The sequence below is a fragment of the Salmo salar genome, chromosome ssa12, assembly GCF_905237065.1.
Source record: "Salmo salar chromosome ssa12, Ssal_v3.1, whole genome shotgun sequence".
Classification (NCBI taxonomy): Eukaryota; Metazoa; Chordata; class Actinopteri; order Salmoniformes; family Salmonidae; genus Salmo; species Salmo salar.
Genome location: NC_059453.1, coordinates 3,451,062 through 3,523,150, shown reverse-complemented (window position 1 = coordinate 3,523,150; position 72,089 = coordinate 3,451,062). Strand labels below are relative to the sequence as shown.

The window sequence follows — 72,089 nt, the reverse complement described above, 5'->3', positions numbered from 1 at the left end:
ACTGGTGGTTCATCACAGAGAACCACAATGGGGTTATAACCTGTTATTAACTACTACAGACTGGTGGTTCATCACAGAGAACCACAATGGGGGATAATAACATTTTATTAACTACTACAGACTGGTGGTTCATCACAGAGAACCACAATGGGGGATAATAACCTTTTATTAACTACTACAGACTGGTGGTTCATCACAGAGAACCACAATGGGGGATAATAACCTGTTATTAACTACTACAGACTGGTGGTTCATCACAGAGAACCACAATGGGGGTTAATAAACTATTAGTAACTACTACAGACTGGGTGTTCATCACAGAGAACCACAATGGGTTAATAACCTGTTATTAACTACTACAGACTGGTGGTTCATCACAGAGATCCACAAGGGGGTTAATAACCTGTTATTAACTACTACAGACTGGTGGTTCATCACAGATAACCACAATGGGGTTAATAACCTGTTATTAACTACTACAGACTGGTGGTTCATCACAGAGAACCACAATGGGGTTAATAACCTGTTATTAACTACTACAGACTGGTGGTTCATCACAGAGAACCACAATGGGGTAATAACCTGTTATTAACTACTACAGACTGGTGGTTCATCACATTGAACCACAATGGGGTTATAACCTGTTATTAACTACTACAGACTGGTGGTTCATCACAGAGAACCACAATGGGGTAATAACCTGTTATTAACTACTACAGACTGGTGGTTCATCACAGAGAACCACAATGGGGTTAATAACCTGTTATTAACTACTACAGACTGGTGGTTCATCACAGAGAACCACAATGGGGTAATAACCTGTTATTAACTACTACAGACTGGTGGTTAATCACAGAGAACCACAATGGGTTAATAACCTGTTATTAACTACTACAGACTGGTGGTTCATCACAGAGAACCACAATGGGTTAATAACCTGTTATTAACTACTACAGACTGGTGGTTCATCACAGAGAACCACAATGGGGTTATAACCTGTTATTAACTACTACAGACTGGTGGTTCATCACAGAGAACCACAATGGGGGATAATAACATTTTATTAACTACTACAGACTGGTGGTTCATCACAGAGAACCACAATGGGGGATAATAACCTTTTATTAACTACTACAGACTGGTGGTTCATCACAGAGAACCACAATGGGGGATAATAACCTGTTATTAACTACTACAGACTGGTGGTTCATCACAGAGAACCACAATGGGGGTTAATAAACTATTAGTAACTACTACAGACTGGGTGTTCATCACAGAGAACCACAATGGGTTAATAACCTGTTATTAACTACTACAGACTGGTGGTTCATCACAGAGAACCACAAGGGGGTTAATAACCTGTTATTAACTACTACAGACTGGTGGTTCATCACAGATAACCACAATGGGGTTAATAACCTGTTATTAACTACTACAGACTGGTGGTTCATCACAGAGAACCACAATGGGGTTAATAACCTGTTATTAACTACTACAGACTGGTGGTTCATCACAGAGAACCACAATGGGGTAATAACCTGTTATTAACTACTACAGACTGGTGGTTCATCACAGAGAACCACAATGGGGTTAATAACCTGTTATTAACTACTACAGACTGGTGGTTCATCACAGAGAACCACAATGGGGTAATAACCTGTTATTAACTACTACAGACTGGTGGTTAATCACAGAGAACCACAATGGGTTAATAACCTGTTATTAACTACTACAGACTGGTGGTTCATCACAGAGAACCACAATGGGTTAATAACCTGTTATTAACTACTACAGACTGGTGGTTCATCACAGAGAACCACAATGGGGTTATAACCTGTTATTAACTACTACAGACTGGTGGTTCATCACAGAGAACCACAATGGGGGATAATAACATTTTATTAACTACTACAGACTGGTGGTTCATCACAGAGAACCACAATGGGGGATAATAACCTTTTATTAACTACTACAGACTGGTGGTTCATCACAGAGAACCACAATGGGGGATAATAACCTGTTATTAACTACTACAGACTGGTGGTTCATCACAGAGAACCACAATGGGGGTTAATAAACTGTTATTAACTACTACAGACTGGGTGTTCATCACAGAGAACCACAATGGGTTAATAACCTGTTATTAACTACTACAGACTGGTGGTTCATCACAGAGAACCACAAGGGGGTTAATAACCTGTTATTAACTACTACAGACTGGTGGTTCATCACAGATAACCACAATGGGGTTAATAACCTGTTATTAACTACTACAGACTGGTGGTTCATCACAGAGAACCACAATGGGGTTAATAACCTGTTATTAACTACTACAGACTGGTGGTTCATCACAGAGAACCACAATGGGGTAATAACCTGTTATTAACTACTACAGACTGGTGGTTCATCACATTGAACCACAATGGGGTTATAACCTGTTATTAACTACTACAGACTGGTGGTTCATCACAGAGAACCACAATGGGGTAATAACCTGTTATTAACTACTACAGACTGGTGGTTCATCACAGAGAACCACAATGGGGTTAATAACCTGTTATTAACTACTACAGACTGGTGGTTCATCACAGAGAACCACAATGGGGTAATAACCTGTTATTAACTACTACAGACTGGTGGTTCATCACAGAGAACCACAATGGGGGATAATAACCTTTTATTAACTACTACAGACTGTTGGTTCTACACATTGAACCACAATTGGGTTATAACCTGTTATTAACTACTACAGACTGGTGGTTCATCACAGAGAACCACCATGGGGGTTAATAACCTATTATTAACTACTACAGACTGGGTGTTAATCACAGAGAACCACAATGGGTTAATAACCTTTTATTATCTACTACAGACTGGTGGTTCATCACAGAGAACCACGATGGGGTTAATAACCTGTTATTAACTACTACAGACTGGCAGTTCATCACAGAGAACCACAATGGAGTTAATAACCTGTTATTAACTACTACAGACTGGTGGTTCATCACAGAGAACCACAATGGGGGATAATAACCTGTTATTAACTACTACAGACTGGTGGTTCATCACAGAGAACCACAATGGGGTTATAACCTGTTATTAACTACTACAGACTGGTGGTTCATCACAGAGAACCACAATGGGGGATAATAACATTTTATTAACTACTACAGACTGGTGGTTCATCACAGAGAACCACAATGGGGGATAATAACCTTTTATTAACTACTACAGACTGGTGGTTCATCACAGAGAACCACAATGGGGGATAATAACCTGTTATTAACTACTACAGACTGGTGGTTCATCACAGAGAACCACAATGGGGGGTTAATAAACTATTAGTAACTACTACAGACTGGGTGTTCATCACAGAGAACCACAATGGGTTAATAACCTGTTATTAACTACTACAGACTGGTGGTTCATCACAGAGAACCACAAGGGGGTTAATAACCTGTTATTAACTACTACAGACTGGTGGTTCATCACAGATAACCACAATGGGGTTAATAACCTGTTATTAACTACTACAGACTGGTGGTTCATCACAGAGAACCACAATGGGGTTAATAACCTGTTATTAACTACTACAGACTGGTGGTTCATCACAGAGAACCACAATGGGGTAATAACCTGTTATTAACTACTACAGACTGGTGCTTCATCACATTGAACCACAATGGGGTTATAACCTGTTATTAACTACTACAGACTGGTGGTTCATCACAGAGAACCACAATGGGGTAATAACCTGTTATTAACTACTACAGACTGGTGGTTCATCACAGAGAACCACAATGGGGTTAATAACCTGTTATTAACTACTACAGACTGGTGGTTCATCACAGAGAACCACAATGGGGTAATAACCTGTTATTAACTACTACAGACTGGTGGTTCATCACAGAGAACCACAATGGGGGATAATAACCTTTTATTAACTACTACAGACTGTTGGTTCTACACATTGAACCACAATTGGGTTATAACCTGTTATTAACTACTACAGACTGGTGGTTCATCACAGAGAACCACCATGGGGGTTAATAACCTATTATTAACTACTACAGACTGGGTGTTCATCACAGAGAACCACAATGGGTTAATAACCTTTTATTATCTACTACAGACTGGTGGTTCATCACAGAGAACCACAATGGGGTTAATAACCTGTTATTAACTACTACAGACTGGCAGTTCATCACAGAGAACCACAATGGAGTTAATAACCTGTTATTAACTACTACAGACTGGTGGTTCATCACAGAGAACCACAATGGGGGATAATAACCTGTTATTAACTACTACAGACTGGTGGTTCATCACAGAGAACCACAATGGGGGATAATAACCTGTTATTAACTACTACAGACTGGTGGTTCATCACAGAGAACCACAATGGGGTTAATAACCTGTTATTAACTACTACAGACTGGTGGGTCATCACATTGAACCACAATGGGGTTAATAACATGTTATTAACTACTACAGACTGGTGGTTCATCACAGAGAACCACAATGGGGTAATAACCTGTTATTAACTACTACAGACTGGTGGTTCATCACAGAGAACCGCAATGGGGTAATAACCTGTTATTAACTACTACAGACTGGTGGTTCATCACAGAGAACCACAATGGGGTTATAACCTGTTATTAACTACTACAGACTGGTGGTTCATCACAGAGAACCACAATGGGGTTAATAACCTGTTATTAACTACTACAGACTGGTGGTTCATCACAGAGAACCACAATGGGTTAATAACCTGTTATTAACTACTACAGACTGGTGGTTCATCACAGAGAACCACAATGGGTTAATAACCTGTTATTAACTACTACAGACTGGTGGTTCATCACAGAGAACCACAATGGGGTTAATAACCTGTTATTAACTACTACAGACTGGTGGTTCATCACAGAGAACCACAATGGGGTTAATAACCTGTTATTAACTACTACAGACTGGTGGTTCATCACAGAGAACCACAATGGGGTAATAACCTGTTATTAACTACTACAGACTGGTGGTTCATCACAGAGAACCACAATTGGGTAATAACCTGTTATTAACTACTACAGACTGGTGGTTCATCACAGAGAACCACAATGGGTTTAATAACCTGTTATTAACTACTACAGACTGGTGGTTCATCACAGAGAACCACAATGGGGTAATAACCTGTTATTAACTACTACAGACTGGTGGTTAATCACAGAGAACCACAATGGGTTAATAACCTGTTATTAACTACTACAGACTGGTGGTTCATCACAGAGAACCACAATGTGTTAATAACCTGTTATTAACTACTACAGACGGGTGGTTCATCACAGAGAACCACAATGGGGTTATAACCTGTTATTAACTACTACAGACTGGTGGTTCATCACAGAGAACCACAATGGGGTAATAAGCTGTTATTAACTACTACAGACTGGTGGTTCATCACAGAGAACCACAATGGGGGTTAATAACCTGTTATTAACTACTACAGACTGGTGGTTCATCACAGAGAACCACAATGGGGTAATAACCTGTTATTAACTACTACAGACTGGGTGTTCATCACAGAGAACCACAATGGGTTAATAACCTGTTATTAACTACTACAGACTGGTGGTTCATCACAGAGAACCACAATGGGGTTAATAACCTGTTATTAACTACTACAGACTGGTGGTTCATCACAGAGAACCACAATGGGGTTAATAACCTGTTATTAACTACTACAGACTGGTGGTTCATCACAGAGAACCACAATGGGGTAATAACCTGTTATTAACTACTACAGACTGGTGGTTCATCACAGAGAACCACAATGGGGTTAATAACCTGTTATTAACTACTACAGACTGGTGGTTCATCACAGAGAACCACAATGTGGTAATAACCTGTTATTAACTACTACAGACTGGTGGTTAATCACAGAGAACCACAATGGGTTAATAACCTGTTATTAACTACTACAGACTGGTGGTTGATCACAGAGAACCACAATGGGTTAATAACCTGTTATTAACTACTACAGACTGGTGGTTCATCACAGAGAACCACAATGGGGTTATAACCTGTTATTAACTACTACAGACTGGTGGTTCATCACAGAGAACCACAATGGGGGATAATAACATTTTATTAACTACTACAGACTGGTGGTTCATCACAGAGAACCACAATGGGGGATAATAACCTGTTATTAACTACTACAGACTGGTGGTTCATCACAGAGAACCACAATGGGGGATAATAACCTGTTATTAACTACTACAGACTGGTGGTTCATCACAGAGAACCACAATGGGGGTTAATAAACTATTAGTAACTACTACAGACTGGGTGTTCATCACAGAGAACCACAATGGGTTAATAACCTGTTATTAACTACTACAGACTGGTGGTTCATCACAGAGAACCACAAGGGGTTAATAACCTGTTATTAACTACTACAGACTGGTGGTTCATCACAGATAACCACAATGGGGTTAATAACCTGTTATTAACTACTACAGACTGGTGGTTCATCACAGAGAACCACAATGGGGTTAATAACCTGTTATTAACTACTACAGACTGGTGGTTCATCACAGAGAACCACAATGGGGTAATAACCTGTTATTAACTACTACAGACTGGTGGTTCATCACATTGAACCACAATGGGGTTATAACCTGTTATTAACTACTACAGACTGGTGGTTCATCACAGAGAACCACAATGGGGTAATAACCTGTTATTAACTACTACAGACTGGTGGTTCATCACAGAGAACCACAATGGGGTTAATAACCTGTTATTAACTACTACAGACTGGTGGTTCATCACAGAGAACCACAATGGGGTAATAACCTGTTATTAACTACTACAGACTGGTGGTTAATCACAGAGAACCACAATGGGTTAATAACCTGTTATTAACTACTACAGACTGGTGGTTCATCACAGAGAACCACAATGGGTTAATAACCTGTTATTAACTACTACAGACTGGTGGTTCATCACAGAGAACCACAATGGGGTTATAACCTGTTATTAACTACTACAGACTGGTGGTTCATCACAGAGAACCACAATGGGGGATAATAACATTTTATTAACTACTACAGACTGGTGGTTCATCACAGAGAACCACAATGGGGGATAATAACCTTTTATTAACTACTACAGACTGGTGGTTCATCACAGAGAACCACAATGGGGGATAATAACCTGTTATTAACTACTACAGACTGGTGGTTCATCACAGAGAACCACAACGGGGGTTAATAAACTATTAGTAACTACTACAGACTGGGTGTTCATCACAGAGAACCACAATGGGTTAATAACCTGTTATTAACTACTACAGACTGGTGGTTCATCACAGAGAACCACAAGGGGGTTAATAACCTGTTATTAACTACTACACACTGGTGGTTCATCACAGATAACCACAATGGGGTTAATAACCTGTTATTAACTACTACAGACTGGTGGTTCATCACAGAGAACCACAATGGGGTTAATAACCTGTTATTAACTACTACAGACTGGTGGTTCATCACAGAGAACCACAATGGGGTTATAACCTGTTATTAACTACTACAGACTGGTGGTTCATCACAGAGAACCACAATGGGTTAATAACCTGTTATTAACTACTACAGACTGGTGGTTCATCACAGAGAACCACAATGGGTTAATAACCTGTTATTAACTACTACAGACTGGTGGTTCATCACAGAGAACCACAATGGGGTTAATAACCTGTTATTAACTACTACAGACTGGTGGTTCATCACAGAGAACCACAATGGGGTTAATAACCTGTTATTAACTACTACAGACTGGTGGTTCATCACAGAGAACCACAATGTGGTAATAACCTGTTATTAACTACTACAGACTGGTGGTTCATCACAGAGAACCACAATTGGGTAATAACCTGTTATTAACTACTACAGACTGGTGGTTCATCACAGAGAACCACAATGGATTTAATAACCTGTTATTAACTACTACAGACTGGTGGTTCATCACAGAGAACCACAATGGGGTAATAACCTGTTATTAACTACTACAGACTGGTGGTTAATCACAGAGAACCACAATGGGTTAATAACCTGTTATTAACTACTACAGACTGGTGGTTCATCACAGAGAACCACAATGTGTTAATAACCTGTTATTAACTACTACAGACTGGTGGTTCATCACAGAGAACCACAATGGGGTTATAACCTGTTATTAACTACTACAGACTGGTGGTTCATCACAGAGAACCACAATGGGGTAATAAGCTGTTATTAACTACTACAGACTGGTGGTTCATCACAGAGAACCACAATGGGGTTAATAACCTGTTATTAACTACTACAGACTGGTGGTTCATCACAGATAACCACAATGGGGTTAATAACCTGTTATTAACTACTACAGACTGGTGGTTCATCACAGAGAACCACAATGGGGTTAATAACCTGTTATTAACTACTACAGACTGGTGGTTCATCACAGAGAACCACAATGGGGTTATAACCTGTTATTAACTACTACAGACTGGTGGTTCATCACAGAGAACCACAATGGGTTAATAACCTGTTATTAACTACTACAGACTGGTGGTTCATCACAGAGAACCACAATGGGTTAATAACCTGTTATTAACTACTACAGACTGGTGGTTCATCACAGAGAACCACAATGGGGTTAATAACCTGTTATTAACTACTACAGACTGGTGGTTCATCACAGAGAACCACAATGGGGTTAATAACCTGTTATTAACTACTACAGACTGGTGGTTCATCACAGAGAACCACAATGTGGTAATAACCTGTTATTAACTACTACAGACTGGTGGTTCATCACAGAGAACCACAATTGGGTAATAACCTGTTATTAACTACTACAGACTGGTGGTTCATCACAGAGAACCACAATGGGGTTTAATAACCTGTTATTAACTACTACAGACTGGTGGTTCATCACAGAGAACCACAATGGGGTAATAACCTGTTATTAACTACTACAGACTGGTGGTTAATCACAGAGAACCACAATGGGTTAATAACCTGTTATTAACTACTACAGACTGGTGGTTCATCACAGAGAACCACAATGTGTTAATAACCTGTTATTAACTACTACAGACTGGTGGTTCATCACAGAGAACCACAATGGGGTTATAACCTGTTATTAACTACTACAGACTGGTGGTTCATCACAGAGAACCACAATGGGGTAATAAGCTGTTATTAACTACTACAGACTGGTGGTTCATCACAGAGAACCACAATGGGGTTAATAACCTGTTATTAACTACTACAGACTGGTGGTTCATCACAGAGAACCACAATGGGGTAATAACCTGTTATTAACTACTACAGACTGGTGGTTCATCACAGAGAACCACAATGGGGGATAATAACCTTTTATTAACTACTACAGACTGTTGGTTCTACACATTGAACCACAATTGGGGTTATAACCTGTTATTAACTACTACAGACTGGTGGTTCATCACAGAGAACCACCATGGGGGTTAATAACCTATTATTAACTACTACAGACTGGGTGTTCATCACAGAGAACCACAATGGGTTAATAACCTTTTATTATCTACTACAGACTGGTGGTTCATCACAGAGAACCACAATGGGGTTAATAACCTGTTATTAACTACTACAGACTGGCAGTTCATCACAGAGAACCACAATGGAGTTAATAACCTGTTATTAACTACTACAGACTGGTGGTTCATCACAGAGAACCACAATGGGGGATAATAACCTGTTATTAACTACTACAGACTGGTGGTTCATCACAGAGAACCACAATGGGGGATAATAACCTGTTATTAACTACTACAGACTGGTGGTTCATCACAGAGAACCACAATGGGGTTAATAACCTGTTATTAACTACTACAGACTGGTGGGTCATCACATTGAACCACAATGGGGTTAATAACATGTTATTAACTACTACAGACTGGTGGTTCATCACAGAGAACCACAATGGGGTAATAACCTGTTATTAACTACTACAGACTGTTGGTTCATCACAGAGAACCGCAATGGGGTAATAACCTGTTATTAACTACTACAGACTGGTGGTTCATCACAGAGAACCACAATGGGGTTATAACCTGTTATTAACTACTACAGACTGGTGGTTCATCACAGAGAACCACAATGGGGTTAATAACCTGTTATTAACTACTACAGACTGGTGGTTCATCACAGAGAACCACAATGGGTTAATAACCTGTTATTAACTACTACAGACTGGTGGTTCATCACAGAGAACCACAATGGGTTAATAACCTGTTATTAACTACTACAGACTGGTGGTTCATCACAGAGAACCACAATGGGGTTAATAACCTGTTATTAACTACTACAGACTGGTGGTTCATCACAGAGAACCACAATGGGGTTAATAACCTGTTATTAACTACTACAGACTGGTGGTTCATCACAGAGAACCACAATGGGGTAATAACCTGTTATTAACTACTACAGACTGGTGGTTCATCACAGAGAACCACAATTGGGTAATAACCTGTTATTAACTACTACAGACTGGTGGTTCATCACAGAGAACCACAATGGGTTTAATAACCTGTTATTAACTACTACAGACTGGTGGTTCATCACAGAGAACCACAATGGGGTAATAACCTGTTATTAACTACTACAGACTGGTGGTTAATCACAGAGAACCACAATGGGTTAATAACCTGTTATTAACTACTACAGACTGGTGGTTCATCACAGAGAACCACAATGTGTTAATAACCTGTTATTAACTACTACAGACTGGTGGTTCATCACAGAGAACCACAATGGGGTTATAACCTGTTATTAACTACTACAGACTGGTGGTTCATCACAGAGAACCACAATGGGGTAATAAGCTGTTATTAACTACTACAGACTGGTGGTTCATCACAGAGAACCACAATGGGGGTTAATAACCTGTTATTAACTACTACAGACTGGTGGTTCATCACAGAGAACCACAATGGGGTAATAACCTGTTATTAACTACTACAGACTGGGTGTTCATCACAGAGAACCACAATGGGTTAATAACCTGTTATTAACTACTACAGACTGGTGGTTCATCACAGAGAACCACAATGGGGTTAATAACCTGTTATTAACTACTACAGACTGGTGGTTCATCACAGAGAACCACAATGGGGTTAATAACCTGTTATTAACTACTACAGACTGGTGGTTCATCACAGAGAACCACAATGGGGTAATAACCTGTTATTAACTACTACAGACTGGTGGTTCATCACAGAGAACCACAATGGGGTTAATAACCTGTTATTAACTACTACAGACTGGTGGTTCATCACAGAGAACCACAATGGGGTTAATAACCTGTTATTAACTACTACAGACTGGTGGTTCATCACAGAGAACCACAATGGGGTTAATAACCTGTTATTAACTACTACAGACTGGTGGTTCATCACAGAGAACCACAATGGGGTTATAACCTGTTATTAACTACTACAGACTGGTGGTTCATCACAGAGAACCACAATGGGTTAATAACCTGTTATTAACTACTACAGACTGGTGGTTCATCACAGAGAACCACAATGGGTTAATAACCTGTTATTAACTACTACAGACTGGTGGTTCATCACAGAGAACCACAATGGGGGGTAATAACCTGTTATTAACTACTACAGACTGGTGGTTCATCACAGAGAACCACAATGGGGTTAATAACCTGTTATTAACTACTACAGACTGGTGGTTCATCACAGAGAACCACAATGGGGTAATAACCTGTTATTAACTACTACAGACTGGTGGTTCATCACAGAGAACCACAATTGGGTAATAACCTGTTATTAACTACTACAGACTGGTGGTTCATCACAGAGAACCACAATGGGTTTAATAACCTGTTATTAACTACTACAGACTGGTGGTTCATCACAGAGAACCACAATGGGGTAATAACCTGTTATTAACTACTACAGACTGGTGGTTAATCACAGAGAACCACAATGGGTTAATAACCTGTTATTAACTACTACAGACTGGTGGTTCATCACAGAGAACCACAATGTGTTAATAACCTGTTATTAACTACTACAGACTGGTGGTTCATCACAGAGAACCACAATGGGGTTATAACCTGTTATTAACTACTACAGACTGGTGGTTCATCACAGAGAACCACAATGGGGTAATAAGCTGTTATTAACTACTACAGACTGGTGGTTCATCACAGAGAACCACAATGGGGTTAATAACCTGTTATTAACTACTACAGACTGGTGGTTCATCACAGAGAACCACAATGGGGTAATAACCTGTTATTAACTACTACAGACTGGTGGTTCATCACAGAGAACCACAATGGGGGATAATAACCTTTTATTAACTACTACAGACTGTTGGTTCTACACATTGAACCACAATTGGGTTATAACCTGTTATTAACTACTACAGACTGGTGGTTCATCACAGAGAACCACCATGGGGGTTAATAACCTATTATTAACTACTACAGACTGGGTGTTCATCACAGAGAACCACAATGGGTTAATAACCTTTTATTATCTACTACAGACTGGTGGTTCATCACAGAGAACCACAATGGGGTTAATAACCTGTTATTAACTACTACAGACTGGCAGTTCATCACAGAGAACCACAATGGGGTTAATAACCTGTTATTAACTACTACAGACTGGTGGTTCATCACAGAGAACCACAATGGGGGGATAATAACCTGTTATTAACTACTACAGACTGGTGGTTCATCACAGAGAACCACAATGGGGGATAATAACCTGTTATTAACTACTACAGACTGGTGGTTCATCACAGAGAACCACAATGGGGTTAATAACCTGTTATTAACTACTACAGACTGGTGGGTCATCACATTGAACCACAATGGGGTTAATAACATGTTATTAACTACTACAGACTGGTGGTTCATCACAGAGAACCACAATGGGGTAATAACCTGTTATTAACTACTACAGACTGGTGGTTCATCACAGAGAACCGCAATGGGGTAATAACCTGTTATTAACTACTACAGACTGGTGGTTCATCACAGAGAACCACAATGGGGTTATAACCTGTTATTAACTACTACAGACTGGTGGTTCATCACAGAGAACCACAATGGGGTTAATAACCTGTTATTAACTACTACAGACTGGTGGTTCATCACAGAGAACCACAATGGGTTAATAACCTGTTATTAACTACTACAGACTGGTGGTTCATCACAGAGAACCACAATGGGTTAATAACCTGTTATTAACTACTACAGACTGGTGGTTCATCACAGAGAACCACAATGGGGTTAATAACCTGTTATTAACTACTACAGACTGGTGGTTCATCACAGAGAACCACAATGGGGTTAATAACCTGTTATTAACTACTACAGACTGGTGGTTCATCACAGAGAACCACAATGGGGTAATAACCTGTTATTAACTACTACAGACTGGTGGTTCATCACAGAGAACCACAATTGGGTAATAACCTGTTATTAACTACTACAGACTGGTGGTTCATCACAGAGAACCACAATGGGTTTAATAACCTGTTATTAACTACTACAGACTGGTGGTTCATCACAGAGAACCACAATGGGGTAATAACCTGTTATTAACTACTACAGACTGGTGGTTAATCACAGAGAACCACAATGGGTTAATAACCTGTTATTAACTACTACAGACTGGTGGTTCATCACAGAGAACCACAATGTGTTAATAACCTGTTATTAACTACTACAGACTGGTGGTTCATCACAGAGAACCACAATGGGGTTATAACCTGTTATTAACTACTACAGACTGGTGGTTCATCACAGAGAACCACAATGGGGTAATAAGCTGTTATTAACTACTACAGACTGGTGGTTCATCACAGAGAACCACAATGGGGGTTAATAACCTGTTATTAACTACTACAGACTGGTGGTTCATCACAGAGAACCACAATGGGGTAATAACCTGTTATTAACTACTACAGACTGGGTGTTCATCACAGAGAACCACAATGGGTTAATAACCTGTTATTAACTACTACAGACTGGTGGTTCATCACAGAGAACCACAATGGGGTTAATAACCTGTTATTAACTACTACAGACTGGTGGTTCATCACAGAGAACCACAATGGGGTTAATAACCTGTTATTAACTACTACAGACTGGTGGTTCATCACAGAGAACCACAATGGGGTAATAACCTGTTATTAACTACTACAGACTGGTGGTTCATCACAGAGAACCACAATGGGGTTAATAACCTGTTATTAACTACTACAGACTGGTGGTTCATCACAGAGAACCACAATGGGGTAATAACCTGTTATTAACTACTACAGACTGGTGGTTAATCACAGAGAACCACAATGGGTTAATAACCTGTTATTAACTACTACAGACTGGTGGTTCATCACAGAGAACCACAATGGGTTAATAACCTGTTATTAACTACTACAGACTGGTGGTTCATCACAGAGAACCACAATGGGGTTATAACCTGTTATTAACTACTACAGACTGGTGGTTCATCACAGAGAACCACAATGGGGGATAATAACATTTTATTAACTACTACAGACTGGTGGTTCATCACAGAGAACCACAATGGGGGATAATAACCTTTTATTAACTACTACAGACTGGTGGTTCATCACAGAGAACCACAATGGGGGATAATAACCTGTTATTAACTACTACAGACTGGTGGTTCATCACAGAGAACCACAATGGGGTAATAAGCTGTTATTAACTACTACAGACTGGTGGTTCATCACAGAGAACCACAATGGGGTTAATAACCTGTTATTAACTACTACAGACTGGTGGTTCATCACAGAGAACCACAATGGGGTAATAACCTGTTATTAACTACTACAGACTGGTGGTTCATCACAGAGAACCACAATGGGTTAATAACCTGTTATTAACTACTATAGACTGGTGGTTCATCACAGAGAACCACAATGGGGTAATAACCTGTTATTAACTACTACAGACTGGTGGTTCATCACAGAGAACCACAATGGGGTTAATAACCTGTTATTAACTACTACAGACTGGTGGTTCATCACAGAGAACCACAATGGGTTAATAACCTGTTATTAACTACTACAGACTGGTGGTTCATCACAGAGAACCACAATGGGGTTAATAACCTGTTATTAACTACTACAGACTGGTGGTTCATCACAGAGAACCACAATGGGGTTAATAACCTGTTATTAACTACTACAGACTGGTGGTTCATCACAGAGAACCACAATGGGGTTAATAACCTGTTATTAACTACTACAGACTGGTGGTTCATCACAGAGAACCACAATGGGGTAATAACCTGTTATTAACTACTACAGACTGGTGGTTCATCACAGAGAACCACAATTGGGTAATAACCTGTTATTAACTACTACAGACTGGTGGTTCATCACAGAGAACCACAATGGGTTTAATAACCTGTTATTAACTACTACAGACTGGTGGTTCATCACAGAGAACCACAATGGGGTAATAACCTGTTATTAACTACTACAGACTGGTGGTTAATCACAGAGAACCACAATGGGTTAATAACCTGTTATTAACTACTACAGACTGGTGGTTCATCACAGAGAACCACAATGTGTTAATAACCTGTTATTAACTACTACAGACTGGTGGTTCATCACAGAGAACCACAATGGGGTTATAACCTGTTATTAACTACTACAGACTGGTGGTTCATCACAGAGAACCACAATGGGGTAATAAGCTGTTATTAACTACTACAGACTGGTGGTTCATCACAGAGAACCACAATGGGGGTTAATAACCTGTTATTAACTACTACAGACTGGTGGTTCATCACAGAGAACCACAATGGGGGTAATAACCTGTTATTAACTACTACAGACTGGGGGTTCATCACAGAGAACCACAATGGGTTAATAACCTGTTATTAACTACTACAGACTGGTGGTTCATCACAGAGAACCACAATGGGGTTAATAACCTGTTATTAACTACTACAGACTGGTGGTTCATCACAGAGAACCACAATGGGGGTTAATAACCTGTTATTAACTACTACAGACTGGTGGTTCATCACAGAGAACCACAATGGGGTAATAACCTGTTATTAACTACTACAGACTGGTGGTTCATCACAGAGAACCACAATGGGGGTTAATAACCTGTTATTAACTACTACAGACTGGTGGTTCATCACAGAGAACCACAATGGGGTAATAACCTGTTATTAACTACTACAGACTGGTGGTTAATCACAGAGAACCACAATGGGGTTAATAACCTGTTATTAACTACTACAGACTGGTGGTTCATCACAGAGAACCACAATGGGGTTAATAACCTGTTATTAACTACTACAGACTGGTGGTTCATCACAGAGAACCACAATGGGGTTATAACCTGTTATTAACTACTACAGACTGGTGGTTCATCACAGAGAACCACAATGGGGGATAATAACATTTTATTAACTACTACAGACTGGTGGTTCATCACAGAGAACCACAATGGGGGATAATAACCTTTTATTAACTACTACAGACTGGTGGTTCATCACAGAGAACCACAATGGGGGATAATAACCTGTTATTAACTACTACAGACTGGTGGTTCATCACAGAGAACCACAATGGGGTAATAAGCTGTTATTAACTACTACAGACTGGTGGTTCATCACAGAGAACCACAATGGGGTTAATAACCTGTTATTAACTACTACAGACTGGTGGTTCATCACAGAGAACCACAATGGGGTAATAACCTGTTATTAACTACTACAGACTGGTGGTTCATCACAGAGAACCACAATGGGGGATAATAACCTTTTATTAACTACTACAGACTGTTGGTTCTACACATTGAACCACAATTGGGTTATAACCTGTTATTAACTACTACAGACTGGTGGTTCATCACAGAGAACCACCATGGGGGTTAATAACCTATTATTAACTACTACAGACTGGGTGTTCATCACAGAGAACCACAATGGGTTAATAACCTTTTATTATCTACTACAGACTGGTGGTTCATCACAGAGAACCACAATGGGGTTAATAACCTGTTATTAACTACTACAGACTGGCAGTTCATCACAGAGAACCACAATGGAGTTAATAACCTGTTATTAACTACTACAGACTGGTGGTTCATCACAGATAACCACAATGGGGGATAATAACCTGTTATTAACTACTACAGACTGGTGGTTCATCACAGAGAGCCACAATGGGGGATAATAACCTGTTATTAACTACTACAGACTGGTGGTTCATCACAGAGAACCACAATGGGGTTAATAACCTGTTATTAACTACTACAGACTGGTGGGTCATCACAATGAACCACAATGGGGTTAATAACATGTTATTAACTACTACAGACTGGTGGTTCATCACAGAGAACCACAATGGGGTAATAACCTGTTATTAACTACTACAGACTGGTGGTTCATCACAGAGAACCGCAATGGGGTAATAACCTGTTATTAACTACTACAGACTGGTGGTTCATCACAGAGAACCACAATGGGGTTATAACCTGTTATTAACTACTACAGACTGGTGGTTCATCACAGAGAACCACAATGGGGTTAATAACCTGTTATTAACTACTACAGACTGGTGGTTCATCACAGAGAACCACAATGGGTTAATAACCTGTTATTAACTACTACAGACTGGTGGTTCATCACAGAGAACCACAATGGGTTAATAACCTGTTATTAACTACTACAGACTGGTGGTTCATCACAGAGAACCACAATGGGGTTAATAACCTGTTATTAACTACTACAGACTGGTGGTTCATCACAGAGAACCACAATGGGGTTAATAACCTGTTATTAACTACTACAGACTGGTGGTTCATCACAGAGAACCACAATGGGGTAATAACCTGTTATTAACTACTACAGACTGGTGGTTCATCACAGAGAACCACAATTGGGTAATAACCTGTTATTAACTACTACAGACTGGTGGTTCATCACAGAGAACCACAATGGGGTTAATAACCTGTTATTAACTACTACAGACTGGTGGTTCATCACAGAGAACCACAATGGGGTAATAACCTGTTATTAACTACTACAGACTGGTGGTTAATCACAGAGAACCACAATGGGTTAATAACCTGTTATTAACTACTACAGACTGGTGGTTCATCACAGAGAACCACAATGTGTTAATAACCTGTTATTAACTACTACAGACTGGTGGTTCATCACAGAGAACCACAATGGGGTTATAACCTGTTATTAACTACTACAGACTGGTGGTTCATCACAGAGAACCACAATGGGGTAATAAGCTGTTATTAACTACTACAGACTGGTGGTTCATCACAGAGAACCACAATGGGGGTTAATAACCTGTTATTAACTACTACAGACTGGTGGTTCATCACAGAGAACCACCATGGGGTTAATAACCTGTTATTAACTACTACAGACTGGGTGTTCATCACAGAGAACCACAATGGGTTAATAACCTGTTATTAACTACTACAGACTGGTGGTTCATCACAGAGAACCACAATGGGGTTAATAACCTGTTATTAACTACTACAGACTGGTGGTTCATCACAGAGAACCACAATGGGGTTAATAACCTGTTATTAACTACTACAGACTGGTGGTTCATCACAGAGAACCACAATGGGGGTAATAACCTGTTATTAACTACTACAGACTGGTGGTTCATCACAGAGAACCACAATGGGGGTTAATAACCTGTTATTAACTACTACAGACTGGTGGTTCATCACAGAGAACCACAATGGGGTAATAACCTGTTATTAACTACTACAGACTGGTGGTTAATCACAGAGAACCACAATGGGGTTAATAACCTGTTATTAACTACTACAGACTGGTGGTTCATCACAGAGAACCACAATGGGGTTAATAACCTGTTATTAACTACTACAGACTGGTGGTTCATCACAGAGAACCACAATGGGGTTATAACCTGTTATTAACTACTACAGACTGGTGGTTCATCACAGAGAACCACAATGGGGGATAATAACATTTTATTAACTACTACAGACTGGTGGTTCATCACAGAGAACCACAATGGGGGATAATAACCTGTTATTAACTACTACAGACTGGTGGTTCATCACAGAGAACCACAATGGGGGATAATAACCTGTTATTAACTACTACAGACTGGTGGTTCATCACAGAGAACCACAATGGGGGTTAATAAACTGTTATTAACTACTACAGACTGGGTGTTCATCACAGAGAACCACAATGGGGTTAATAACCTGTTATTAACTACTACAGACTGGTGGTTCATCACAGAGAACCACAATGGGGTTAATAACCTGTTATTAACTACTACAGACTGGTGGTTCATCACAGAGAACCACAATGGGGTTAATAACCTGTTATTAACTACTACAGACTGGTGGTTCATCACAGAGAACCACAATGGGGTTAATAACCTGTTATTAACTACTACAGACTGGTGGTTCATCACAGAGAACCACAATGGGGTAATAACCTGTTATTAACTACTACAGACTGGTGGTTCATCACAGAGAACCACAATGGGGTAATAACCTGTTATTAACTACTACAGACTGGTGGTTCATCACAGAGAACCACAATTGGGTAATAACCTGTTATTAACTACTACAGACTGGTGGTTCATCACAGAGAACCACAATGGGGTTAATAACCTGTTATTAACTACTACAGACTGGTGGTTCATCACAGAGAACCACAATGGGGTAATAACCTGTTATTAACTACTACAGACTGGTGGTTAATCACAGAGAACCACAATGGGTTAATAACCTGTTATTAACTACTACAGACTGGTGGTTCATCACAGAGAACCACAATGGGTTAATAACCTGTTATTAACTACTACAGACTGGTGGTTCATCACAGAGAACCACAATGGGGTTATAACCTGTTATTAACTACTACAGACTGGTGGTTCATCACAGAGAACCACAATGGGGGATAATAACATTTTATTAACTACTACAGACTGGTGGTTCATCACAGAGAACCACAATGGGGGATAATAACCTTTTATTAACTACTACAGACTGGTGGTTCATCACAGAGAACCACAATGGGGGATAATAACCTGTTATTAACTACTACAGACTGGTGGTTCATCACAGAGAACCACAATGGGGGTTAATAAACTATTAGTAACTACTACAGACTGGGTGTTCATCACAGAGAACCACAATGGGTTAATAACCTGTTATTAACTACTACAGACTGGTGGTTCATCACAGAGAACCACAAGGGGGTTAATAACCTGTTATTAACTACTACAGACTGGTGGTTCATCACAGAGAACCACAATGGGGTAATAACCTGTTATTAACTACTACAGACTGGTGGTTCATCACATTGAACCACAATGGGGTTATAACCTGTTATTAACTACTACAGACTGGTGGTTCATCACAGAGAACCACAATGGGGTAATAACCTGTTATTAACTACTACAGACTGGTGGTTCATCACAGAGAACCACAATGGGGTTAATAACCTGTTATTAACTACTACAGACTGGTGGTTCATCACAGAGAACCACAATGGGGTAATAACCTGTTATTAACTACTACAGACTGGTGGTTCATCACAGAGAACCACAATGGGGGATAATAACCTTTTATTAACTACTACAGACTGTTGGTTCTACACATTGAACCACAATTGGGTTATAACCTGTTATTAACTACTACAGACTGGTGGTTCATCACAGAGAACCACCATGGGGGTTAATAACCTATTATTAACTACTACAGACTGGGTGTTCATCACAGAGAACCACAATGGGTTAATAACCTTTTATTATCTACTACAGACTGGTGGTTCGTCACAGAGAACCACAATGGGGTTAATAACCTGTTATTAACTACTACAGACTGGCAGTTCATCACAGAGAACCACAATGGAGTTAATAACCTGTTATTAACTACTACAGACTGGTGGTTCATCACAGATAACCACAATGGGGGATAATAACCTGTTATTAACTACTACAGACTGGTGGTTCATCACAGAGAGCCACAATGGGGGATAATAACCTGTTATTAACTACTACAGACTGGTGGTTCATCACAGAGAACCACAATGGGGTTAATAACCTGTTATTAACTACTACAGACTGGTGGGTCATCACATTGAACCACAATGGGGTTAATAACATGTTATTAACTACTACAGACTGGTGGTTCATCACAGAGAACCACAATGGGGTAATAACCTGTTATTAACTACTACAGACTGGTGGTTCATCACAGAGAACCGCAATGGGGTAATAACCTGTTATTAACTACTACAGACTGGTGGTTCATCACAGAGAACCACAATGGGGTTATAACCTGTTATTAACTACTACAGACTGGTGGTTCATCACAGAGAACCACAATGGGGTTATAACCTGTTATTAACTACTACAGACTGGTGGTTCATCACAGAGAATCACAATGGGTTAATAACCTGTTATTAACTACTACAGACTGGTGGTTCATCACAGAGAACCACAATGGGTTAATAACCTGTTATTAACTACTACAGACTGGTGGTTCATCACAGAGAACCACAATGGGGTTAATAACCTGTTATTAACTACTACAGACTGGTGGTTCATCACAGAGAACCACAATGGGGTTAATAACCTGTTATTAACTACTACAGACTGGTGGTTCATCACAGAGAACCACAATGGGGTAATAACCTGTTATTAACTACTACAGACTGGTGGTTCATCACAGAGAACCACAATTGGGTAATAACCTGTTATTAACTACTACAGACTGGTGGTTCATCACAGACAACCACAATGGGTTTAATAACCTGTTATTAACTACTACAGACTGGTGGTTCATCACAGAGAACCACAATGGGGTAATAACCTGTTATTAACTACTACAGACTGGTGGTTAATCACAGAGAACCACAATGGGTTAATAACCTGTTATTAACTACTACAGACTGGTGGTTCATCACAGAGAACCACAATGTGTTAATAACCTGTTATTAACTACTACAGACTGGTGGTTCATCACAGAGAACCACAATGGGGTTATAACCTGTTATTAACTACTACAGACTGGTGGTTCATCACAGAGAACCACAATGGGGTAATAAGCTGTTATTAACTACTACAGACTGGTGGTTCATCACAGAGAACCACAATGGGGTTAATAACCTGTTATTAACTATTACAGACTGGTGGTTCATCACAGAGAACCACCATGGGGGTTAATAACCTATTATTAACTACTACAGACTGGGTGTTCATCACAGAGAACCACAATGGGTTAATAACCTTTTATTATCTACTACAGACTGGTGGTTCATCACAGAGAACCTCAATGGGGTTAATAACCTGCTATTAACTACTACAGACTGGCAGTTCATCACAGAGAACCACAATGGGGTTAATAACCTGTTATTAACTACTACAGACTGGTGGTTCATCACAGAGAACCACAATGGGGGATAATAACCTGTTATTAACTACTACAGACTGGTGGTTCATCACAGAGAACCACAATGGGGGATAATAACCTGTTATTAACTACTACAGACTGGTGGTTCATCACAGAGAACCACAATGGGGTTAATAACCTGTTATTAACTACTACAGACTGGTGGTTCATCACAGAGAACCACAATGGGGGTTAATAACCTGTTATTAACTACTACAGACTGGTGGGTCATCACATTGAACCACAATGGGGTTAATAACATGTTATTAACTACTACAGACTGGTGGTTCATCACAGAGAACCACAATGGGGTTAATAACCTGTTATTAACTACTACAGACTGGTGGTTCATCACAGAGAACCACAATGGGTTATTAACCTGTTATTAACTACTACAGACTGGTGGTTCATTACAGAGAACCACAATGGAGGATAATAACCTGTTATTAACTACTACAGACTGGTGGTTCATCACAGAGAACCACAATGGGGGATAATAACCTGTTATTAACTACTACAGACTGGTGGTTCATCACAGAGAACCACAATGGGTTAATAACCTGTTATTAACTACTACAGACTGGTGGTTCATCACAGAGAACCACAATGGGGTTATAACCTGTTATTAACTACTACAGACTGGTGGTTCATCACAGAGAACCACAATGGGGGTTAATAACCTATTATTAACTACTACAGACTGGGTGTTCATCACAGAGAACCACAATGGGTTAATAACCTGTTATTAACTACTACAGACTGGTGGTTCATCACAGAGAACCACAAAGGGGTTAATAACCTGTTATTAACTACTACAGACTGGTGGTTCATCACAGAGAACCACAATGGGGTTAATAACCTGTTATTAACTACTATAGACTGGTGGTTCATCACAGAGAACCACAATGGGGTAATAACCTGTTATTAACTACTACAGACTGGTGGTTCATCACAGAGAACCACAATTGGGTAATAACCTGTTATTAACTACTACAGACTGGTGGTTCATCACAGAGAACCACAATGGGGTTAATAACCTGTTATTAACTACTACAGACTGGTGGTTCATCACAGAGAACCACAATGGGGTAATAACCTGTTATTAACTATTACAGACTGGTGGTTCATCACAGAGAACCACCATGGGGGTTAATAACCTATTATTAACTACTACAGACTGGTGGTTCATCACAGAGAACCACAATGGGTTAATAACCTGTTATTAACTACTACAGACTGGTGGTTCATCACAGAGAACCACAATGGGGTTAATAACCTGTTATTAACTACTACAGACTGGTGGTTCATCACAGAGAACCACAATGGGGTAATAACCTGTTATTAACTACTACAGACTGGTGGTTCATCACAGAGAACCACAATGGGGGATAATAACCTTTTATTAACTACTACAGACTGTTGGTTCTTCACATTGAACCACAATGGGGTTATAACCTGTTATTAACTACTACAGACTGGTGGTTCATCACAGAGAACCACCATGGGGGTTAATAACCTATTATTAACTACTACAGACTGGGTGTTCATCACAGAGAACCACAATGGGTTAATAACCTTTTATTATCTACTACAGACTGGTGGTTCATTACAGAGAACCACAATGGGGTTAATAACCTGTTATTAACTACTACAGACTGGCAGTTCATCACAGAGAACCACAATGGGGTTAATAACCTGTTATTAACTACTACAGACTGGTGGTTCATCACAGAGAACCACAATGGGGGATAATAACCTGTTATTAACTACTACAGACTGGTGGTTCATCACAGAGAACCACAATGGGGGATAATAACCTGTTATTAACTACTACAAACTGGTGGTTCATCACAGAGAACCACAATGGGGTAATAACCTGTTATTAACTACTACAGACTGGTGGGTCATCACATTGAACCACAATGGGGTTAATAACATGTTATTAACTACTACAGACTGGTGGTTCATCACAGAGAACCACAATGGGGTAATAACCTGTTATTAACTACTACAGACTGGTGGTTCATCACAGAGAACCACAATGGGGTAATAACCTGTTATTAACTACTACAGACTGGTGGTTCATCACAGAGAACCACAATGGGGTTATAACCTGTTATTAACTACTACAGACTGGTGGTTCATCACAGAGAACCACAATGGGGTTATTAACCTGTTATTAACTACTACAGACTGGTGGTTCATCACAGAGAACCAAAATGGGTTAATTACCTGTTATTAACTACTACAGACTGGTGGTTCATCACAGAGAACCACAATGGGTTAATAACCTGTTATTAACTACTACAGACTGGTGGTTCATCACAGAGAACCACAATGGGGTTAATAACCTGTTATTAACTACTACAGACTGGTGGTTCGTCACAGAGAACCACAATGGGGTTATTAACCTGTTATTAACTACTACAGACTGGTGGTTCATCACAGAGAACCACAATGGGGTAATAACCTGTTATTAACTATTACAGACTGGTGGTTCATCACAGAGAACCACCATGGGGGTTAATAACCTATTATTAAATACTACAGACTGGGTGTTCATCACAGAGAACCACAATGGGTTAATAACCTTTTATTATCTACTACAGACTGGTGGTTCATCACAGAGAACCTCAATGGGGTTAATAACCTGCTATTAACTACTACAGACTGGCAGTTCATCACAGAGAACCACAATGGGGTTAATAACCTGTTATTAACTACTACAGACTGGTGGTTCATCACAGAGAACCACAATGGGGGATAATAACCTGTTATTAACTACTACAGACTGGTGGTTCATCACAGAGAACCACAATGGGGGATAATAACCTGTTATTAACTACTACAGACTGGTGGTTCATCACAGAGAACCACAATGGGGTTAATAACCTGTTATTAACTACTACAGACTGGTGGTTCATCACAGAGAACCACAATGGGGGTTAATAACCTGTTATTAACTACTACAGACTGGTGGGTCATCACATTGAACCACAATGGGGTTAATAACATGTTATTAACTACTACAGACTGGTGGTTCATCACAGAGAACCACAATGGGGTTATAACCTGTTATTAACTACTACAGACTGGTGGTTCATCACAGAGAACCACAATGGGGGTTAATAACCTATTATTAACTACTACAGACTGGGTGTTCATCACAGAGAACCACAATGGGTTAATAACCTGTTATTAACTACTACAGACTGGTGGTTCATCACAGAGAACCACAAAGGGGTTAATAACCTGTTATTAACTACTACAGACTGGTGGTTCATCACAGAGAACCACAATGGGGTTAATAACCTGTTATTAACTACTACAGACTGGTGGTTCATCACAGAGAACCACAATGGGGTAATAACCTGTTATTAACTACTACAGACTGGTGGTTCATCACAGAGAACCACAATTGGGTAATAACCTGTTATTAACTACTACAGACTGGTGGTTCATCACAGAGAACCACAATGGGGTTAATAACCTGTTATTAACTACTACAGACTGGTGGTTCATCACAGAGAACCACAATGGGGTAATAACCTGTTATTAACTACTACAGACTGGTGGTTCATCACAGAGAACCACAATGGGTTAATAACCTGTTATTAACTACTACAGACTGGTGGTTCATCACAGAGAACCACAATGGGTTAATAACCTGTTATTAACTACTACAGACTGGTGGTTCATCACAGAGAACCACAATGGGGTTATAACCTGTTATTAACTACTACAGACTGGTGGTTCATCACAGAGAACCACAATGGGGGTAATAAGCTGTTATTAACTACTACAGACTGGTGGTTCATCACAGAGAACCACAATGGGGTTAATAACCTGTTATTAACTATTACAGACTGGTGGTTCATCACAGAGAACCACCATGGGGGGTTAATAACCTATTATTAAATACTACAGACTGGGTGTTCATCACAGAGAACCACAATGGGTTAATAACCTTTTATTATCTACTACAGACTGGTGGTTCATCACAGAGAACCACAATGGGGTTAATAACCTGCTATTAACTACTACAGACTGGCAGTTCATCACAGAGAACCACAATGGGGTTAATAACCTGTTATTAACTACTACAGACTGGTGGTTCATCACAGAGAACCACAATGGGGGATAATAACCTGTTATTAACTACTACAGACTGGTGGTTCATCACAGAGAACCACAATGGGGGATAATAACCTGTTATTAACTACTACAGACTGGTGGTTCATCACAGAGAACCACAATGGGGTTAATAACCTGTTATTAACTACTACAGACTGGTGGTTCATCACAGAGAACCACAATGGGGGTTAATAACCTGTTATTAACTACTACAGACTGGTGGGTCATCACATTGAACCACAATGGGGTTAATAACATGTTATTAACTACTACAGACTGGTGGTTCATCACAGAGAACCACAATGGGGTTAATAACCTGTTATTAACTACTACAGACTGGTGGTTCATCACAGAGAACCACAATGGGGTTAATAACCTGTTATTAACTACTACAGACTGGTGGTTCATCACAGAGAACCACAATGGGGTAATAACCTGTTATTAACTACTACAGACTGGTGGTTCATCACAGAGAACCACAAAGGGGTTAATAACCTGTTATTAACTACTACAGACTGGTGGTTCATCACAGAGAACCACAATGGGGTTAATAACCTGTTATTAACTACTACAGACTGGTGGTTCATCACAGAGAACCACAATGGGGTAATAACCTGTTATTAACTACTACAGACTGGTGGTTCATCACAGAGAACCACAATTGGGTAATAACCTGTTATTAACTACTACAGACTGGTGGTTCATCACAGAGAACCACAATGGGGTTAATAACCTGTTATTAACTACTACAGACTGGTGGTTCATCACAGAGAACCACAATGGGGTAATAACCTGTTATTAACTACTACAGACTGGTGGTTAATCACAGAGAACCACAATGGGTTAATAACCTGTTATTAACTACTACAGACTGGTGGTTCATCACAGAGAACCACAATGGGTTAATAACCTGTTATTAACTACTACAGACTGGTGGTTCATCACAGAGAACCACAATGGGGTTATAACCTGTTATTAACTACTACAGACTGGTGGTTCATCACAGAGAACCACAATGGGGTAATAAGCTGTTATTAACTACTACAGACTGGTGGTTCATCACAGAGAACCACAATGGGGTTAATAACCTGTTATTAACTATTACAGACTGGTGGTTCATCACAGAGAACCACCATGGGGGTTAATAACCTATTATTAACTACTACAGACTGGGTGTTCATCACAGAGAACCACAATGGGTTAATAACCTTTTATTATCTACTACAGACTGGTGGTTCATCACAGAGAACCACAATGGGGTTAATAACCTGCTATTAACTACTACAGACTGGCAGTTCATCACAGAGAACCACAATGGGGTTAATAACCTGTTATTAACTACTACAGACTGGTGGTTCATCACAGAGAACCACAATGGGGGATAATAACCTGTTATTAACTACTACAGACTGGTGGTTCATCACAGAGAACCACAATGGGGGATAATAACCTGTTATTAACTACTACAGACTGGTGGTTCATCACAGAGAACCACAATGGGGTTAATAACCTGTTATTAACTACTACAGACTGGTGGTTCATCACAGAGAACCACAATGGGGGTTAATAACCTGTTATTAACTACTACAGACTGGTGGGTCATCACATTGAACCACAATGGGGTTAATAACATGTTATTAACTACTACAGACTGGTGGTTCATCACAGAGAACCACAATGGGGTTAATAACCTGTTATTAACTACTACAGACTGGTGGTTCATCACAGAGAACCACAATGGGTTAATAACCTGTTATTAACTACTACAGACTGGTGGTTCATCACAGAGAACCACAATGGGGTAATAAGCTGTTATTAACTACTACAGACTGGTGGTTCATCACAGAGAACCACAATGGGGTTAATAACCTGTTATTAACTATTACAGACTGGTGGTTCATCACAGAGAACCACCATGGGGGTTAATAACCTATTATTAACTACTACAGACTGGGTGTTCATCACAGAGAACCACAATGGGTTAATAACCTTTTATTATCTACTACAGACTGGTGGTTCATCACAGAGAACCACAATGGGGTTAATAACCTGCTATTAACTACTACAGACTGGCAGTTCATCACAGAGAACCACAATGGGGTTAATAACCTGTTATTAACTACTACAGACTGGTGGTTCATCACAGAGAACCACAATGGGGGATAATAACCTGTTATTAACTACTACAGACTGGTGGTTCATCACAGAGAACCACAATGGGGGATAATAACCTGTTATTAACTACTACAGACTGGTGGTTCATCACAGAGAACCACAATGGGGTTAATAACCTGTTATTAACTACTACAGACTGGTGGTTCATCACAGAGAACCACAATGGGGGTTAATAACCTGTTATTAACTACTACAGACTGGTGGGTCATCACATTGAACCACAATGGGGTTAATAACATGTTATTAACTACTACAGACTGGTGGTTCATCACAGAGAACCACAATGGGGTTAATAACCTGTTATTAACTACTACAGACTGGTGGTTCATCACAGAGAACCACAATGGGTTAATAACCTGTTATTAACTACTACAGACTGGTGGTTCATCACAGAGAACCACAATGGGGGATAATAACCTGTTATTAACTACTACAGACTGGTGGTTCATCACAGAGAACCACAATGGGGGATAATAACCTGTTATTAACTACTACAGACTGGTGGTTCATCACAGAGAACCACAATGGGGGTTAATAACCTGTTATTAACTACTACAGACTGGTGGCTCATCACAGAGAACCACAATGGGGTTATAACCTGTTATTAACTACTACAGACTGGTGGTTCATCACAGAGAACCACAATGGGGTTATAACCTGTTATTAACTACTACAGACTGGTGGTTCATCACAGAGAACCACAATGGGGTTAATAACCTGTTAAACTTTGATGTGTTAAATCCCCAGTGATTTTGAATGCAGTATAGTACATATAGTATAGTACATATAGTATAGTATAGTACATATAGTATAGTACATATAGTATAATATATATAGTATAGTATAGTACATATAGTATAGTACATATAGTATAGTACATATAGTATAGTATAGTACATATAGTATAGTACATATAGTATAGTACATATAGTATAGTATAGTGCATATAGTATAGTACATATATATATATATATATACACAGTATATGTGTGTGTGTGTGTGTGTGTGTGTGTGTGTGTGTGTGTGTGTGTGTGTGTGTGTGTGTGTGTGTGTGTGTGTGTGTGTGTGTTTACCCAGGCTGTAGTTTCTTCCTCTAGACTGGTGGTCTGGTTAGAGCTGTTCTCCTCCAGAATCACCTGCAGCAGCAACTCAATGGACTCTTCTGGGAGACACACACTGTTAGTATACACACACACACTGTTAGTATACACACACACACTGTTAGTATACACACACACACACTGTTAGTATACACACACACACTGTTAGTATACACACACACACTGTTAGTATACACACACACACTGTTAGTATACACACACACACTGTTAGTATACACACACACACTGTTAGTATACACACACACACTGTTAGTATACACACACACACTGTTAGTACACACACACACACACACACACACACACACACACACACACACACACACACACACACACACACACACACACACACACACACACACACACACATACACACACACACACACACACACACACACACACACACACACACACACTGTTAATACACACACACACACGCGCTGTTAATACACACACACACACACACACACTGTTAATCACACACACACACACACACACACACACACACACACACACACACACACACACACACACACACACACACACACACACACACACACATACATACATACATACATACACACATACATACATACATACATACATACATACACACACACACACACACACACACACACACACACACACACACACACACACACACACACACTGTTAATACACACACACACACGCTGTTAATACACACACACACACACACACACACACACACACACACACACACACACACACACACACACACACACACACACACACACACACACACACACACACACACACACACACACACACACACACACACACACTGTTAATACACACACACACACACACGCTGTTAATACACTCACACACACACACACACACACAGTTACAGTTTTTTACGATTGCTTACACACTAAAATTGAACTTTTCCCACAATTAGCAAAACCTTACACTCAAGGAGCAAAACACAAGGCTAGATTTACACAACAGTAAGCACATTGACAGCTTCACACTATTTGCAAAACATTACACACAGTGATTTGCAAAAACACTAAACACACTTGTATACATCAGACACGGAAGTATGATCATGATGTCACTTCCTTGCAATTCCAAAGCACTGACTGTCAAATTACCACACCTATGAGCCAATCTGTTAAACACATCAGGTGCACAAACACATGATTGCTAAACTGTAGACACACCAATCAGGTTTAAGCACTATAACAAAATGCAGCAGGTAGGTTCACCTGCCTTCAACCAAAATGGAAGGAGTCAGATGAAGAGTGAGGGTGAGAGGAGGAGAAGGAGGTAGAGGAAGAGGCAGAGGCCCGAGCCAGAGGTCGAAGGAAGACCTGAAGCAGGAGGAGAACGTGCACAAAGACGAAGAGGACCGAACTTATCAAATGACATTCGTGCAACACTAGTGGACCATGTTGTGAACCACGGATTGACGCTGAGGGAGTCTGGACTGAGAATTCAGCCAAATCTTAGCAGATATACAGTGGCATCTGTCATTAGGAAGAAGATCTGTCTACAATTAACAGTAATCAGCTGCTTATTGTATGCACCATATCAGCACTTGTGATACCCCTTCCTGTGACATTGTACAGTAAGTTACATGTATTATTCTCTACATAGGATTGAAGGTCGGGAACGACAAGGAGGAAGGGGGCCCATATTCACGCAAGAACAAGAGAGAGAGCGATAATAAACATGGTTTTGGCCAATAATTCTATCAGGCTCAGACAACTACAAGCCAATATTATCGGTGACCATGTCATTTTCAATAATGTCCATCAGGTCTCTCAGTCAACACTGGCACGCATCCTGAAAAGACATCAGGTTCAAATGAAACAACTTTATCGAGATGCCTTTTAATGCGGAATTCAGAGAGGGTCAAACGGCTGCGGCATGAGTATGTAGAGGTTTGTATTGTTCACTTTAGCACTGTGATGTTGCATACTGCACACATGACTTTTTTACATTGACTGTATACTAGACCTATCCTGAACTACACAATCTTGTCTTTCACTGTATTTCAGGGAGTTTTGCAGATGGATGCTGAGGAAAATCCTGCATGAATTCATATATATTGATGAGGCAGAGTTCAACCTCACAAAAGCAAGAAGGAGAGGCAGAAATATAATTGGCCACAGGACTATAATCAATGTCCCAGGGCAATGTGGGGGTAACATCACCCTTTGCGCTGCCATTTCACAGCATGCCAAAATGGGCCCTTACAACACACCTCACATTCTCGCATTTTTGGACCGATTGCACCACATCGTCACAGCAGGTAATGAAATGCACCAGATGCAATACACTGTCATCTGGGACAATGTGTCATTCCACCGCTCTGCTTTGGTCCAGAACTGGTTTCAACACCATCCACAGTTGACAGTACTATACCTTCCACCATACTCTCCGTTTCTAAACCCTATGGAAGAGTTTTTCTCTGCATGGCGGTGGAAGGTTTACGATCTCCAGCCTCAGGCTCAGGTACCCCTCATTCAGGCCATGGAGGACGCCTGTGACCAAGTCGACGCCGCAGCTGTGCAAGGATGGATTCGACATTCAAGACGGTTCTTCCCGCATTGTCTTGCTAATGAGGATATTGCTTGTGATGTTGATGAAATTCTCTGGCCAGATCCAGCTAGGCGAAGAGATAATGTATAGTATGTTTACTGTAGTATTTTCTGTACAATATTGTCCGGTTTTTTTTTTCTGATTATTTTTTTATGTTTTGTTGTTGTTGTTATTTACTGTAATTGTAACCTGTACTGGATACAGTATTTTACGTTTGTCTGTTTGTTGAGCTAACAGTGTTATGCACACTACTGTAGTAGCATGAAAACTGGGACATGTTTTGTTGTGATTCTCCATGTTGACTGATTTGGGTATATGGAGAGAAATAAATGATATTTTCCTCAGTCTGCAGCATTGGTCTTGTGTAGTGTTTGTATAGTTGCACGTTCTCTCTCTGTGTACTTCATTTACAGTACTCTAATCACTGACAATTAGACTTGCTAAAAGTGTTTTAGGTTAGCAACAGCAGTGTTTAACTGGTTCAAAAAGATTGTGTGTTTCGTATGGTAACAAAATATTCTTTTTAATGAAGTCGTGTATAGTTTTGACAAAAGTGTTCCATTTTGCAAATGATCTGAAGTGTTGTGCTACTTTGGTGTAGGGTTGTGCTAATTGTGTGTAGTGTTTTGACAAACCGGGCCCTGTTTTCAAAATTGTGCTTAAACAATTGAAAAAAACTGTAATATAAACACACACACACTGTTAATACACACACACACACACACACACACACACACACACACACACACACACACACACACACACACACACACACAGACACACACAGACACACACAGACACACAAAGACACACACAGACACACACACACACACACACTCCAGTCTCCTACCTTTGATGTCGGCGGGCCGATCAGGCAGGACATAAACTCTGGGTCTGTGTGTGGAGCTGATGGTGGAGTGGAGAGGAGAGGAGGGGGACAGGCCAGAGGATGTACCCGCCGATGGGCTGCCCTGGCTGGGGTGAGGGGCGGACCAGGGTGGGGGTCTGGTCCTCCTGAACCTGGGAGATGACTGCGTGGAAGAGAATGGTTGTTTTGTGGTTGTGGATGGTTGTGTCGTGGTTGTGGATGGTTGTGTCGTGGTTGTGGATGGTTGTTTTGTGGTTGTGGTGGCCTGGACTACATCTCCCAGAGGCAGCTCTGCTGTGGTGAATGAAGAGGAGATGAAGGGATTTGTAGTCCTGTTGTAGTCTCTGTCTCTGTCAGGACTGAAGGGTGAGGAGGAGGAGAGGGGTGAGTCAGGGAGGGTAGGGAGGAGAGGAGAGGAAGAGGAGGAGGAGAGGGGTGAGTCAGGGAGGGTAGGGAGGAGAGGAGAGGAAGAGGAGGAGGAGAGGGGTGAGTCAGGGAGGGTAGGGAGGAGAGGAGAGGAGGAGGAGGAGGAGGAGGAAAGAGAGGAGTCAAGGAGGGTAGGGAGGAGAGGAGAGGAGGAGAGGGGTGAGTCAGGGAGGGTAGGGAGGAGAGGAGAGGAGGAGGAGGAGGAGAGAGAGGAGTCAAGGAGGGTAGGGAGGAGAGGAGAGGAGGAGGGGGGTGAGTCAGGGAGGGTAGGGAGAAGAGGAGAGGAAGAGGAGGAGGAGGAGGAGGAGAGGGGTGAGTCAGGGAGGGTAGGGAGGAGAGGAGAGGGGGAGGAGGAGAGGTGTGAGTCAGGGAGGGTAGGGAGGAGAGGAGAGGAGGAGGAGGAGAGGGGTGAGTCAGGGAGGGTAGGGAGGAGAGGAGAGGGGGAGGAGGAGAGGGGTGAGTCAGGGAGGAGAGGAGAGGGGGGAGGAGGAGAGGGGTGAGTCAGGGAGGAGAGGAGAGGAGGAGAGGGGTGAGTCAGGGAGGGTAGGGAGGAGAGGAGAGGAAGAGGAGGAGAGGGGTGAGTCAGGGAGGGTAGGGAGGAGAGGAGAGGGGGGAGGAGGAGAGGGGTGAGTCAGGGAGGAGAGGAGAGGGGGGAGGAGGAGAGGGGTGAGTCAGGGAGGAGAGGAGAGGAGGAGAGGGGTGAGTCAGGGAGGGTAGGGAGGAGAGGAGAGGAAGAGGAAAAGAGGGGTGAGTCAGGGAGGGTAGGGAGGAGAGGAGAGGGGGAGGAGAGGGGTGAGTCAGGGAGGGTAGGGAGGAGAGGAGAGGGGGAGGAAGAGAGGGGTGAGTCAGGGAGGGTAGGGAGGAGAGGAGAGGGGGAGGAGGAGAGGGTTGAGTCAGGGAGGGTAGGGAGGAGAGGAGAGGAGGAGGAGAGGGGTGAGTCAGGGAGGAGAGGAGAGGGGGACGAGGAGAGGGGTGAGTCAGGGAGGAGAGGAGAGGAGGAGAGGGGTGAGTCAGGGAGGGTAGGGAGGAGAGGAGAGTAAGAGGAGGAGAGGGGTGAGTCAGGGAGGGTAGGGAGGAGAGGAGAGGGGGAGGAGAGGGGTGAGTCAGGGAGGGTAGGGAGGAGAGGGGAGGGGGAGGAAGAGAGGAGTGAGTCAGGGAGGGTAGGGAGGAGAGGAGAGGGGGAGGAGGAGAGGGGTGAGTCAGGGAGGGTAGGAAGGAGAGGAGAGGAAGAGGAGGAGGAGAGGGGTGAGTCAGGGAGGAGAGGAGAGGGGGAGGAGGAGAGGGGTGAGTCAGGGAGGGTAGGGAGGAGAGGAGAGGGGGAGGAGGAGATAGAGGAGTCAAGGAGGGTAGGGAGGAGAGGAGAGGAAGAGGAGGAGGAGGAGAGGGGTGAGTCAGGGAGGGTCGGGAGGAGAGGAGAGGGGGAGGAGAGGCGTGAGTCAGGGAGGGTAGGGAGGAGAGGAGAGGGGGAGGAGGAGAGGGGTGAGTCAGGGAGGAGAGGAGAGGGGGACGAGGAGAGGGGTGAGTCAGGGAGGAGAGGAGAGGGGGAGGAGTAGAGGGGTGAGTCAGGGAGGGTAGGGAGGAGAGGAGAGGAAGCGGAGGAGGAGAGGGGTGAGTCAGGGAGGGTAGGGAGGAGAGAAGAGGAAGAGGAGGAGGAGGAGGAGGAGGAGGAGAGGGGTGAGTCAGGGAGGAGAGGAGAGGGGGGAGGAGGAGAGGGGTGAGTCAGGGAGGGTAGGGAGGAGAGGAGAGGGGGAGGAGGAGATAGAGGAGTCAAGGAGGGTAGGGAGGAGAGGAGAGGAAGAGGAGGAGGAGGAGGAGGAGGAGAGGGGTGAGTCAGGGAGGGTAGGGAGGAGAGGAGAGGGGGAGGAGGAGAGGCGTGAGTCAGGGAGGGTAGGGAGGAGAGGAGAGGGGGAGGAGGAGAGGGGTGAGTCAGGGAGGAGAGGAGAGGGGGAGAGGGGTGAGTCAGGGAGGGTGTTTGGGGCAGTGTGTGTGAGGTGTGTTAGGAAAGAGAACAACGACTGTGTTCCATTAGTAACGTCTGTCTTTGAAGAGAACAACGACTCTGTTCCATTAGTAATGTCTGTCTCTAAAGAGAACAACGACTCTGTTCCATTAGTAATGTCTGTCTCTAAAGAGAACAACGACTGTGTTCCACTGTTCATTTCTGTCTGGGTTGTCTGTCTTTGATTACTTCTGTCTGGATCCGGAGAAGAGGATGCCGGTGTTCGACTAGTAACGTCTGATTCAGGCAGCCCCTCAGTCACAGGTCCGCTGGTCTGACTCAGGGTGACCTCAGAGGTGACCTTTAACCCCTCAGGGTCAGGGGTCATCCCAGGTCCCCTCTCTCCCTGCCCTTCTCTGACGCTCCTGGTGCTCCTCCCCCCAGGGGACCGGCCTCGCTCCGTCAGCCCAGCCAGGGTGTATCGTTGTGGGGTTAGGGTCCGGCCAGGCTCCCCTGGACCTGCTAGAGGGCTGGAGGTCAGACAGAGAGGGAGACGCAGGGCTCTGGGGAGGGAGATAGATGGGGCTCTGGGAGAGGTGTGTATGACTGTGGGTGAGTCTGTGGGTGAGTCTGTGGGTGAGTCTGTGGGTGAGACTGTGGGTGAGTGTGTGGGTGAGTCTGTGGGTGAGACTGTGGGTGAGACTGTGGGTGAGTCTGTGGGTGAATCTGTGGGTGAGTCTGTGTGTTGGTCTGTGGGTGAGTCTGTGGGTGAGTCTGTGGGTGAGTCTGTGGGTGAGTCTGTGGGTGAGTAGGTGGGTGAGACTGTGGGTGAGTATGTGGGTGAGTGTGTGTGTGAGTGTTGGTCTGTGGGTGAGTGTGTGTGTGAGTGTGTGTGTGAGTGTGTGGGTGAGTGTGTGGGTGAGTCTGTGGGTGAGTATGTGGGTGAGACTGTGGGTGAGTGTGTGGGTGAGTGTGTGTGTTGGTCTGTGGGTGAGTGTGTGTGTGAGTGTGTGTGTGAGTGTGTGGGTGAGTCTGTGGGTGATTTTGAGTGTGAGTGTGTGTGTGAGTGTGTGTGTGAGTGTGAGTCTGTGTGTGAGTCTGTGGGTGAGTCTGTGGGTGAGTGTGTGGGTGAGTGTGTGTGTTGGTCTGTGGGTGAGTGTGTGGGTGAGTCTGTGGGTGAGGAGTGTGTGTCGGTGTGTGTGTCCATCCCGGCAGGGTCGTAACCCGTAGTGACGTGGTCAACAAACTGACGAGGTCCAGACATCTCCTTTCTATTGTCTGGTTCTTCCTCAGGAAGCAGGAGGACTTCCCTATCGGCGTGCCCAGCCACGGTGAGCCCCGCCTGGGGAGAGGACCAGGTTGACAGCCCCTGTAGGGTGGGGGTAGAACCAGGGATCCAGTCCAACTTTAAATCACCAACAAAGCTTTCAGATGGGTGAAGACTGCCCCCATTACCCATCTCTCCCCTCTCTCCCCCATCACCCCTCTCTCCCCCATCACCCCTCTCTCCCCTCTCTCCCCCATCAACCCTGTCTCCCATCTCTCCCCCATCACCCCTCTCTCCCCTCTCTCCCATCTCTCCCCCATCACCCCTCTCTCCCATCTCTCCCCCATCACCCCTGTCACCCATCTCTCCTCTCTCTCCCCCATCACCCCTCTCTCCCCCATCAACCCTGTCACCCATCTCTCCCCTCTCTCCCCCATCACTCCTCCGTCCCGTCAGAGTCAACATGTTCCGGGCTGTTCCGTCGCCGTCGAAGGTTTCGGAGCGTTGGACTGAAGACACACCCATCCAGGGGCCTTGACGCTCCGAGGAATTCCAGACGGCTTCCTGACCTGGAAACCACATGGAAAACACACACACACACACACACACACACACACACACACACACACACACACACACACACACACACACACACACACACACACACACACACACACACACACACACACACACACACACACGCACGCACACACACACACACACAGCAGGTGATGACAGGGTGGAAATAATCATAACACATTCTGTAACAAAACAAAAGAACACAGACAGACAGACAGACAGACAGACAGACAGACAGACAGACAGACAGACAGACAGACAGACAGACAGACAGACAGACAGACAGACAGACAGACAGACAGACAGACAGACAGACAGACAGACAGACAGACAGACAGACAGACAGACAGACAGACAGACAGACAGACAGACAGACAGACAGACAGGCAGGCTTTAAACTACGGCTCATATCCATGTCCGGAAAACATTCAACGGTCACCATAGTAACAGCAATTAGAGATCGGGTCAACAGTAGTCCACTATATATGGAATAGGGCTCTGGTCAACAGTAGACCATTATATATGGAATAGAGATCTGGTCAACAGTAGTCCACTATATAGGGAATAGAGCTCTGGTCAACAGTAGTCCACTTTATATGGAATAGAGCTCTGGTCAACAGTAGTCCACTTTATATGGAATAGAGCTCTGGTCAACAGTAGTCCACTATATATGGAATAGAGCTCTGGTCAACAGTAGTCCACTATATATGGAATAGGGCTCTGGTCAACAGTAGTCCACTTTATATGGAACAGATATCTGGTCAACAGTAGTCCACTATATATGGAATAGAGCTCTGGTCAACAGTAGACCACTTTATATGGAATAGGGCTCTGGTCAACAGTAGTCCACTATATATGGAATAGAGCTCTGGTCAACAGTAGTCCACTTTATATGGCATAGAGCTCTGGCCAACAGTATTCCACTTTATATGGAATAGAGTTCTGGTCAACAGTAGTCCACTATATGTGGAATAGGGCTCTGGTCAACAGTAGTCCACTTTATATGGAACAGAGCTCTGGTCAAATGTAGTCCGCTATATATGGAATAGAGCTCGGGTCAACAGTAGTCCACTATATATGGAATAGAGCTCTGGTCAACAGTAGTCCACTATATAGGGAATAGGGCTCTGGTCAACAGTAGTCCACTTTATATGGAACAGAGCTCTGGTCAACAGTAGTCCACTATATAGGGAATAGAGATCTGGTCAACAGTAGTCCACTATATAGGGAATAGAGCACCGGTCAACAGTAGTCCACTATATATGGAATAGAGCTCTGGTCAACAGTAGTCCACTTTATATGGAATAGGGCTCTGGTTAACAGTAGTCCACTATATAGGGAATAGAGCTCTGGTCAACAGCAGTCCACTATATAGGGAATAGAGATCTGGTCAACAGTAGTCCACTATATATGGAATAGAGCTCTGGTCAACAGTAGTCCACTATATAGGGAATAGAGATCTGGTCAACAGTAGTCCACTATATAGGGAATAGAGCACTGGTCAACAGTAGTCCACAATATATGGAATAGAGATCTGGTCAACAGTAGTCCACTATATATGGCATAGAGCACTGGTCAACAGTAGTCCACTATATATGGAATAGAGCTCTGGTCAACAGTAGTCCACTATATAGGGAATAGAGCACTGGTCAACAGTAGTCCACAATATATGGAATAGAGCTCTGGTCAACAGTAGTCCACTATATATGGCATAGAGCACTGGTCAACAGTAGTCCACTATATATGGAATAGAGCTCTGGTCAACAGTAGTCCACTTTATATGGAATAGGGCTCTGGTTAAAAGTAGTCCACTATATAGGGAATAGAGCTCTGGTCAACAGTAGTCCACTATATAGGGAATAGAGATCTGGTCAACAGTAGTCCACTATATATGGAATAGAGCTCTGGTCAACAGTAGTCCACTATATAGGGAATAGAGATCTGGTCAACAGTAGTCCACTATATAGGGAAAAGAGCACTGGTCAACAGTAGTCCACAATATATGGAATAGAGATCTGGTCAACAGAAGTCCACTATATATGGAATAGAGCTCTGGTCAACAGTAGTCCACTTTATATGGAATAGAGCTCTGGTCAACAGTAGACCACTTTATATGGAATAGGGCTCTGGTTAACAGTAGTCCACTATATAGGGAATAGAGCTCTGGTCAACAGTAGTCCATTTTATATGGAATAGAGCCCTGGTCAACAGTAGTCCACTATATAGAGAATAGGGCTCTGGTCAACAGTAGTCCGCTTTATATGGAATAGAGCTCTGGTCAACGGTATTCCACTTTATATGGAATAGAGCTCTGGTCAACAGAAGTCCACTTTATATGGAATAGAGATCTGGTCAACAGTAGTCCCCTTTATATGGAATAGAGTTCTGGTCAACAGTAGTCCACTATATAGGGAATAGAGCTCTGGTCAACAGTAGTCCACTATATATGGCATAGAGCTCTGGCCAACAGTATTCCACTTTATATGGAATAGGGCTCTGGTTAACAGTAGTCCACTATATAGGGAATAGAGCTCTGGTTAACAGTAGTCCACTATATAGGGAATAGAGCTCTGGTCAACAGTAGTCCATTTTATATGGAATAAAGATCTGGTAAACAGTAGTCCACTTTATATGGAATAGAGCTCTGGTCAACAGTAGACCACTTTATATGGAATAGGGCTCTGGTTAACAGTAGTCCACTATATAGGGAATAGAGCTCTGGTCAACAGTAGTCCATTTTATATGGAATAGAGCCCTGGTCAACAGTAGTCCACTATATAGAGAATAGGGCTCTGGTCAACAGTAGTCCACTTTATATGGAATAGAGCTCTGGTCAACGGTATTCCACTTTATATGGAATAGAGCTCTGGTCAACAGAAGTCCACTTTATATGGAATAGAGATCTGGTCAACAGTAGTCCCCTTTATATGGAATAGAGCTCTGGTCAACAGTAGTCCACTATATAGGGAATAGAGCTCTGGTCAACAGTAGTCCACTATATATGGCATAGAGCTCTGGCCAACAGTATTCCACTTTATATGGAATAGGGCTCTGGTTAACAGTAGTCCACTATATAGGGAATAGAGCTCTGGTTAACAGTAGTCCACTATATAGGGAATAGAGCTCTGGTCAACAGTAGTCCATTTTATATGGAATAAAGATCTGGTAAACAGTAGTCCACTTTATATGGAATAGAGCTCTGGTCAACAGTAGACCACTTTATATGGAATAGGGCTCTGGTTAACAGTAGTCCACTATATAGGGAATAGAGCTCTGGTCAACAGTAGTCCATTTTATATGGAATAGAGCCCTGGTCAACAGTAGTCCACTATATAGAGAATAGGGCTCTGGTCAACAGTAGTCCACTTTATATGGAATAGAGCTCTGGTCAACGGTATTCCACTTTATATGGAATAGAGCTGTGGTTAACAGTAGTCCACGATATATGGAATAGAGCTCTGGTCAACAGTAGTACACTATATGGGGAATAGGGTTCTGGTCAACAGTAATCCACTATATATGGAATAGAGCTCTGGTCAACAGTAGTCCAAAATATATGGAATAGATATCTGGTCAACTGTATTCCATAATATACTACTGATAGAAACAGACTATATAGACTACAGGCCTACTGATACAAACAGACTATATAGACTACAGGCCTACTGATAGAAACACACTATATAGACTACAGGCCTACTGATATAAACAGACTATATAGAGTACAGGCCTACTGATATAAACAGACTATATAGACTACAGGCCTACTGATATAAACAGACTATATAGACTACAGGCCTACTGATAGACACTAGACTACAGGCCTACTGATAGACTATATAGACTACAAGCCTACTGATATAAACAGACTATATAGACTACAGGCCTACTGATAGACACTAGACTACAGGCCTACTGATAGACTATATAGACTACAAGCCTACTGATAGAAACAGACTATATAAACTACAGGCCTACTGATAGACTATATAGACTACAGGCCTACTGATAGACTCTATAGACTACAGGCCTACTGATAGACTATATAGACTACAGGCCTACTGATAGAATATATAGACTACAGGCCTACTGATAGACTATATAGACTACAGGTCTACTGATAGACTATATAGACTACAGGCCTACTGACAGACTGTATAGACTACAGGCCTACTGATAGAAACAGACTATATAGACTACAGGCCTATTGATAGACTAGATAGACTACAGGCCTACTGATAGAAACAGACTCTATAGACTACAGGCCTACTGATAGACTATATTTACTACAGGTCTACTGATAGACTATATAGACTACAACCATGATAGAACAGACTTACAGGACTACTGATAGACTATATAGACTACAGGCCTACTGATAGACTCTATAGACTACAGGCCTACTGGTAGACTATATAGACTACAAGCCTACTGATAGACTATATAGACTACAGGCCTACTGACAGACTGTATAGACTACAGGGCTACTGATATAAACAGACTATATAGACTACAGGCCTACTGATAGACGATATATACTACAGGCCTACTGATAGAAACAGACTATACAGACTACAGGCCTACTGATAGACTATATAGACTACATGCCTACTGATAGACGATATAGACTACAGGCCTACTGATAGACTATATAGACTACAGGCCTACTGATAGACTGTATAGACTACAGGCCTACTGATATAAACAGACTATATAGACTACAGGCCTACTGATAGACAATATATACTACAGGTCTACTGATAGAAACAGACTATATAGACTACATGCCTACTGATAGACTATATAGACTACAGGCCTACTGATAGACTCTATAGACTACAGGCCTACTGGTAGACTATATAGACTACAAGCCTACTGATAGACTATATAGACTACAGGCCTACTGACAGACTGTATAGACTACAGGGCTACTGATATAAACAGACTATATAGACTACAGGCCTACTGATAGACGATATATACTACAGGCCTACTGATAGAAACAGACTATACAGACTACAGGCCTACTGATAGACTATATAGACTACATGCCTACTGATAGACGATATAGACTACAGGCCTACTGATAGACTATATAGACTACAGGCCTACTGATAGACTGTATAGACTACAGGCCTACTGATATAAACAGACTATATAGACTACAGGCCTACTGATAGACAATATATACTACAGGTCTACTGATAGAAACAGACTATATAGACTACATGCCTACTGATAGACTATATAGACTACAGGCCTACTGACAGACTGTATAGACTACAGGCCTACTGATATAAACAGACTATATAGACTACAGGCCTACTGATAGACAATATATACTACAGGCCTACTGATAGAAACAGACTATATAGACTACAGGCCTACTGATAGACTATATAGACTACAGGCCTACTGATAGACTATATAGACTACAGGCCTACTGATAGAAACAGACTCTATAGACTACAGGCCTACTGATAGACTATATAGACTACAGGCCTACTGATAGACTATATAGACTACAGGTCTACTGATAGACTATATAGACACAGCCCTACTAATAGACTATATAGACTACAGGCCTACTGATAGAAACACACTATATAGACTACAGGCCTACTGATAGACTATATAGACATCAGGCCTACTGATATAAACAGACTCTATAGACTACAGGCCTACTGATAGACTATATAGACTCCAGACCTACTGATACAAACATACCTTCTACAGTCAACAGACTATATATACTACAGGCCTACTGATATAAACAGACTATATAGACTACAGGCCGACTGATAGAAACACACTATATAGACTACAGGCCTACTGATTGAAACAGACTCTATAGACTACAGACCTACTGATAGACTATATAGACTACATACCTACTGATAGACTATATAGACTACAGGCTTACTGATAGACTATATAGAGTACAGGCCTACTGATAGAAACAGACTGTATAGACTACAGGCCTACTGATAGACTATATAGACTACAGGCCTACTGATATTTAATCAGACTATATAGACTACAGGCCTACTGATAGAAACAAACTCTATAGACTACAGACCTACTGATATAAACATACTCTATAGAATACAGACCTACTGATAGACTATAAAGACTACAGACCTACTGATAGAATCAGACTATGTAGACTACAGGCCTACTGATAGAAACAGTCTCTATAGACTACAGGCCTACTGATAGACTATATAGACTACAGGTCTACTGATAGACTATATAGACTACAGACCTACTGATAGAAACAGACTATATAGACTACAGGCCTACTGATAGACTATATAGACTACAGGCCTACTGATATAAACAGACTCTATAGACTACAGGCCTACTGATATAAACAGACTATATAGACTACAGGCCTACTGATATAAACAGACTATATAGACTACAGGCCTACTGATATAAACAGACTATATAGACAACAGGCCTACTGATATAAACAGACTATATAGACTACAGGCCTACTGATAGAAACAGACTGTATAGACTACAGACCTACTGATATAAACAGACTTTATGGACTACAGTCCTACTGAAAGACTATATAGACTACAGGCCTACTGATAGGATGGAGATTCAAAATACATGATGTCACTCATTTAAATTTCAGCAGTGTAGACTATATATTGATTGATTTTATTTGACAATAAAAAAATATATAAATAGGTACATTCCATACCTGTTAAATCCTGTCTAGGACCAATAAAGTCAACGACTTATAGAAGTAGACATTTCACTGTCACTCTATCGTCCCATCCCCCCCTCCCCTCAAAAGAAAATACGATTGAGGACATTGGCGACCCATCGGCAGGTAGCCTAGTGGTTAGAGCGTTGTGCCAGTAATTGAAAGGTTGCTTGATCGAATCCCCCGAGCTGACAAGGTAAAAATCTCTCACGCCTGTCGAAAGGAGAGGACCAAGGTGCAGCGTGTGTGTAATTCCACATTTTATTTACTCTGTGAAAACTATGCAATACATCAAATAACTGACTAGATTAAAACAACAAACCGTGACTCAGAGGAGAAACAAACACTACTCAAAAATAATCACCCACAAACCCAGGTGGAAAAAAATCCTACTTAAGTATGATCTCCAATTAGAGACAACGAGGACCAGCTGCCTCTAATTGGAGATCATCCCAAACAAAACCTACATAGAAATACAAAACTAGAACATGAACATAGAAATACAACACATAGAAAAACAACCCCTGTCACGCCCTGACTTACTCTATCATAGAAAATAACAACTTACTATGGTCAGGACGTGACAAAATCTATCGTTCTGCCTCTGAACAAGGCAGTTAACCCACTGTTAATAGACCATCATTATAAGTAAGAATTTGTTCTTAACTGACTTGCCTCGTGAAATAAAGGTTAAAAAAAACAACAAAAGAAAGAAAGAAAACAGGGCCTCTCCTGTAATCTAATTGGTTTGGTTTAAGAGGCCAGGTCGCTATAAACATCAGCCACATTCCTCAGCATATAGAGGTAGATACAGTAACCCAACTCTCATACAATACTTCACACTCAGACAAAAAAGGTTCTCCAGGAAAAACACAAATGAACTATGTTGTCCCAGTCGTCAGACCTACTGTACAGAAACAGCATTTTTTTTAAACGCAACATTTTTTTAGAGTTTAAATACCTAAATGCCACACCTGCATTGCTTGCTGTTTTGGGGGGTTTTAGGCTGGGTTTCTGAACAACACTTTGAGATATCAGCTGATGTAAGAAGGGCTATATAAATACATTTGATTGGATAAATCCTTTCTCACTGCTTCCAGGGTTCAGATCAGGACTATCAACACACCTATTTCCTGACACAATTGTCAAATATATAAAAATAAAGAAATATATATAAATATATATATATATATATATATATAAAGACAAAATATGTCCTGTCTTACCTGTGGTGAAAATGAAGAGAAGTAGAAGTCCCAACCGCGACCTAGAGATGTGTAGCTGCATCTTATGTCTGTACACATTTCAATGACAAGTCAGGGGTCCAACTAATTCCAAACAGACAGCTGAGGTCAGGAGAGGAGCCGTTGCTCTGCGTAATCCTTACCAGTCCTCAATCTGTCCAAACACACACTGACAAAACCAAGACAAGAGAAAACCTTGATTCCACTTCCCCCCCCCTCCTCTCTCACTTTTCTCCTCCCAGCCCTCCTCTCTCAACCATCCCAGAGAAGAGAAGAGAACAAAGTTGGAATTCCCCGCCCCATCTTTTCCACTCTCTCTCTCTCTCTCTCTCTCTCTCTCTCTCTCTCTCTCTCTCTCTCTCTCTCTCTCTCTCTCTCTGTCCCTCCCTCCCTAACGGAAACCGTAATGTTGTCAGCGGTAAAGACAGCCTGTAAATGAGATGCACGGGGTGTGTGTGTGTGTGTGTGTGTGTGTGTGTGTGTGTGTGTGTGTGTGTGTGTGTGTGTGTGTGTGTGCGTGTGTGTGTGTGTGTGTGTGTGTGTGGGTTCGATTCCCACGGGGGAACAGTACGGGAACAGTAAAATGTAAAAATGAAAGCGAGAGAGGCAGAGAGAGAGAGAGGGGTTGCAGTAGTAGTAGTGTAGAGCCATGTGACCAACATTAGTGCCGCTCCTCGCGGCGGTTCCTGTGGTGTGGGGGGGGGGGGAGAGACAGGCGGACCATAGTGATCACCACAAGAGGCTCGCTGCTCTGTTTTAACACACAGTTTATATGGTGAGCAGGAAGCTGTTAGTTTTTAATGGGACAGGAACAGATGGCTTAAAACGGTGAGCAGGAAGCTGTTAGCTTGGGACAGGAACAAGATGAAAGAGCAGGTAATGAGTGTTTGTTGGCTTTGAGAGGAGTTTATCACATCAGTCAATGGCTTCATAAATAAGTGCATCGACGATGTGACCGTACGTACATGCCCCCAACCAGAAGCCATGGATTACAGACAACATCCGCACTGAGCTAAAGGCTAGAGGTGCCGCTTTCAAGGGGCGGGACACAGACGCTTATAAGAAATCCCGCTATGCCTTCCGACGAACCATCAAACAGGCAGTGTCAATCCAGAGATCGAATCCTACTACACCGGCTCTGACGCTCGTCGGATGTAGCAGGGCTTGCAAACTATAACAGATTATGAAGGGAAACCCAGCCACGAGCTGCCCAGTGACACAAGCCTACCAGACGAGCTAAATGCCTTCTAGGCAAGAAACACTTAACCATGCGTGAGAGCACCAGCTGTTCAGGACGACTGTGTGATTACGCTCTCCGTAGCTGATGTGAGTAAGACCTTTCAACAGGTTAACATTCACAAGGTCTCAGGGCCAGATGGTTTACATGTACTCAGAGCATGCGCTGACAAGTGTCTTCATTGACATTTTCAACCTCTCCCTGACCCAATCTGTAATACCTACATGTTTAAAGCAGACCACCATAGTCCCTGTGCCCAAGAACACTAAGATAACCTGTCTAAATGGCTATCGCCCTGTAGCACTCACATCTGTAGCCATGAAATGTTATGAAAGGCTGGTCATGGCTCACATCAACATCATCATCCCAGAATCCCTAGACCCACTCCAATTCGCATACCGCCCCCCAACAGATCCACAGATGACGCAATCTCTATTGCTGTCCACACTGCCCTTTCCGACCTGGACAAAAGGACCAACTATGTGAGAATGCTGTTCATTGACTACAGCTCAGCGATCAACACCATAGTGCCCTCAAAGTTCATCACTAAGCTAAGGACCCCGGGACCAAACACCTCCCTCTGCAACTGGATCCTGGACTTCCTGACGGGCCGCCCCCCCAGGTGGTAAGGGTAGGTAACAACACATTCGCCACGCTGATCCTCAACACAGGGGGTCCCTCAGGGGTGCATGCTCAGTCCCCTCCTGTACTCCCTGTTCACCCACGACTGCGTGGCCAGGCACGACTCCAACATCATCAAGTTCGCTGACGACACAACGGTACTAGTCCTGATCACCGGCGACAACGAGACAGCCTATAGGGAGGAGGTCAGTGACCTGGCAGTGTGTTGCCGGGACAACAACCCCTCTCCCCTTCAACGTCAGTAAGACCAAGGAGCTGATCGTGGACTACAGGAAATGTAGTTCTGAGCACACCCCCAAATCACATCGACAGTGGAGCGGGTTGAGTGATTCAAGTTCCTCGGTGTCCATATAACTAAAGACCTATCATGGTCCAAACATACCAACACAGTCGTGAAGATGGCAGGAGGTTGAAAAGATTTGGCATGGGCCTTCAGATTCTTAAAAAAGTTATACAGCTGCACCATCGAGAGCATATCTTGACTGGCCTCATCACCGCTTGGTATGGCAACTGCTTGGCATCTGTCCACAAGGCGCTACAGAGCATAGTGCGTATTGCTCAGTACACCACTGGGGACGAGCCCCCTGCCATCCAGGACTATACCAGGTGGTGTCAGAGTAGTGGGTACGGCCCAGTACACCACTGGGGACGAGCCCCCCTGCCATCCAGGACCTCTATACCAGGTGGTGTCAGAGTAGTGGGTACGGCCCAGTACACCACTGGGGATGAGCCCCCCTGCCATCCAGGACCTCTATACCAGGTGGTGTCAGAGGAAGGCCCCAAACATTTTCAAACCTACCCAAGCCAAATACTGTTCTCTCTGCTACCGCACGGCATGCGTTACCAATGCACCAAATGAACTCTACCCACACACTGGACTCTACTCGCTCACACATACTGACTCTCCACACACACACGCATACTGACGCCACACACTCTCACACATTAAATAGTTATTTTCCTCATCAATCTACACACAATACCCCATAATGACATCACAATACCCCATAATGACATCACAGTACCCCATAATGACATCACAATACCCCATAATGACATCACAATACCCCATAATGACAAAGCAAAAACAGTTTTTTTAAAACATTTTTGCTAATTTATAAAGTCAAAAAATGAAATATCACATTCACATAAGTATTCAGACCCTTTACTCAGTACCTTGTTGAAACACCTTTGGCAGTGATTACAGCCTCGAGTCTTCTTGGGTATGACGCTACAAGCTTGGCACACCTGTATTTGGGGAGTTTTTCCCATTCTTCTCTGCAGATCCTCTCAAGCTCTGTCAGGTTGGATGAGGGAGCTTTGCTATTTTCAGCTCTCTCCAGAGATGTTCGATCGGGTTCATGTCCGGGCTCTGGCTGGGCCACTCAAGGACATTCAGAGACTTGTCCCGAAGCCACTCCTGCATTGTCTTGACTGTGTGCCTAGGGGTCGTGGTCCTGTTAGAAGGTGTAACCTTCGCCCCATTCTGACGTCCAGAGCGTTCTGGAGCAGGTTTTCATCAAAGATCTCTCTTTCTACTTTACTCCGTTCATCTTTGCGTTCATCTACTCTTCCTGGGGTCCAGCAAAATTAAGGCAGTTTATACAATTTTAAAAACATTACAATATATTCACAGACTCAGGCCCGTACTCCACCACTACCACATATCTACAGTACTAAATCCATGTGTATGTACAGTGCGTATGTTATCGTATGTGTGTGTGTGTGTATGTGTGTGTGTGTGTGTGTGTGTGTGTGTGTGTGTGTGTGTGTGTGTGTGTGTGTGTGTGTGTGTGTGTGTGTGTGTGTGTGTGTGTGTGTGTGTGTGTGTGTGTGTGTATGCGTGTGTCTTTGCCAATGTTTGTGTTGTTTCACAGTCCCCGCTATTCCATAACGTGTTTTTTTTAATCTGTTTTTTAAATCTAATTTTGCTGTTTACATCAGTTACTTGATGTGGAATATAGTTCCATGTAGTCATGGCTCTATGTAGTACTGTGGCGCCTCCCATAGTCTGTTCTGGACTTGGGGACTGTGAAGAGACCTCTCTGGTGGCATGTCTTGTGGGGTATGTATGGGTGTCCGAGCTGTGTGCCAGTAGTTTAGACAGACCTCTGGTGGCATGTCTTGTGGGGTATGTATGGGTGTCTGAGCTGTGTGCCAGTAGTTTAAACAGACCTCTGGTGGGCATGTCTTGTGGGGTATGGATGGGTGTCTGAGCTGTGTGCCAGTCAGTTTAAACAGACCTCTGGTGGGCATGTCTTGTGGGGTATGTATGGGTGTCTGAGCTGTGTACTAGTAGTTATGACAGACCTCTGGTGGGCATGTCTTGTGGGGTATGTATGGGTGTCTGAGCTGTGTGCCAGTAGTTTAGACAGACCTCTGGTGGGCATGTCTTGTGGGGTATGTATGGGTGTCTGAGCTGTGTACCAGTAGTTAGGACAGACCTCTGGTGGGCATGTCTTGTGGGGTATGTATGGGTGTCGGAGCTGTGTGCCAGTCAGTTTAAACAGACCTCTGGTGGCATGTCTTGTGGGGTATGTATGGGTGTCTATGAGCTGTGTGCCAGTAGTTTAAACAGACCTCTGGTGGGCATGTCTTGTAGGGTATGTATGGGGTGTCTGAGCTGTGTGCCAGTAGTTTAAACAGACCTCTGGTGGGCATGTCTTGTGGGGTATGTATGGGTGTCTGAGCTGTGTACCAGTAGTTTAAACAGACCTCTGGTGGCATGTCTTGTGGGGTATGTATGGGTGTCCGAGCTGTGTACCAGTCAGTTTAAACAGACCTCTGGTGGCATGTCTTGTGGGGTATGTATGGGTGTCTGAGCTGTGTGCCAGTAGTTTAGACAGACCTCTGGTGGCATGTCTTGTGGGGTATGTATGGGCGTCCGAGCTGTGTACCAGTCAGTTTAAACAGACCTCTGGTGGCATGTCTTGTGGGGTATGTATGGGTGTCTGAGCTGTGTGCCAGTAGTTTAAACAGACCTCTGGTGGGCATGTCTTGTGGGGTATGGATGGGTGTCTGAGCTGTGTGCCAGTCAGTTTAAACAGACCTCTGGTGGGCATGTCTTGTGGGGTATGTATGGGTGTCTGAGCTGTGTACTAGTAGTTATGACAGACCTCTGGTGGGCATGTCTTGTGGGGTATGTATGGGTGTCTGAGCTGTGTGCCAGTAGTTTAGACAGACCTCTGGTGGGCATGTCTTGTGGGGTATGTATGGGTGTCTGAGCTGTGTACCAGTAGTTAGGACAGACCTCTGGTGGGCATGTCTTGTGGGGTATGTATGGGTGTCGGAGCTGTGTGCCAGTCAGTTTAAACAGACCTCTGGTGGCATGTCTTGTGGGGTATGTATGGGTGTCTATGAACTGTGTGCCAGTAGTTTAAACAGACCTCTGGTGGGCATGTCTTGTAGGGTATGTATGGGGTGTCTGAGCTGTGTGCCAGTAGTTTAAACAGACCTCTGGTGGGCATGTCTTGTGGGGTATGTATGGGTGTCTGAGCTGTGTACCAGTAGTTTAAACAGACCTCTGGTGGCATGTCTTGTGGGGTATGTATGGGTGTCCGAGCTGTGTACCAGTCAGTTTAAACAGACCTCTGGTGGCATGTCTTGTGGGGTATGTATGGGTGTCTGAGCTGTGTGCCAGTAGTTTAGACAGACCTCTGGTGGCATGTCTTGTGGGGTATGTATGGGCGTCCGAGCTGTGTACCAGTCAGTTTAAACAGACCTCTGGTGGCATGTCTTGTGGGGTATGTATGGGTGTCTGAGCTGTGTACCAGTCAGTTTAAACAGACCTCTGGTGGGCATGTCTTGTGGGGTATGGATGGGTGTCTGAGCTGTGTGCCAGTCAGTTTAAACAGACCTCTGGTGGGCATGTCTTGTGGGGTATGCATGGGTGTTTGAGCTGTGTGCCAGTCAGTTTAAACAGACCTCTGGTGGCATGTCTTGTGGGGTATGTATGGGTGTCTATGAGCTGTGTGCCAGTAGTTTAAACAGACCTCTGGTGGGCATGTCTTGTAGGGTGTGTATGGGTGTCTGGGCTGTGTGCCAGTAGTTTAAACAGACCTCTGGTGGCATGTCTTGTGGGGTATGTATGGGCGTCCGAGCTGTGTACCAGTCGTTAGGACAGACAGCTCGGTGCGTTCAACATGTCAATACCTTTCTCTCATGGTGAGATTGTAGACACCTGAATTGATAGTGCAGTTTGTTAACTAGCTACTTCACATGCTGATATTCACTTTGGTATTATTGTGTCGATCAATTGATTTTTATTTTGTATTTATTTTTAACTATTTTTTTTACTGCTATGAGTCGACTGTGTTGGTGTGTTGTGCACGTTACATAGGGGGAGAGAGAGAGAGGGGGAGAGAGGGTGAGAGAAAGAGGGAGAGAGGGTCAGAGGAAGAGGGAGAGAGGGTCAGAGGAAGAGGGAGAGAGAGGGTCAGAGGAAGAGGGTGAGAGGGGGTCAGAGGAAGAGGGAGAGAGGGTCAGAGAAATAGGAAGAGAGGGTCAGAGGAACAGAGGAAGAGGGGTCAGAGAAAGTGGGAGAGAGGGTCAGAGGAAGAGGGAGAGAGGGGGTCAGAGGAAGAGGGAGAGAGAGAGAAAGAGGGAGAGAGGGTCAGAGAAAGAGGAAGAGAGGGTCAGAGGAACAGAGGAAGAGGGGTCAGAGAAAGTGGGAGAGAGGGTCAGAGGGAGAGGGAGAGGGGGGGTCAGAGGAAGAGGGAGGGAGGGGGTCAGAGAGAGGGTCGGGTGGGCAGGGGAAGAGGGAGAGGGAGGGTCAGAGAAAGAGGGAGGGAGTGAGCGGGGAACGTTATGAACTTTAGTCTGAAAATAAAAATACACTTTTCCCTCAACTGCGTTACCCACTCCAGTCAACAGATGGCGATGTAGGGTCTTGAAGGTGCCAGAGTGACGTATAATATAATGGACGGGGGGCGCTTCTTCAAACACAACAGACACCTCGTTAGCCAGCTGTCCGAAACAATCAAGCTCTTTAGAGGTGTTTCGTGTATATTAGCTACTGTGTTTTAAACACGATTCTGTCGTGTTTACTTGTTACCCCCCCGAATTCATTTCATATTTACGTTTTGTTGTTTGTTTTCGTTTGTTTGCTGGCTGACTGGCTGGTTAAGTTAGCAATAGCCTAGCTAGTTAGCTAAAATCCACCGATATGAGTTCACTTAGCTTCTCTCTTGTTAAAGAAGAGGAGGAGGAAGAGGAAGAGGAGGTCTACTGGACGGAGAAAGAAGTTGTTGTGAAAGAGGAGGAAGAGGAGGATATCTCAGTAAAACAAGAAGTAGAAGGTGAGGCTGTTACAGTGAAAGAAGAAGAGGAAGACGTTACAGTGAAAGAAGTGGAAGACTCGTTCAGAGTGAAAGAGGAGGAGGATGTTACAGTAAAAGAAGAGGAGGAAGATGCAGTTTTTGGAGTGAAAGAGGAGGAGGGAAAGATAACTGTCACATCGAAAGACGAGAAGGGAGAAGAAAAGGAGGCAGAGACAGGAGATCAGATTAACACCAGTAAGTACTGATCTTAAAGAACGGAGACACTCTGCATTTGTTGAACTCATGTGTGATTTTAAAAAGGGGTCAGTCTGAGGTTGTTACAACCATATTTGGACTATAAATTAATATCATTGATTCTTGAAGAATATAACTTAGAAATGCCTAATGACCTTATTAGTTCTGCTGTCGTTCCCCCATCAGGACTTAAAATATACGCTGTCTTTTACTCCAGTGTTTGTAAACAAAGTAAACGTCAACGTGGTTAAAACTATCATTTTGATGATGTCGTGGATGGTCAGTCCATAGCATCCATAGCTCGGTCTGTGAATTCGAGTTACATTTTCCCCCCCGGGCCACAGGTCCTAGTCTGTCCATTACCGTCAGCCCCCAATCCCAGCCTGTCCCTCTCCTCCCCCTCCACTCCCCAGAGGCCTGAGATACCCCAGACTCCGGGCCCCAGCTCCAGGCCCATCTCTCTCTGCTCTGGAGGTCCCAGCCTGTCCCTCTCCTCCCCCTCCACTCCCCTGAGGCCTGAGATACCCTGGGCCCCAGCTTCAGGCCCATCTCTCTCTCTCTGCTCTGGAGGTCCCAGCCTGTCCCTCTCCTCCCCCTCCACTCCCCAGAGGCCTGAGATACCCCAGACCCCGGGCCCCAGCTCCAGGCCCATCTCTCTCTGCTCTGAAGGTCCCAGTCCGTCCCTCTCCTCTCCCTCCACTCCCCAGAGGCCTGAGGTACCCCAGACCCCGGGCCCCAGCTCCAGGCCCATCTCTCTCTGCTCTGGAGGTCCCAGCTCCAGGCCCATCTCTCTCTGCTCTGGAGGTCCCAGCCTGTCCCCCTCCACTCCCCAGAGGCCTGAGATGCCCCAGCTCCAGGCCCATCTCTCTCTGCTCTGGAGGTCCCAGTCCGTCCCTCTCCTCTCCCTCCACTCCCCAGAGGCCTGAGGTACCCCAGACCCCGGGCCCCAGCTCCAGGCCCATCTCTCTCTGCTTTGGAGGTCCCAGCCTGTCCACACCATCAACCCCCAGTTCCAACCTCTCCATCTCTACTCCCTCTACTCCCCAGAGCCTTCAGACCAGCTCTTCTTATTACAACCAAACAGAGTGCTGATTTTATGTCTTCAGCCTCCCATCAGGACTGTGTTCAGTACATAACAGGAAACGGTGCTCTACTGAACATTAAAAAAAAACTAATAGAACAGGAAACGGTGCTCTACTGAACAACCAGTTCAGTACATAAAAACCCCCTAATAGAACAGGAAACGGTGCTCTACTGAACAACCAGTTCAGTACATAAAACCCCCCCTAATAGAACAGGAAACCGTGCTCTACTGAACAACCAGTTCAGTACATAAAACCCCCTAATGGAACAGGAAACGGTGCTCTACTGAACAACCAGTTCAGTACATAAAACCCCCCTAATAGAACAGGAAACGGTGCTCTACTGAACAACCAGTTCAGTACATAAAACCCCCCTAATAGAACAGGAAACGGTGCTCTACTGAACAACCAGTTCAGTACATAAAACCCCCTTAATAGAACAGGAAACGGTGCTCTACTGAACAACCAGTTCAGTACATAAAAACCCCCTAATAGAACAGGAAACGGTGCTCTACTGAACAACCAGTTCAGTACATAAAACCCCATAAAACCGGTACAGAGTCAATGTGGAGGCTATATACAGGGGCTACCGGTACAGAGTCAATGTGGAGGCTATATACAGGGGCTACCGGTACAGAGTCAATGTGGAGGCTATAGACAGGGGGTACCGGTATAGAGTCAATGTGGAGGCTATATACAGGGTATTACGGTACAGAGTCAATGTGGAGGCTATATACAGGGTATTACGGTACAGAGTCAATGTGGAGGCTATATACATGGTATTACAGTACAGAGTCAATGTGGAGACTATATACAGGGTATTACGGTACAGAGTCAATGTGGAGGCTATATACAGGGGCTACCGGTACAGAGTCAATATGGAGGCTATATACAGGGGCTACCGGTACAGAGTCAATGTGGAGGCTATAGACAGGGGGTACCGGTACAGAGTCAATGTGGAGGCTATATACAGGGGGTACTGGTACAGAGTCAATGTCCAGACTATATACAGGGGGTACCGGTACAGAGTCAATGTGGAGGCTATATACAGGGGGTACCGGTACAGAGTCAATGTGGAGGCTATATACAGGGGGTACCGGTACAGAGTCAATGTGGAGGCTATATACAGGGTATTACGGTACAGAGTCAATGTGGAGGCTATATACATGGTATTACAGTACAGAGTCAATGTGGAGACTATATACAGGGTATTACGGTACAGAGTCAATGTGGAGGCTATATACAGGGGCTACCGGTACAGAGTCAATGTGGAGGCTATAGACAGGGGGTACCGGTACAGAGTCAATGTGGAGGCTATATACAGGGGGTACATTTACATTTACATTTTAGTCATTTAGCAGACGCTCTTATCCAGAGCGACTTACAGTAGTGAATGCATACATTTCATACAATTTCATACATTTTTTTTTTTTTTTCTGTGCTGGCCCCCCGTGGGAATCGAACCCACAACCCTGGCGTTGCAAACACCATGCTCTACCAACTGAGCTACAGGGAAGGCTACAGAGTCAATGTGGAGGCTATATACAGGGGGTACCGGTACAGAGTCAATGTGGAGGCTATATACAGGGGGTACCGGTACAGAGTCAATGTGGAGGCTATATACAGGGGGTACTGGTACAGAGTCAATGTCCAGACTATATACAGGGGGTACCGGTACAGAGTCAATGTCCAGACTATATACAGGGGGTACCGGTACAGAGTCAATGTAGAGGCTATATGCAGGGGGGGCACCGGTACAGAGTCAATGTGGAGGCTATATACAGGGGATACCGGTACAGAGTCAATGTGGAGGCTATATACAGGGGGTACCGGTACAGAGTCAATGTGGAGGCTATATACAGGGTGTTATGGTACAGAGTCAATGTGGAGGCTATATACAGGGGGTACCGGTACAGAGTCAATGTGGAGGCTATATACAGGGTATTACGGTACAGAGTCAATGTGGAGGCTATATACAGGGTGTTACGGTACAGAGTCAATGTGGAGGCTATATACAGGGTATTACGGTACAGAGTCAATGTGGAGGCTATATACATGGTATTACAGTACAGAGTCAATGTGGAGACTATATAAAGGGTATTACGGTACAGAGTCAATGTGGAGGCTATATACAGGGGCTACCGGTACAGAGTCAATGTGGAGGCTATATACAGGGGGTACCGGTACAGAGTCAATGTGGAGGCTATATACAGGGTGTTATGGTACAGAGTCAATGTGGAGGCTATATACAGGGGGTACCGGTACAGAGTCAATGTGCGGGGGCACCGGTTCATCGAGGTAATATGTACATGTAGGTAGAGTTACAGTGACTATGCATAGGTAATAAACAGAGAGTAGCAGCAGAGTAGAAGAGGGGGGGGCAATTCACACAGTCTTGGTAGCCATTTGTAGTGCCTTGCGGTCGGTGGCCGAGCAGTTGCCATACCAGGCGGTGATGCAACCAGTCAGGATGCTCTCGATGGTGCAGCTGTAGAACCTTTTGAGGATCTGAGGACCCATGCCAAATCTTTTCAGTCTCCTGAGGGGGAATAGGTTTTGTCGTGCCCTTTTCACGATAGTTTGTTGGTGATGTGGACACCAAGGAACTTGAAGCTCTCAACCTGCTCCACTACAGCCCCGTCGATGAGAATGGGGGCGTGCTCAGTCCTCTTTTTCCTGTAGTCCACAATAATCTCCTTTGTCTTGATCACGTTGAGGGAGAGGTTGTTATCCTGGCACCACACGGCCAGGTCTCTGACCTCCTCCCTATAGGCTGTCTCATCGTTGTCGGTGATCAGGCCTACCACTGTTGTGTCATCGGCAACCTTAATGATGGTGTTGGAGTCGTGCCTAGCCGTGCAGTCATGCGTGAACAGGGAGTACAGGAGGGGACTGAGCACGCACCCCTGGGGGGCCCCGTGTTGAGGATCAGCGTGGCAGATGTGTTGTTACCTACCCTCACCACCTGGGGGCAGCCTGTCAGGAAGTCTAGTATCCAGTTGCAGAGGGAAGTGTTTAGTCCCAGGGTCCTTAGCTTAGTGATGAGCTTTGTGGACCCTATGGTGTTGAACGCTGAGCTGTAAATGAATAGCATTCTCACATAGGTATTCCTTTTGTCCAGGTGGGAAAGGGCAGTGTGGAGTGCAGTAGAGATTGCATCATCTGTGGATCTGTTGGGGCGGTATGCAAATTGGAGTGGGTCTAGGGTTTCTGGGATAATGGTGTTGATGTGAGCCATTACCAGCCTTTCAAAGCACTTCACAGCTACAGACGTGAGTACTACGGGCCTGTGGTCATTTAGGCAGGTTACCTTAGTGTTCTTGGGCACAAGGACTATGGTGGTCTGCTTGAAACATGTTGGTATTACAGACTCAGTCAGGGACATGTTGAAAATGTCAGTGAAGACACTTGACAATTGGTCAGCGCATGCTCGGAGTACATGTCCTGGTAATCAGTCTTGTGAATGTTGACCTGTTTAAAGGTCTTACTCACATTGGCTGCGGAGAGCGTGATCACACAGTCATCCGGAACAGCTGATGCACTCAATCATGTTTCAGTATTACTTGCCTCGAAGCAAGCATAGAAGTAGTTTAGCTCGTCTGGTAGGCTCGTGTCACTGGGCAGCTCTCGGCTGTGCTTCCCTTTGTAGTCTGTAATAGTTTGCAAGCCCTGCCACATCAGACGAGCGTCGGAGCCGGTGTAGTACGATTCAAACCTATCTAACAGAACACAGAGGGTGTTCTTTAATGGAAGCCTCTCCAATAAAATCCAGGTAGAATCAGGAGTTCTCCAGGGCAGCTGTCTAGGCCCCTTACCTTTTTTCACTCTTTACTAATGACATTTCAGTTATAATGCCAGTGTGTCCATTTATGCGGCTGACTCAACACTATACACAAAATAACTTAGTCCTAAATATTTCAAAAACTAAAAGCATTGTATTTGGGACAAATCATTCACTAAACCCTAAACCTCTTAAAATTGAGCAAGTTGAGGAGACTAAACTGCTTGCAGTAACCCTGGATTGTAAACTGTCATGGTCAAAACATGTTGATACAATAGTAGCTAAGATGGGGAGGTCTGTCCATAATAAAGCCTTACTCTGCCTTAACAACACTATCAACAAGGCAGGTCCTACAGACCCTAGTTTTGTTCAGTCGTCTGGTGCCACAAAAAAGGAAAATTGCATTTGGCTCAGAACAGGGCAGCACGGCTGGCCCTTGGATGTACATAGAGAACTAACATTAATAATATGCATGTTAATCTCTCCTGGCTCAAAGTGGAGGAGAGATTGACTTCATCACTGCTTATATTTATGAGAGGTATTGACATGTTGAATGTACCGAGCCGTCTGTTTAAACTACTAGCATACAGCTCAGACACCCATGCATACCCCACAAGACATGCCCACCAGAGGTCTGTTTAAACTACTAGCATACAGCTCAGACACCCATGCATACGCCACCAGAGGTCTCTTCACAGTCCCCAAGTCCAGAACAGACTATGGGAGGTGCACAGTACTACATAGAGCCATGACTACATGGAACTCTATTCCACATCAAGTAACTGATGCAGCAGTAGAATTAGATTTCTTTTCAAAACAGATAAAAAAATACACCTTATGGAATAGCAGGGACTGTGAAGCAACGCAAATATAGACATGTATACAAACACACCATAACATACGCACTATACACACTAGTGTAGAGGCCTGAGGGCACACACCTAATAATGTGTTGTGAAATCTGTTATGAATGTATTGTAATGTTTTTCAAATGTATTAACTCCCTTAATTTTACTGGACCCCAGGAAGAGTAGCTGCTGCCTTGGCAGGAACTAATGGGGTTCCGGAATAAACCCCAGGAAGAGTAGCTGCTGCCTTGGCAGGAACTAATGGGGATCCATAATAAATACAAATATCACAAATTCTACAGATTAACTTCTTATGGCTTGGGGGCAGTATTTTGACATCTGGATGAGAAGCATGCCCAAAGTAAACTGCCTGTTACTCAGGTCCAGAAGCTAGGATATGCATATAATTGGTAGATTTGGATAGAAAACACTCTAAAGTTTCCAAAACTGTTAAAATAATGTCTGTGAGTATAACAGAACTGATATGGCAGGTGAAAACCTGAGGAAAATCCATCCAGGAAGTGGGATTTTTTGATGTGGATATTTTCAATTGAATGCCTATAGAGTATCTAATGGGTTAGGACCCAGATTGCAGTTCCTATGGCTTCCACTAGATGTCAACAGTCTTTAGACATTGTTTCAGGCTTGTTTTCTGAAAAAATGAAGAAGAATGAGACCTTCCTGTCAGTGGACTGTAGAATCATGCAGAGCTGGTTTGCGCGCGTTACCGAGTGCGCGCCCTTCATTCTTTTTCCTTTTTATTGAATACTCTATTATCCGGTTGAAATATTATTGATTATTTAGACAATTGACAACCTGAGGATTAATTATAAACATCGTTTGACATGTTTCAACGAACTTTACCGGTACTATTAGGATGTATTCGTCTGCATGGTTTGACCGGGACATAAAGAGGGACTTTATCGAACAAAACAAACATTTATTGTGTAGCTGGGACTCTTGTGACTGCAACCATATGAAGATCTTCAAAGGTAAGTGATTAATTTATCGCTATTTTCTGACTTTTGTAATTCCTTTAATTGGTTGTAAAATGTTTGTATGCTTTTGTAAGCGGGGCGCTGTCCTCAGATAATCGCATGGTATGCTTTCGCCGTAAAGCCTTTTTGAAATCTGACAAAGCGGCTGGATTAACAAGAAGTTAATCTTTAAACCGATGTATAACACTTGTATTTTTTATGAATGTTTATTTCTGTATTTTGAATTTGGCGCTCTGCAATTTCACCGGATGTTGTCGAGGTGGGTTGCTAGCGGAACGCCTGCACCAGAAAGGTTAAATGGATGGACCCTTCCTGGATCGCCCCTTTTAAATATGATTTGACTTTTAAAGGGGCGTTCTACAGATTTGACTGGTCAAAGTTCAGAAGGTCTGATCCTGTATTATTGACTAATTGATCCATATTTCCTCTGGTTTTATTTCCTCTGGTTTTATTTGCTGTGGTTTTATTTCCTCTGGTTTTATTTGCTGTGGTTTAGCTGATAATAAAATAATACCAATAATGATATTGTGACCTAAAGTCGTCTGGATCACTGCTGAAGGTTTCAGCAACTGTAGTAACTTATTGTCAGAGTAACATCATCTACTTTACTATAATAATAATAATAATAATAATATTGGTGACCTAAAGATGTCTGGATCAGTGCCTAAGGAAAACCAAAAAGTTTGTAAAAGCATTTAAACGTTCACTACATTGACTGTCTGTCTTTGTTGTTCACACAGGAGAGAGACGGGACTATCGCGGATCCTCTGGGGAGCCTCAACAACCTCATGATGCTGACGAGGCAGAGAAGAGTCTCTCCAGATCAGAACACCGCAAGAAACCCCAGCGGAGATCCACAGGGAGGAAACCTCACCGCTGCCCTGACTGTGGGAAGAATTTCACCTCTTCAACAGAACTTAAAATACACCACAGAATCCATACAGGAGAGAAACCTTATAGCTGCACTGACTGTTTGAAGAGATTTTCTCAACTAGGGAACCTGACAAAACACCAGTTGACACACACAGGAGAGAAGCCTTACCACTGCTCTGACTGCGAGAGGACCTTTTCAACATCACAGCGTTTAAAGCTTCACCAGCGAACACACACTGGAGAGAAGCCTTACCACTGCTCAGATTGTGGGAAAAGCTTAACCTCCTCAAGTGAACTGATTATACACCAGAGAACACATACAGGAGAGAGGCCTTATGGCTGTGATCAATGCGGGAAGCGATTCACTCAGTCATCAAACCTGACTGTACACAAGAGAGTACACACTGGAGAGAAGCCTTATCGCTGCTCGAACTGTGGAATGAGCTTTACTACCTCAAGCTATCTGATAACACACCAGAGAACACATACAGGAGAGAAGCCTTATAGCTGTGATCAATGTGGGAAGAGTTTTACTCAGCCAAGTCACCTGATTGTACACCAGAGAATACACACAGGAGAGAAACCTTACCACTGCTCTGACTGTGGGAAGGGTTTTGTTAGATCATCACATTTAAAATCTCACCAGAGAACACACACAGGAGAGAAGCCTCACCACTGCTCTGAATGTGGGAAGAGTTTTGCCTTATTAGACATACTGATAGTACATCAGAGAACACACACTGGTGAAAAGCCTTACCGCTGCTCAGACTGTGGGAAGAGATGTACTACCTCAAGTAACCTGATATCACACAAGAGAACCCACACTGGAGAGAAACCTTACCACTGCTCTGACTGCGGGACGAGTTGTTCTACCTCAAGCAACCTGGCAGTACACCAGAGAACACACACTGGAGAAAAGCCTTATAGCTGTGATCAGTGTGAGAAGAGATACTCTCATTCAAGTTCTCTGATTAAACATCAGAAAATACACTCAGGAGATCCACAGAGTGTGGAATGATCTCCAACACCAGACCTGGGTAGTAGAACACAGTGGCCTCTATCTTGTAAAAACATATTTAGGAAGCTGTGGAAATTGATTTATTAATGTTAATATTAATTAAAACATGTTTATTCTATTATAAACCTTAATGCTTAATATTTTCAAATTTATATTATGTAAGCTTATAACATAAAAATAATTCTAAAAATATTAAAATGTTTAAAGTATAGTTGTTGTTTTTTTAGAAAAGTACTAATGTTACTTTCCCCTCAAAATACTTAAATACATGTAATTCTGTTAAATACATGTAATTCTGTTATATACATGTAATTCTGTTAAATACATGTAATTCTGTCCTTGGAAACATTGAACTGAACTACTGTTGAATACCATTCATTCTTCTGGAGGAAGTCATGGTAACCAGGGGTTAATACATAAACATTTAACTGAACTACTGTTGAATTCCATTCAGTCCTCTGGAGGACGTCATGGTAACCAGGGGTTTAATACGTAAACATTGAACTGAACTACTGTTGAATTCCATTCATTCCTCTGGATGATGTCACGGTAACCAGGGGTTTAATACGTAAACGGTTGGTACTCAGTCTCATGATACAGTGCCTTGCAAAGTATTCATCCCCCCATTGGCATTTTTCCTATTTTGTTGCATTACAACCTGTAATTTAAATGGATTTATATTTGGATTTCATGTAATGGACATACACAAAATAGTCCAAATTGGTGAAGAAAAATTATTTCAAATTATTAAAAAAACAAAACTGAAAAGTGGTGCGTGTATATGTATTCACCCCCTTTGCTATGAAGCCCCTAAATAAGATCTGGTGCAACCAATTACCTTCAGAAGTCACATAATTAGATTGCACACAGGTGGACTTTATAAGCCGTACACTCCACAGTGCTGGGCTTTACAGAAGAGTGGCCAGAAAAAAGCCATTGCTTAAAAAAAAAAAATAAGCAAATACGTTTGGTGTTAGCCAAAAGGCATGTGGAAGACTACCCAAACATATGGAAGAAGGTACTCTGGTCAGATGAGACTAAAATTGAACTTTTGGCCATCAAGAAAAACGATATGTCTGGCGCAAACCCAACACCCCATCACCCCGAGAATACCATCCCCACAGTGAAGCATGGTGGTGGCAGCATCATGCTGTGGAGATGTTTTTCATCGGCAGGGACTGGGAAACTGGTTAGAATTGAAAGAATGATGGATGGTGAATAAATACAGGGTAATTCTTGAGGGAAACCTGTTTCAGTCTTCCAGAGTTGAGACTGGGACAATGACCTTACTGCTAAAGCAACACTTGAGTGGTTTAAGGGGAAACATTTAAATGTCTTGGAATGACCTAGTCAAAGCCCAGACCTCAATCCACTTGAGAATCTGTGGTATGACTTAAAGATTGCTGTACACCAGCGGAACCCATCCAACTTGAAGGAGCTGGAGCAGTTTTGCCTTGAAGAATGGGCAAAAAATCCCAGGGGCTAGATGTGCCAAGCTTATAGAGACATACCCCAAGAGACTTGCAGCTGTAATTGCTACAAATGGTGGCTCTACAAAGTATTGACTTTGGGAGGGTGAATAGTTATGCACGCTCAATTTTTCCGGTTTTTTTTTTGTTGCCTTTTTTCTTGTTTGTTTCACAATAAATACATAAAAATGCATCTTCAAAGTGGTAGGCATGTTGTGTAAATCAAGTGATACAAACCCCCCCCAAAATGTATTTTCATTCCAGGTTGTAAGGCAACAAAATAGGAAAAATGCCAAAGGGGGGTAAATAGTTTCGCAAGCCACTGTAACTTGTATCTTATTTCATTACATTTACATTTACATTTAAGTCATTTAGCAGACGCTCTTATCCAGAGCGACTTACAAATTGGTGCATTCACCTTATGATATCCAGTGGAACAACCACTTTACAATAGTGCATCTAAATCTTTTAAGGGGGGGGGGTTAGAAGGATTACTTTATCCTATCCTAGGTATTCCTTAAAGAGGTGGGGTTTCAGGTGTCTCCGGAAGGTGGTGATTGACTCCGCTGTCCTGGCGTCGTGAGGGAGCTTGTTCCACCATTGGGGTGCCAGAGCAGCGAACAGTTTTGACTGGGCTGAGCGGGAACTGTGCTTCCTCAGAGGTAGGGGGGCCAGCAGTCCAGAGGTGGATGAACGCAGTGCCCTTGTTTGGGTGTAGGGCCTGATCAGAGCCTGAAGGTATGGAGGTGCCGTTCCCTTCACAGCTCTGTAGGCAATCACCATGGTCTTGTAGCGGATGCGAGCTTCAACTGGAAGCCAGTGGAGAGAGCGGAGGAGCGGGGTGACGTGAGAGAATTTGGGAAGGTTGAACACCAGACGGGCTGCGGCGTTCTGGATGAGTTGTAGGGGTTTAATGGCACAGGCAGGGAGCCCAGCCAACAGCGAGTTGCAGTAATCCAGACGGGAGATGACAAGTGCCTGGATTAGGACCTGCGCCGCTTCCTGTGTGAGGCAGGGTCGTACTCTGCGAATGTTGTAGAGCATGAACCTACAGGATCGGGTCACCGCCTTGATGTTAGTGGAGAACGACAGGGTGTTGTCCAGGATCACGCCAAGGTTCTTAGCACTCTGGGAGGAGGACACAAGGGAGTTGTCAACCGTGATGGCGAGATCATGGAACGGGCAGTCCTTCCCCGGGAGGAAGAGCAGCTCCGTCTTGCCGAGGTTCAGCTTGAGGTGGTGATCCGTCATCCACACCGATATGTCTGACAGACATGCAGAGATGCGATTCGCCGCCTGGTTATCAGAAGGGGGAAAGGAGAAGATTAATTGTGTGTCGTCTGCATAGCAATGATAGGAGAGACCATGTGAGGATATGACAGAGCCAAGTGACTTGGTGTATAGCGAGAATAGGAGAGGGCCTAGAACAGAGCCCTGGGGGACACCAGTGGTGAGAGCGCATGGTGCGGAGACAGATTCTCGCCACGCCACCTGGTAGGAGCGACCTGTCAGGTAGGACGCAATCCAAGCGTGGGCCGCGCCGGAGATGCCCAACTCGGAGAGGGTGGAGAGGAGGATCTGATGGTTCACAGTATCAAAGGCAGCAGATAGGTCTAGAAGGATGAGAGCAGAGGAGAGAGAGTTAGCTTTAGCAGTGCGGAGAGCCTCCGTGACACAGAGAAGAGCAGTCTCAGTTGAATGCCCAGTCTTGAAACCTGACTGATTAGGATCAAGAAGGTCATTCTGAGAGAGATAGCAGGAGAGCTGGCCAAGGACGGCACGTTCAAGAGTTTTGGAGAGAAAAGAAAGAAGGGATACTGGTCTGTAGTTGTTGACATCGGAGGGATCGAGTGTAGGTTTTTTTCAGAAGGGGTGCAACTCTCGCTCTCTTGAAGACGGAAGGGACATAGCCAGCGGTCAAGGATGAGTTGATGAGCGAGGTGAGGAAGGGGAGAAGGTCTCCGGAAATGGTCTGGAGAAGAGAGGAGGGGATAGGGTCAAGGGGGCAGGTTGTTGGGCGGCCGGCCGTCACAAGACGCGAGATTTCATCTGGAGAGAGAGGGGAGAAAGAGGTCAAAGCACAGGGTAGGGCAGTGTGAGCAGGACCAGCGGTGTCGTTTGACTTAGCAAACGAGGATCGGATATCGTCAATCTTCTTTTCAAAATGGTTGACGAAGTCATCCGCAGAGAGGGAGGAGGGGGGGAGGGGGAGGAGGATTCAGGAGGGAGGAGAAGGTAGCAAAGAGCTTCCTAGGGTTAGAGGCAGATGCTTGGAATTTAGAGTGGTAGAAAGTGGCTTTAGCAGCAGAGACAGAAGAGGAGAATGTAGAGAGGAGGGACTGAAAAGATGCCAGGTCCGCAGGGAGGCGAGTTTTCCTCCATTTCCGCTCGGCTACCCGGAGCCCTGTTCTGTGAGCACGTAGTGAGTCGTCGAGCCACGGAGCAGGAGGGGAGGACCGAGCCGGCCTGGAGGATAGGGGACAGAGAAAATCAAAGGATGCAGAAAGGGAGGAGAGGAGGGTTGAGGAGGCAGAATCAGGAGATAGGTTGGAGAAGGTTTGAGCAGAGGGAAGAGATGATAGGATGGAAGAGGAGAGAGTAGCGGGAGAGAGAGAGCGAAGGTTGGGACGGCGCAATACCATCCGAGTAGGGGCATTTCATGATAGCAACTGAATAATGTTAAATGTTTCCCTCAATGTTTATTTTGTTTTTCATCAATAAACTAATTGATTTATAGTTTCATTATTTTTTTTGGGGTGGGGGGGTGAAATCGACCTCACGTCTTGTTGGGGGGAAACAAGATATAATTGTGTTTTTATCAGGTGTCATTAGTTGACCTTTTCTGTCTCTGTTCACTGGTAAAAACACTTTTTTTTCCACTTTTAGAGAGGGTGGAGCATCTGCTAAATGACTTCATTGTAAAATGGGGGAGATGAGAAACAGGAAGAGGTTAGATTGAGGACTAGATGGTAAATGGGGGAGGGGAGATGAGAAACAGGAAGAGGTTAGATTGCGGACTATATGGTAAATAGGGGAGGGGAGATGAGAAACAGGAAGAGGTTAGATTGGGGATTAGATGGTAAATGGGGGAGAGGAGATGAGAAACAGGAAGAGGTTAGATTGAGGACTATATGGTAAATGGGGGAGGGGAGATGAGAAACAGAAAGAGGTTAGATTGATGATGATATGGTAAATGGGGGAGGGGAGATGAGAAACAGGAAGAGGTTAGATTGAGGATGAAATGGTAAATGGGGGAGGGAAGATGAGAAACAGAAAGGTTAGAATGAGGACTATGTGGTAAATAGGGGAGATGAGAAACAGAAAGAGGTTAGATTTAGGACTAGATGGTAAATGGGGGAGGGGAGATGAGAAACAGAAAGGGGTTAGATTGAGGATTAGATGGTAAATGGGGGAGATGAGAAACAGGAAGAGGTTAGATTGAGGACTAGATGGTAAATGGGGGAGATGAGAAACAGAAAGAGGTTAGATTGAGAATGATATGGTAAATGGGGGAGGGAAGATGAGAAACAGGAAGAGGTTAGATTAAGGCCTGGATGGTAAATGGGGGAGGGAGATGAGAAACAGGAAGAGGTTAGATTGAGGACTAGATGGTAAATGGGGGAGGGGAGATGAGAAACAGGAAGAGGTTAGATTGAGGACTAGATGGTAAATGGGGGAGGGGAGAAACAGGAAGAGGTTAGATTGAGACAAGCTGACCTCAGAGATACAACAGGACAACTTGATCTGACTACACAGAATACAGACTGACAGACTACAGACTGACAGACTACAGACTGGCAGACTACAGACTGACAGACTACAGACTGGCAGACTACAGACTGACAGACTACAAACTGACAGACTACAGACTGACAGACTATAGACTGACAGACTGACAGACTACAGACTGACAGACTGACAGACTACAGACTGGCAGACTACAGACTGACAGACTACAGACTGACAGACTACAGACTGACAGACTACAAACGACAGACTACAGACTGACAGACTACAAACTGACAGACTACAGACTGACAGATTACAGACTGACAGACTACAGACTGACAGACTACAGACTGACAGACTGACAGACTACAGACTGACAGACTACAGACTGACTGACAACAGACTGACATACTACAGGACAAGCTGACCTCAGAGATACAACAGTACAACTTGATCTGACTATACAGACTACAGACTGACAGACTACAGACTGACAGACTACAGACTGACAGACTACAGACTGACAGACTACAAACTGACAGACTACAGACTGACAGATTACAGACTGACAGACTACAGACTGACAGACTACAGACTGATAGACTACAGACTGACTGACAACAGACTGACATACTACAGGACAAGCTGACCTCAGAGATACAACAGTACAACTTGATCTGACTATACAGACTGACAGACTGACAGACTACAGACTACAGACTAACAGACTGACAGACTACAGACTTACAGACAACAGACTGACAGACTACAGACTGACCGACTACAGACTACAGACTGACAGACTACAGATTTACAGACTACAGACTTCAGAGACAAGTTGACCTCAGAGCTACAACAGGACAACTTGATCTGAACTTTGTGAAGGAACCACAACTTTTTCACACAGTGGAAACCTGACAGAGAGACTGGATACAAATCTACAACGGTATGTAACATTACAGCCTGGTCTCATAGACCTGATAGAGGAGAGACTGGATACCTCTCTACAACGGTATGTAACATTACAGCCTGGTCTCATAGACCTGATAGAGGAGAGACTGGATAAATCTCTACAACGGTATGTAACATTACAGCTTGGTCTCATAGACCTGATAGAGGAGAGACTGGATACCTCTCTACAACGGTATGTAACATTACAGCCTGGTCTCATAGACCTGATAGAGGAGAGACTGGATACCTCTCTACAACGGTATGTAACATTACAGCCTGGTCTCAAATACCTGATAGAGGAGAGACTGGATACCTCTCTACAACGGTATGTAACATTACAGCCTGGTCTCATAGACCTGATAGACCTGATAGAGGAGAGACTGGATACCTCTCTACAACGGTATGTAACATTACAGCCTGGTCTCATAGCCTTGTTAGACGAGAGACTGGATACTTCTCCACAACGGTATGTAACATTACAGCCTGGTCTCATAGACCTGATAGAGGAGAGACTGGATACCTCTCTACAACGGTATGTAACATTACAGCCTGGTCTCAAAGACCTGATAGAGGAGAGACTGGATACCTCTCTACAACGGTATGTAACATTACAGCCTGGTCTCATAGACCTGATAGACCTGATAGAGGAGAGACTGGATACCTCTCTACAACGGTATGTAACATTACAGCCTGGTCTCATAGCCTTGATAGACGAGAGACTGGATACCTCTCTACAACGGTATGTAACATTACAGCCTGGTCTCATAGTCCTGATAGAGGAGAGACTGGATACCTCTCTACAACGGTATGTAACATTAAAGTCTGGTCTCATAGACCTGATAGAGGAGAGACTGGATACCTCTCTACAACGGTATGTAACATTACAGCCTGGTCTCATAGACCTGATAGAGGAGAGACTGGATACCTCTCTACAACGGTATGTAACATTACAGCCTGTTCTCAAAGACCTGATAGAGGAGAGACTGGATACCTCTCTACAACGGTATGTAACATTACAGCCTGGTCTCATAGACCTGATAGAGGAGAGACTGGATACCTCTCTACAACGGTATGTAACATTACAGCCTGGTCACATAGACCTGATAGAGGAGAGACTGGATACCTCTCTACAACGGTATGTAACATTACAGCCTGGTCTCATAGACCTGATAGACCTGATAGAGGAGAGACTGGATACCTCTCTACAACGGTATGTAACATTACAGCCTGGTCTCATAGACCTGATAGACCTGATAGAGGAGAGACTGGATACCTCTCTACAACGGTATGTAACATTACAGCCTGGTCTCATAGACCTGATAGAGGAGAGACTGGATACCTCTCTACAACGGTATGTAACATTACAGCCTGGTCTCATAGACCTGATAGAGGAGAGACTGGATACCTCTCTACAACGGTATGTAACATTACAGCCTGGTCACATAGACCTGATAGAGGAGAGACTGGATACCTCTCTACAACGGTATGTAACATTACAGCCTGGTCTCATAGACCTGATAGAGGAGAGACTGGATACCTCTCTACAACGGTATGTAACATTACAGCCTGGTCTCATAGACCTGATAGACCTGATAGAGGAGAGACTGGATACCTCTCTACAACGGTATGTAACATTACAGCCTGGTCTCATAGACCTGATAGAGGAGAGACTGGATACCTCTCTACAACGGTATGTAACATTACAGCCTGGTCTCATAGACCTGATAGAGGAGAGACTGGATACCTCTCTACAACGGTATGTAACATTACAGCCTGGTCTCATAGACCTGATAGAGAAGAGACTGGATACCTCTCTACAACGGTATGTAACATTACAGCATGGTCTCATAGCCTTGATAGACGAGAGACTGGATACCTCTCTACAACGGTATGTAACATTACAGCCTGGTCTCATAGACCTGATAGAGGAGAGACTGGATACCTCTCTACAACGGTATGTAACATTACAGTCTGGTCTCATAGACCTGATAGAGGAGAGACTGGATACCTCTCTACAACGGTATGTAACATTACAGCCTGGTCTCATAGACCTGATAGAGGAGAGACTGGATACCTCTCTACAACGGATCACGTTAGTTGAGCTAAACAGATTACAGTTTTATTAAAAAGGGCTCAGGATCAGATCAACCCAGACCCTGGTACAGCAGATCCTGGATCAGATCAACCCAGACCCTGGATCAGATCAACCCAGACCCTGGAACAGCAGACCCTGGAACAGATCAACCCAGACCCTGGAACAACAGACCCTGGATCAGATCAACCCAGACCCTGGATCAGATCAACCCAGACCCTGGAACAGCAGACCCAGAATCAGATCAACCCAGACCCTGGAACAGCAGACCCTGGAACAGCAGATCCTGGATCAGCAGACCCTGGATCAGATCAACCCAGACCCTGGAACAGCAGACCATGGAACAGCAGACCCTGGAACAGCAGATCCTGGATCAGCAGACCCTGGATCAGATCAACCCAGCATACACACTGTGTAACTCCGTGGTAGAGTTGGTGGAACAGCAGATCTAGGATCAGATCAACCCAGGGATATAGCAAATGCTTTAGAGTTGTCCTCAATCCATAAATAATCTCGAGGCCTCTACATTTCTTGCGTTTTTGACAATGATTTCACATGATGCACCTTTTTCACATGATCTGCCAGTTTCACACGATGTGCCTATTTCACATGATGTGCCTATTTCACATGATCTGCCTATTTCACATAATGTGCCTTAACTGTTTAATAACCACTAGGCTAATAGGTAAACAAACGTGTTTGTCTTTCGATAATCAAGTTATCCCTTTGGAGGGAAACATCACGTTGTTTAAAAAAATATGCCTAAATTGGGCCATTTAAGGCATCTAGGGCTTATGTTAAATTTCATAGAACTTTCAAAAGTTGGTCTGTAACATTACAGTCTGGTCTCATAGCCTAGATGTATGTTAGTTGGTATGCAACATTACAGCCTGGTCTCATAGACTAGATGTATGTAAGTTGGTATGAAACATTACAGCCTGGTCTCATAGACTAGATGTATGTAAGTTGGTATGCAACATTACAGCCTGGTCTCCTCTTGCGACAGGGCATACACGTGACTCCTGGGAAGTGCTACGTCTACCAGGAGATTTATCGCACAATCCCCCCGTCGATGGGGTGGTAATTGAGTCGCCTTCTTTTTACAGAAGGCAAGAGCCAAATCGGCATATTCAGAGGGGATGCGCACGGTGGAGACCTGGTCTGGAATTTCCACCGTAGTAGCACCGACGGAAACCCCTAAACAGCTCCCCGAGCACTTTCGTGACCACCCCGTGAGTGCCCTCTGTTGCCACGAAATAGTGGGGTCATGACAGGCCAACCAGGGTAGGCCCAGCACCACGGGAAACGCAGGAGAATCAATAAGGAAGAGACTGATTCTCTCCTTGTGACCCTCCTGCGTAACCATGCCCATTGGAGCAGTGGCCTCCCTAATTAGCCCTGACCCTAATGGTTGACTATCTAGGGCGTGCACAGGGAAGGCATATCCACTGGAACAATGGGGATCCCTAAACTATGGGCAAATGATCTGTCAATAAAATTCCCAGCTGCGCCTGAATCTACGAGTGCCTTATGCTGGGAATGCGGGGAAAAATCAGGAAAATTCATTTAAAAAAACAACCATGTGAGCAACAGGGGGCTCTGGGTGAGCCTGGTGCTGACTCACCTGGGGTGACACGAGAGTGCCCTGCCTGCTGCCTCGACTCCCAGAGGAACCTCCCCAGCACCGACCGGCAGTGTGCCCTCTGGTGGTGCATGGAACGGCCCCTCCTCGGGTCGCCCTAAGTGCATGGGCGTTGCAGCGGTGGTGCTGGGGGATGGAATCGACAGACCCCGATCTGGACGTCCGCGGGTAGCCAGCAGGTTATCCAACCGGATGGACATGTCCACCAGCTTGTCAAAGGTGAGTGTGGTGTCCCTGCAGGCCAACTCCCTACGGACGTCCTCACGCAAACTACAATGGTAGTGATCGATCAGGGCCCTGTCATTCCATCCAGCGCTGGCGGCCAGGGTCCGAAAGTCCAACGCAAACTCCTGTGCGCTCCTCGTCTCCTGCCTAAGGTGAAAAAGCCGTTCACCCGCCGCTCTACCCTCAGGTGGGTGGTTGAAAACTGCCCGGAAGCGGCGGGTGAACTCCTCGAATTGGTCCAACACCGCTTCTCCTTCCCCTCATACGGTGTTGGCCCACTCCAGGGCTTTCCCTGAGAGGCAGGAGACGAGGGTGGACACGCTCTCACGGCCCGAGGGAGCGGGTTGAATGGTTGCCAGGTAAAGCTCCAGCTGGAGTAGGAACCCCTGACATCCCGAAGCC

General features: G+C 43.7%; 1 protein-coding gene across 1 annotated transcript; it reads left to right on the top strand.

Moving 5' to 3' along the window:
• The first annotated feature begins 52,279 nt into the window (after positions 1-52,279).
• LOC106592651 (zinc finger protein 501-like) lies at positions 52,280-62,234 on the top strand. Its single transcript, XM_045690497.1, has 2 exons — positions 52,280-52,979; positions 60,429-62,234. Exons 1-2 carry the CDS (start codon positions 52,631-52,633, stop codon positions 61,577-61,579), a joined length of 1,500 nt encoding a protein of 499 aa, XP_045546453.1. The 5' UTR covers positions 52,280-52,630; the 3' UTR covers positions 61,580-62,234.
• Positions 62,235-72,089: the final 9,855 nt, after the last annotated feature.

Excerpts from the sequence above, each read along its gene's own strand:
- LOC106592651 (XM_045690497.1), top strand. The coding sequence starts at position 52,631 with ATGAGTTCACTTAGCTTCTCTCTTGTTAAAGAAGAGGAGGAGGAAGAG. Across the intron at positions 52,980-60,428 it reads AGGAGATCAGATTAACACCA|GAGAGAGACGGGACTATCGC; the intron begins GTAAGTACTGAT and ends TTGTTCACACAG.